This window comes from Bos taurus, chromosome 3 (genome assembly GCF_002263795.3).
Source record: "Bos taurus isolate L1 Dominette 01449 registration number 42190680 breed Hereford chromosome 3, ARS-UCD2.0, whole genome shotgun sequence".
NCBI lineage: Eukaryota > Metazoa > Chordata > Mammalia > Artiodactyla > Bovidae > Bos > Bos taurus.
Genome location: NC_037330.1, coordinates 32578593 through 32650681, shown reverse-complemented (window position 1 = coordinate 32650681; position 72089 = coordinate 32578593).

The following is a 72089-nucleotide window of genomic DNA, read 5'->3' as shown; positions in this document are numbered from 1 at the left end:
TGCCAAAGAATGGATGCTTTCAAATTACAGTTCTGGAGAAGACTCTTGAGAGTCCTTTGGACTTCGAGGAGATCAAACCAGTTAATCAGTTGATTCAGGAAACCCAGTTGATTCAGGAAATCAAACCTGAAAATTCATTGGAAGGATTGATGCTGAAGCTGAAATTCCAATAATTTGGCCACCTGATGCAAAGAGTCTACTCATTGGAAAAGACCCTGATGCTGGGAAAGATTGAAGGCAGGAGGAGAAGGGAATAACAGAGGATGAGACGGTTGGATGGCATCACCAATCCAATGGACATGAGTTTGAGCAAACTCCACAAGATGGTGATGGACAGGGAAGCCTGGCATGCTGCAGTCCATGGGGTCACAAAGAGGCGGACACAACTGAGCAACTGAACAACAACAATCTATGCCCATGAGGGAGAAATTAGAGGAAGACAATGAATAACAGTCTTCCACTTGTGTGTGACACTTTGGTATCTATCAGTGTCCTGTACTGCTCTTAACTACTCTGAGTAGTAGGTAGCACAGATTGTGCTTTTTCAGGTGTGCAAAAGGCTTACTGTGAGTCCATGACTCCACTTTGGCTCCATCAGAAGCATCACAAACCTTTACTTTGCTGTTTGTTATACGTTCTTTACCCCAAGGCCATAGGGACGGCCAGTGTGAAATTCGCTCAGTGGTATCCGACTCTTTGCGACCCCATGGACTATACAGTCTGCGGAATTTTCCAGGCCAGAATACTGGAGTGGGTAGCTTTTCCCTTCTTCAGGGGATCTTCCCAACCCAGGGATCAAACCTAAGTCTCCCGCACTGCAGGCGGATTCTTTACCTACTGAGGCATATTATTTAGGAATTGGGTCTGACCATACCAGTCCCTTTGCTATAATGTACTGGTTAAGAGCACAGACTTGAACCCAGGCTGTCTGGTTTTTAATCCTATCCCTGCACTTACCAGCTATGTGATCTTGACAAATAACTTAGCCTTTCTGTGTCTCCGTTTCTTCTCAAATCATAGATCAACAGATTATTGGCAAGCTGAAATCAAATATGTAAAGTGTAATTATCTATGATGATAATATCTATCTCAAAGGCGGTCATGGAGGTTAAATGAGGATTGTAAAATGCTTACAATAGAAATTTGAAAGTTTATTTTCCAATATCCTTGTTATGTTAAAATAAGAAGGCAAATAGAAGGCTCACTCAATCTTTCAAATGAGTATTTGTTGTATAAGTCAGGCAACCATGGTGGGCTTTGGTTTTACTACCTAAAGTCACTCTAAAGCTCTACCGTCATTTGCTTTCAAAAAATTTATAACAGCTAATATGTTCTACAGAATTTACAGTCACCTCCTTCATTCTGGCAACAATGTATTAAGTACTTACTATGTCTCAAGTGCCGAACTAAGCCCATTTCAAATAGGCTATTATTTAGCCCTCACAATGTGTCTTCAAAGATCCTAACTGGATGGAATCTAAGAGTAAGTTAGCCATCAGTGTTCCTTTCTCTGGGACCCCTTATAATGAGGACTGCTCCACCCACTCCCAATCTAGTTTCTGGGCAAGACTAACTGGTTCATTTTGCCAACTGGTGCCTCTGGAAGTAACGGATATGCTGATTTTTTAGTTGTCTGGAATGACTTAAAAGGCAATTTCAAGCCACGGGCAGAAAATAAAGCAGAGTTAGAAACATAGGCTTTGAAATCAAACAGACCTGAGTAGGAGTCCCAACTCTATTCTTTTCTAGTTATGTAACCTTGAGCAAATTCTTTACCATTCAGTCATCCGTCCTTTCATTCAGTCAATAAATATTTATGAGCATCTCTATAGTTCCAGGCTCTGTTCTAGGCTCTGAGGATATAGAAGGGAACTAAAGAAACAACAGACTCTTCCCATATGGACTTTACATCCTGTTGGCCTTGTGCTTCCATTTTTTTTCATTTAAAATGAGGAAAAATAATAAAGCCTTCTTTATAGATTTGTTGTGAGATTAGTTGAGGTAATGTAGGGAAAGTGCTTAGCATAGTTCCCTGGAACATATTTAAAAAATAATAATGTCAAGGAAAATGAAAACATCTTCCTGAATTTGATGTTTTTCAGACATCTTTTGACAAACTTAACAGTGTGGGAGAGTTAACTGTCAGAATTGCAGTGGTTTCTAGAATCTGATCTGAAGGTTGCTCTTCTTGGTCTCTTTTCCAAGGAAAGCTGCCTGACCAAAAGATGAAATTACAGCCAAGACCATTTACTATAGCAATTTAAAAATATTTATGATAATCTGTAGAATAAATTGAGGAGAAATTTCATTTACATCTTTAACAAGGAGCCAGCATTATTGACTATTTAATTGTCCACCCTTCATTGTTTATCTCAATCCTTCAGATAGATATTTGAGACAAGTTTGAAGGTCAGTATTTCTCCTTTAAGCTTATTCTAAACCTAAGTATTATTGCCTTAAATCTGACCATTCTCATAATAGTAATAGAAGGGTAATTGAGGGGTTCAGTGGATAAAGAAGATTAAGATGGAATGAACCTCACTTCAACTCAGAACAGGCGCATAGTTGGTTTTCAATGTATGTTAATTGAATTGAACTGAAGTGGCATTGATTTCTTCTCAAATCATAGATTAATAGACTGTTGACTTAGTTTCATAAAGAATTCTAAAAATACCTAAATGATGATGACAAAGTCATTTAAAAACACTTTAAGTGGAATTCAGCTAAAACCATTCAAAGTCTTAAGCTTGAATATTTTTATACCAAAAAATACACAAAAGTATGCTTAACATCGGTAATTATTAGAGAAGTGCAAATCAAAACTACAATGAGGTATCACCTGACGTCAGTCAGAAGAGCCATCCCCCAAAAGTCTATGAACAATAAATACTAGAGAGGCTGTGTGGAAAAGTGAACCTTTCTACACTGTTGGTGGGAATTTAAATTGGTACAGCCACCATGGAGAACAGTACAGAGGTTCCTGAAAAAACTAAAATTAGGGCTACCATATGATCCAGTAATCTCACTCCTGGGGATATATCCTTTATAAAACCACAATTCAAAAAGATACACGCTCCTCAGTGTTAACTGTAGCACTATTTACAATAGCCAGGACACGGAAGCAACCTAAATGTCCATTGACAAAGGAATAGATAAAGAAGATGTGGTATATATACAATGGAATGTTACTCAACCATAAAAGAAGAATAAAATAATGCCATTTGAAGCAATGTGGGTGGACCTAGAGATTATCATACTAAGTAAAGTAAGTCATACAAAGACAAAAATATAATATTGCTTATATGTGTACTCTAAGAAAATGAAACAAATGAACTTAATTACAAAACAGAAATATACTCACAGACTTTGAAGACTAACTTACAGTTACCAAGGGGGAAATGTGTAGGAGGAGGGATAAATTAGGAGTTTAGGGTTAAATATATATACACTACTACATATAATATAGATAATCAACAAGGGTCTACTGTATAGCACAGAGAACACTACTCAATATTCTGTAATAACCCATATGGAAAAAGATTCTGAAAAAGAATGGATATATGTATAACTGAATCACTTTGCTATGTACCTGAAACTAACACAGCAGTATAAATCAACTATACTCCAACATAAAATAAAAATTAAAAAAATCTTTTTATAAACAATATGTCATTTCAAAACAATAACTTTATCATAGCTTCCAGTGAAGAAAACTTACTACTAAAATCAGAAGGAAGTAGCATCTGCCTAATAGTGGATACAGTTTGAATTCTGAATGGTTTCAAATACCCTTTTATTACCTACCACTTCTTTTTAGCTTATTTATTTGAACAATGTGGCATGAATATTAGATAATCTGGTTGCACATTCTCTGCTATTATTATAACAAGAAGAGGAGACAATCTCTTCTACTTGAGGGCATGATTTTATAATTTTCAATTGAGTGTGAAAATGAAAACAGACTTTGGAAGTGGTGAAATTTTGGTTAATTATTTCAGGAATGAAAAATTAAAGTAAAAGTAAAGTTTTGATCTGGAAAACTTGGGAGCAAGAGTGTGGGATAAAGAACTGGGGATTAAAGTCATTCAAGAAGATTTATTGAGCACCTACTATGTGCTAGCCATGATATAGGTCTTGTGGATACAGAGGTGAAACCTGTTGTGATACTGATATCTAAGTTGGGGGAGACCTCATTCAAAGAGGTTCTAATGATGTTGAGCCTCGGAAGGAAAGGCTTCCTTCCACCCCTTACCTTCCTGGAACTTCTTGATCCTATGCAAATGTGCACAGTCCCTTTCTACCTATGAGCTCCCCATATTCAGAGAAATTAGGAAGGAAAAGCATAGTCAATCACAATACAATTGTTATTAGAACCTTGTCTGGGCTTGGATTGTCCATTTGTCTTACATTTACAAAAGCAAGAGAGGCTACTCAGGTAATTCTTCACTAAACAGAAAGATATGTCCCAAGGTGGATATCTGTGTCTATATGGACTGAAGACTGGCTGGCAGTTTTCCTGCTAAATTTGAAAATAAATAATAACAATAATAGATAAAACAAAATAAACACTTTCTGTGTCACCAGGCATTTCCATAACTCAAAATGATCAAAGTGTAAATTAAAGATAAAGTAAAGAGCATTCATTGCATGGTGCTTTGGCATGAGGTCAGTATTAGACACAGACACACACACACACACACACACACACACACTTTGTTCATCCACTGCATTGAGAAGCACACTGCTACTGTCTCTGAAAGAGAATATAAATCAGGCTCCTAACCATCCAGCACAGGCCATCAGCCCCACCTCCTGCACATCTGGCATGTAAAATGTGTGAATCTCTTTAATCAATATCTCAGAATAATGGCATTTCTGACCCTCATCAGAGAATTCAACCAGGGATTGACTGCAATGCAGCTCTTTCAAATGTTTGCTGGGACAGCTGATATCTGAGAGAAACTGCCTAATGGATACGTCATCTACATTATATATGTCATCTATGTGCTTTCTCCTAAGCTTTTTCTTTCAATTATCATTAGAATCCTTTGCCTGGACTACATTATTGCATTTCTCTATACAATCCTTGTTGAATTAAAACGTGCTCTCCATTTATTTATCTTTTAGAGATAATAATTTATACTAAAAATATCTGCTTAGCATGGTACCTGGTCCACGTGTGTGTGTTAGTCGCTCATTCGTGTCCGACTCTTTGTGACCCCATGGACTGTAGCCAGCCAGGTTCCTCTGTCCATGATATTCTCCAGGCAAGAATACTGGAGTGGATTGCCACTTCCTTCTCCAGGGGATCTTCCCTACCCAGGGATCAAACCCGGGTCTCCTGCATTGCAGGTAGATGTTTTACCATCTGAGCTACTAGGGAAGCCCACCTGGTCCATAGTGCTGCTGCTGCTGCTAAGTCACTTCAGTCGTCTCCGACTCTGTGTCACCCCATAGACGGCAGCCCACGAGGCTCTGCCGTCCCTGGGATTCTCCAGGCAAGAACACTGGAGTGGGTTGCCATTTCTTTCTCCAATGCATGAAAGTGAAAAGTGAAAGTGAAGTTGCTCAGTCGTGTCCGACTCTTAGCGACCCCATGGACTGTAGCCCACCAGGGTCCTCTGTCCATGGGATTTTCCAGGCAAAAGTACTGGAGTGGGGTGCCATTGCCTTCTCCTGGTCCGTAGTAGGTCCTTACTAAGCTATTTGGATATCAAAAGGGTAAATCTGTTTAAACAAGAATTATGGGTGTTTCCACCTCAATATAGCATAAGTGAAAATAACATCCATTAGAATTTCCCTTTTATTTCTTCTCTGTCTAGGGAACTACTCTTTGTCCTTGAAATCTTAGCTGGATACCACCTTCTTTATGGTGCCCTCCGCACTTCCCAGGCAGAGTCTTAAACTCTTTCCTTTCTGGCCCCCTCCTATTTTACAGCACCTATCACATGTTGTTGGGGTCACACAGAGTTGGACATGACTGAAGCGAATTAGCAGCAGCAGCAGCAGCATCACATGTTGTGCAGTTGTTTGCACTATCGTCTCCTGGCTGGACTGTGAGCCACTTTAGGATATGACTGTCTTCTTCATCTCTGTAACCACAGTAAATGGCACAGGGTCTGGTCTACAAAAGTTTAATAAATGTTTGAATGTCAAAAGATAAACAAAACAATTCAGTGTCCCTTATATATACCAACTGAACATTTTTTCTTAAATTCAGTAACAGGAAAATTTTATATTTACAATACATTTCTATTGAGTTTCTGTTTTATGAAAAATGTTTTCTGATATAATAGAGATCTTTACCTTACCACCAAGGACTTCTCCATCAGGTGAGGGAAACATATATATCTACAGGTTTTTTTAAGGCAATCAGATTCAATGTTCTAATAGCAGTACACATGAACAGCTTAGAGGAGTGTGGTGAGGGGAGATGGAACAGATTAATTCCAGCATTGAGATAAAAGAAGCTTGTTACTTAAGACTGACTTTGAATGGATAGAAATTTGATGGACAGATATGGGTAAGAAGCAGATTCCAGGTAGAAAGAAGAGCTTTATTACTTTACTTGTCTCTGATTCTTTGGTTTTTGAATACATGAACTGTATTTTTATACACCACTTAGTATGGCCCCGGCATACGACAACTTTTCAATAGATGCTTCTTGGAAAATAAAGTTTACAAATATGGAAGTAAATAAAATTGGAAAGCTTGGTTGAAACCAAATTGAGAAGGTCATAGTTCTATTTGTTGTGGGTAGCCATTGAATATTCTTGAGCTGGGAAAGGATGTAATCAGATCAGAGCAACTGTGAAGGATGAACTGGAAGGGAAAGAAACTGAACTAGGGGAACAGCTAGATGATGCTTGAAAGATAGAGGTGAGAATCAAAGAAGACATAAATTAATCAGTGGAAGGGGAAGGAAGCAGTGAGCGTCTTCTGGTTTTAAGTTTGCATTTCTGTTTACCTCTCTTTTAAAAATTACCCAAAGCAATAAGAAGGACTAGAATAAAACATGTGTTTCATCACTGATGAAACTAGGAAAAAAACACACTCCCAAAGCATAATATATAAAGACAAAAACTATATGGAATGTTGAGAAAAGATTTAGCAGAGCAGAGAAAGCATAAAAAGATTAAAGTTAAGGGTCTATGCATGGGCATATCAGTGAGAAGCAATAATATTCATTCTGAAGAGTTCAAAAGAGAACAAAAGCCTAGAGGTACTAAGTGCTCTAGAAGGTATAGATGTATGTAGTTGAAAATAGAGGAATTCATTGAAAATCTCTATGTAAAAGGATTGAGTAGACCTCAAAGATCCCACCCTGCATATCCAGGTGATTAACCCTCTCTCACTTTGATGGGAGAGAGAGAATTTATTCTCTAAATCAATTCAATCAGAAGGCCTCTGAATTTGGATACCAGGCATGGCAGAGGGCTTAGATGAGGTGGTCGACTGAAAAGAGAGGAATCACATGAAAGCCTGCATCTTGAATGGTGAGGTTCTCAGTCCTCTTTCCCTACCCTACAGAAGACAACCTTCCTTACACCCTCATGACAGAAGACTGAAACATCCTTCTCTGGAGAATCTCAAAGGCCTTGGCAGGGGAGGAGGGAAGAGGACACACACACACACACACACACGCACACGCACATGCACACACACACACACTTCCCCAAGGAAAACAACACAGTCCATAATGTGAACTTGCCCAATCACAGAGGATGTCTAATTAGTCTTTTAGTAATTCAATCTTAAAAATAAACAGAAAGTATAGGGTCCAGAGTTTTGAGAAAGTCCGACAACATAAAAAGCAGAGGGAGAAAAAAGAACTCCAAACCAAGGAGCAGAAGAAAGCTTACCTTAAGGAAAAAAATAACTAACATTCTCAGAGAAATACAGATGCTCTAAAAAAGGAACAATAAGGGAACAAACAAAAGCTTTTGCAAATTAGCAATATAACTAAAATAAAAATTCAAAAGAAGGAGCTTCCCTGATGGTCAGTGGTGAAGAATTTGCCTGTCAATGCAGGAGACACAGGTTCGATCCTTGGTCCAGGAAAATCCCACATACCATGGAGCAAGCCTGTGCACCACGACTGCTGAGCTCATGGCCCTAGAGCCTGTGCTCTGCAACAAGAGAAGCCACCACAACGAGGAGCCTGAGCACTAAAACTGGAGAGTAGCCCCAACTCGCGGGACCTAGAGAAAAGCCCATGTAGCAGCAAAGACCCAGCACAGGCAATAAATAAATACAAATTCAAAGGAAGAATTGGAAGATTAAGTTGAAGAAATCTCATTCAAAGTAGAACACAGGGGCAAAGATATAAACAATAAAAGAGAAAAAGATAAGGAAATTTGAGGATTCAATCTCTGATATGAAACTAATAGTGATAACAGGAAAAAAAATGGATGAAACAAAATTATCAAGGAAATAAATTGGGGGCATTTTGGAGAACCAAAGTACAAAGGTATTAAAAGTCTAAAAAGTGTTCCTTCCAAGATAAATTTTTTAAAAGCCTGCACCAAGACACATCATAAAATTTCAGTATACTAGCAGAAAAGAATTAATAGAAAACTATTCCAGAAAGAAAAGTTACATACAAAGATTTAGTAGCTGGCAAATATCTTGAATGATAAGACAGTGGAGAATTACATTCAGTATTATGGAGAAAAATTATTTCTACTCTAGAAATATACAATTAGACAAACTATCAAGATCTGTGATGACAGAACAAAGATATTTTAGATATTAAAAAATCTCAGCAAACATACCTCCAAAATATCATGTCTGAAGAAGTTACTAGGCAATATGTTCCACTCAGGGAGGAAAGGTGAAGCATGAAATCCAAGAAGGACAGGAGAAAAGTGAAGGAAATTTCCAGGCTAGCAGTGAAGGAAAGTCTCAGGACAAGAGCCATGTAGCTGACTAGAGAGTAACCAATCCATAGAACAGGAAGATTAAAGTCTAGGGAGATAATTCTCCAGGCCAAAAAGAAAAAGGAAATGAAAATATGGTATGATAGCAAACTGCATTTGAAAATTTGTTGGAGGAAATGAAGAGACTGAATACAGAGTTATTGGTACATAGAATACTAAGAAAATGGGAGTTAGGAAGAGGCACATATTGATCCTAAAAAAAAAACAAAAACAAAAACAAAACTAACATTGAACAAGGAAGCAACGATAATAATAGTACACTACTTGATACAGGAATAAACAGCATTTATGTGGTCCCAGCATTTATGTGGTCCCAGCATTTATGTGAACAGGGATTCCCTGGAAGGTCAGCTGGTAAGGAATTTGCCTGCAATGCAGGAGACCACGGCTCGATTCCTGGGTTGGAAAGATCCCTTGGAGGAGGACATGGTAACCCACTCCAGTATTCTTGCCTGGAGAATCCCCACAGACAGAGAAGCCTGGTGGGCTACAGTCTATAGGGTCACAAAAAGTCGGACACAACTGAGAAACTAGACACAGCACAGAATCATGTTGAATACTGCATATTGATTGAAATGAAACAGTGATGTATAAATTCATACAAAAAAGATAAAAGAGGAGACATCATGAGGGGGAGTTTGAGAAGTCATCTTTATCAGAGAGTGAAAGGCACTTAATTGTGCCTGACTCTTTGCAACCCCATGGGCTATACAGTCCGTGGAATTCTCCAGGCCAGAATACAGGAGTGGGTAGCCTTTCTCTTCTCCAGGGGATCTTCCCAACCCAGGGATTGAACCCAGGTCTCCTGCATTGCAGGCAGATTCTTTACCAGCTGAGCCACAAGGAAAGCCCATTATCAGAGAAGTTCAGTACATAATCACCAATACTGGAGAATCAAGAAAACACTGTACAAGCTTATTATTTAGAATCTTAAAGGTGATACTAGAGGAAATAGCTGAAAGAATTGAAAGTGGATACAATTTGGCTAGGCTATCTCTGGTGGTGAAGGTTAATGGATTACACAAGTCTGGAGGGTGCCATTCTCTTCACAAAGTGTTTAAATGCCCTCTGCTCCCCAAGCTGAGTTTTGCACAACCTACACAGCTCTGTGCAGAAGTTCTGCCTTTTGGAAGCAGGACCAGCACTGGGGCAGGCTGATGACAGAATGGGATTGCTTTATTCAGTTAGAAACAATATAGCACTATTTGCTTTTAAAATTGTGTGTTTGGATTTTTAAAATTCTAAAAAAAAGAGAGAGAAGATAGATTTGAGATATATTTCTGAAACAGCTTATTGGGATTTGTCAGTCTCTGAGGAATAGGCAGACAGTAAACAGAGGGGAGAAAAACCAGTTACATAGGGAGGAAAAAGCAGAGGAAGTTAGAATCATAGAAGTCAGAAGGAGAGAGTTACCAGAAATAGATAGTGGCTAACAGTGCCACATGCTGGTCAGTAGGAAATTATACCAGTTTTGGTATAAAAAGTCCCAGGACTGAGCCTCACTCAGCTCCATGACCCTCCCAGGGGCTGTTTTATCTCAAAAATAGTGATGATGACACCAACCTCATATCACTGCTTTGCTGGTGCTTTCATGAAATATAGAGTGGCAACCTATCTGGAGCAAGCAATCATTTTCAACATCCAGTTTTACATCTTGGCAACATTCTCCTCAAACTAATCTAAGTATTATCTGGGGAAAGTGCTGTGCCATTAAAAATGATTTTATTTTTGAAGTTATATTAATTATTTCCAGGCACTTGGGAAGATGGTTTTCTTTTCAATTATACTGGAGTGAGGCTCTATTTCTCTGAAGCAGAGAACTGTTGCTGAAATTTCTGAGGCTTTGGGAGACCCCCATGGAAATTCTCTGGCCCTAAAGAGTAGCCTATGCGATATTGTTCTTTACAGCATTGGACCTTGCTTCTATCACCAGTCCCATCAACAACTGGGTGTTGTTTTTGCTTTGGCTCCATCCTTTCATTCTTTCTGGAGTTATTTCTCCACTGATCTCCAGTAGCATATTGGGCACCTACCAACCTGGGGAGTTCATCTTTCAGTGTCCTATCTTTTTGCCTTTTCATACCGCTCATGGAGTTCTCAAGGCAAGAGTACTGAAGTGGTCTGCCATTCCCTCTCCAGTGGACCACATTCTGTCAGACCTCTACACCATGACCCATCCAACTTGGGTGTCCCCAGATGGCATGGTTTAGTTTCATTGAGTTAGACAAGGCTGTGGTCCATATGATCAGACTGGCTAGTTGTCTGTGATTGTGGTTTCAGTCTGTCTGCCCTCTGATGCCCTCTCTCAGTGCCTACCATCTTACTTGAGTTTCTCTTACCTTGGACTTGGGGTAAAGCCAAAGCAAAAACAACACCCAGTTATGGATGGGACTGGTGATAGAAGCAAGGTTCAATGCTGTAAAGAGCAATATTGCATAGGAACCTGGAATGTTAGGTCCATGAATCAAGGCAAATTGAAAGTGGCTAAATGGGAGATGGCAAGAGTGAACCCTGACATTCTAGGAATCAGCAAACTAAGATGGACTGGAATGGGTGAATTTAATTCAGATGACCATTATATCTAGTACTGTGGGCAGGAATCCCTTAGAAGAAATGGAGTAGCCATCATGGTCAACAAAAGAATCTGAAATGCAGTACTTGGATGAAATCTCAAAAATAACAGAATGATCTCTGTTCATTTCCAAGGCAAACCATTCAATATCATGGTAATCCAAGTCTATGCCCTGACCAGTAATGCTGCAGAAGCTGAAGTTGAACAGTTCTATGAAGACTTACAAGACCTTCTAGAACTAACAACCAAAAAATATGTCCTTTTCACTATAAGAGACTGGAATGAAAAAGTAGGAAGTCAAGAAACACCTGGAGTAACAGGCAAATTTGGCCTTGGAGTACAGAATGAAGCAGGGCAAACGCTAGTAGAGTTCTGCCAAGAGAACGCACTGGTCATAACAAACACCCTTTTCCAACAACACAAGAGAAGACTCTACACATGGACATCACCAGATGGTCAACACCAAAATCAGATTGATTATATTCTTTGCAGCCAAAGATGGAGAAGCTCTAATAGTCAACAAAAACAAGACCAGGAGCTGACTGTCGCTCAGATCATGAACTCCTTATTGCCAAATTCAGACTTAAATTGAAGAAAGTAGGGAAAACCACTAGACCATTCAGGTATGACATAAATCACATCCCTTATGATACAGTGGAAGTGAGAAATAGATTTAAGGGCCTAGATCTGATAGATAGCATGCCTGATGAACTATGGAATGAGGTTCGTGACATTGTACAGGAGACAGGGATCAAGACCATCCCCACAGAAAAGAAATGCAAAAAAGCAAAACGGCTGTCTGGGGAGGCCTTACAAATAGCTGTGAAAAGAAGGGAAGCGAAAGGCAAAGGGGAAAAGGAAAGATATACCCATTTGAATGCAGAGTTCCAAAGAATAGCAAGGAGAGATAAGAAAGCCTTCCTCAGCGATCAATGCAAAGAAATAGAGGAAAACAATAAAATGGGAAAGACTGGAGATCTCTTCAAGAAAATTAGAGATACCAAGGGAACATTTCATGCAAAGATGAGCTCAATTAAGGACAGAAATGGTAAGGACCTAACAGAAGCAGAAGATATTAAGAAGAGGTGGCAAGAATACACAGAAGAACTATACAGAAAAGATCTTCATGACCCAGATAATCATGATGGTGTGATCACTCACCTAGAGCCAGACATCATGGAATGTGAAGTCAAGTGGGCCTTGGGAAGCATCACTATGAACAAAGGAATTCCAGTTGAGCTATTTCAAATCCTAAAAAATTATTCTGTGAAAGTGCGGCACTCAATATGTCAGCAAATTTGAAACACTCAGCAGTGGCCACAGGACTGGAAAAAGTCAGTTTTCATTCCAATCCCAAAGAAAGGCAATGCCAAAGAATGCTCAAACTACCGCACAATTACACTCATCTCACACACTAGTAAAGTAATGCTTAACATTCTCCAAGCCAGGCTTCAGCAATACGTGAACTGTGAACTTCCAGATGCTCAAGCTGGTTTTAGAAAAGACAGAGGAACCAGAGATCAAATTGCCAACATTTGCTGTATCATGGAAAAAGCAAGAGAGTTCCAGAAAAACATCTCTTTCTGCTTTATTGACTATGTCAAAGCCTTTGACAGTGTGGATCACAATAAACTGTGGAAAATTCTGAAAGAGATGGGAATACCAGACCACCTGACCCGCCTCTTGAGAAACCTATATGTAGGTTAGGAAGCAACAGTTAGAACCGGACATGGAACAACAGACTTGTTCCAAATAGGAAAGGAGGTACGTCAAGGCTGTATATTGTCACCCTGCTTATTTAACTTATATGCAGAGTACATCATGAGAAACTCTGGGCTGGAAGAAGCACAAGCTGGAATCAAGATTGTCAGGATAAATATCAATAACCTCAGATATGCAGATGAAACCACCTTTATGGCAGAAAGTGAAGAAGAACTAAAGAGCTTATTGATGAAAGTGAAAGAGGAGAGTGAAAAAGTTGGCTTAAAGCTCAACATTCAGAAAACTAAGATCATGGCATCCAGTCCCATTACTTCATGGTGAATAGATGGACAGACAGTGGAAACAATGGCTGACTTTATTTTTTTGGGCTCCAAAATCACTGCAGATGGTGATTGCAGCAATGAAATTAAAAGATGCTTACTCCTTGGAAGGAAAGTTATGATCAACCTAGACAGCATATTAAAAAACAGAGACATTATTTTGCCAACAAAGGTCCGTCTAGTCAAGGTTATGGTTTTTCCAGTGGTCATGTATGGATGTGAGAGTTGGACTATAAAGAAAGCTGAGCCCTGAAGAATTGATGCTTTTGAACTGTGGTGTTGGAGAAGACTCTTGAGATTCCCTTGGACTGCAAGGAGAGCCAACTAGTCCATCCTAAAGGAGATCAGTCCTGGGTGTTCATTGGAAGGACTGATGTTGAAGCTGAATCTCCAATATTTTGGCCACCTGATGCGAAGAGCTGACTCATTTGAAAAGACCCTGATGCTGGGTAAGATTGAGGGCAGGAGGAGAAGGGGATGACAGAGGATGAGATGGTTGGATGGCATCACCGAGTCATTGGACATGGGTTTGGGTAGACTCCGGGAGTGGTTATGGACAGGGAAGCCTGGCGTGCTGCAGTTCATGGGGTTGCAAAGAGTCAGACACGACTGAACGACTGAACTGAACTGAACTGAAAGAGTAGCCATAGGGCACTGTCTGCCCTTTACTGGACAGGGAAAATAAGCTCCTTCCTTCTGCAGGATTCTAGCTGCAAGATAAGCTTCCCTTCCTCTTGGAGAAGACCCAGAACAGGGCCATTAAAGTGATGCTGTCTCAACTGAGTCCAGGTCTGCCTTTCAGAAAAGACAAACTGGATCTTGAGCCTTGAGGCATCTAGCCTAAAGCCTGAGCCCAGGAAAGAGCAAGGAATATCTGGGAGGAAGAAATATCTGGAGTGGGGTGCTGTTTCACATTCACCAAAATCCATCTCCTCTTCTGGCTTCAGGAAGGAGTCCTCCTTACACTGATCAGCGACTGTAACACAGGGAGGAAGCCCCTAGTTGCCTCTCCTCCTTTATCTCTCAGCACCAAGAGAATGCCTCCTGCTTCACTTCTTTTTGGCTGCATGGCATTTAATAACAACAATGATAACAAGAATAACAAGTTTTATAGAGCATACTCTGTGCCAGGCACTGTCTTCAGCACTTTACTTATATTAGCTTTTGTGCAAGTGAGGAAACCAAGGCACAAATAAATTAAACAACTTGCGTGATATTAGAGACATGCCAAATTTGAAAAAGCTTTGTGCTTTGGCTAATGACATTTCTTTATTCTGAAGTGAACAGCAGTAGAGTGCTAGAAAATAGATGGAATTTGAAATTAAATTCTTCTCTATCTGCCTAGGCACTTTCCAGGCAATGCAGAGATTGCTAGCTGTCTCCTGAATATCCATGTTTCCTCTATCTGACTTTTGTATGGACACCTAATTGACAATCTAAGAGACTGATAATGCAACTAAAACTTAAAAAATGATATATTGTAAAAATGTTCTGTGGGGTTTCTGAAGTTTTCTTATATTGAATGTAGCTAGCTATTCTTCCTCCTTCCGCCATTTTGCTCTTTGGAGTGTAGGTGTGATAGCTAGAGCTTCAGCATCCATCTTGCACCACGAAGTTGAGGACCACACATCAGGGAGACAGTGGAGCAGAGATCCTGAAAAATCCTGGGTCTCTATTGACCATGCAATGGCCATGTGAGCCCTGAATTATCTGCCTTTGGACTTCTCATTTTACACCTTTGTTTTCCAGGTTTTTGTTATTCACAGAAACTTGGGATCTGATTCAACTACTAACTGGATGATCACAATGCCATTCAACATAGCTGTAATAAATTTAGCAGAGAAAAAAATAAAGCAAGTGAAACACCAACAATTCTCTGCAGGGCAGTCATAGAACATTTAACATTGAACAGTGAACCCTTCTTGATGTATCCTTTTAAGATATACTGTAACCATTTTTAAGGGTACTGTTCAGTAGTATTAAGTATATTCACACTGTTGTGCAAACATCACCACCATCCATCTCTCCGGAGATCTTTTTATCTTGGAAAACTAAAGCTCTGTACCCAATAAACAATAACTTTCCACTTTCCCTCTTCTCAGACCCTGGAAACCACCATTCTACTTTTTGTCTCTATGATTTTGACTATTCTAGATCTCTCATATAAGTGGAATCATAGAATATTTGTCTTTTGTGACTGGTTTATTTTACTTGACATTATATCTTCAATATTCATCCATGTTGTAACATTTGTCAGAATTTGCTTCCCTTTTAAGTTTGAATAATATCCCATTGCACGTATATAACACATTTTATCTATCATCTGTTGATGGACACTTGGCTTACTTTCATGATTTAGCTATTGTGAATAATGCTGCTATGAATATGGTTGTACAAGCATCTCTTTGAGATCTTGCTTTTAAGTCTTTTGGGTGTTTACTCAGAGGTGGAATTTCTAGATCATAAACTAATTCTATTTTTATGTTTCTGAGGAACCACCATACTACTTTCTTATGTCATCGGTACCTCTACCATTTTACAGTTGCAAAAACAGAGCACCAGGGTTTCAATTTCTTTAACAATTTCTTTTCTTACCAACACTTGTTATTTCCTGGGGCTTTTGATAGCAGCTTTCATAATGAGTGTGATGTAGTGTCTCACTGTGGTTTTGATTTGCATTTACCTACTTTGCCAACAAAGGTTTGTCTAGTCAAGGCTATGGTTTTTCCTGTGGTCATGTATGGATGTGAGAGTTGGACTGTGAAGAAGGCTGAGTGCTGAAGAATTGATGCTTTTGAACTGTGGTGTTGGAGAAGACTCTTGAGTGTCCCTTGGACTGCAAGGAGATCCAACCAGTCCATTCTGAAGGAGATCAGCCCTGGGATTTCTTTGGAAGGAATGATGCTAAAGCTGAAACTCCAGTACTTTGGCCACCTCATGCGAAGAGTTGACTCATTGTTAAAGACTCTGATGCTGGGAGGGATTGGGGGCAGGAGGAGAAGGGGATAACAGAGGATGAGATGGCTGGATGGCATCACTGACTCGATGGACGTGAGTCTGAGTGAACTCTGGGAGATGGTGATGTGCGGGGAGCGAGCTCCGCCCCTGGCAAAGGTCATGAGGAAGGAGGCTTGGCATACGCAAAGGCGGGATCAAGCCTCAGGAGTCTCCCTGGAAATTTTCGAGCAATCTACCCCCAAAACCAGAGTCTGCCTACTTTCTGCTTTGTGCTTTCACCTACACCTCTGACTTTACGGGGGGCTGTCCCCCACTACCTCTCTGAAAAAAGAGTTAGCTTACAGCTCCAGTTAATAATTCCTGGGTGTGACAGTGTTTAACCTACAAACTCCTTTGGAAATCTGCTAGCCTGCCTGAATAGGTTTTTCCGGCCACATGTGATTGTTCAGAGCCTCCCAACTGTGAGAGGCAGGAGATGTTCTAAACTGTGTAAACACAGATTCTTTTGAATAGTTAAAAGATTGATTAGAAATTGTATTGGTGAAGGGATTTTCACTTGTTGGGCCAATGTTTGCTGCTAAGTTTCCATATCCCTTACCTGCTGTGTCCCTGGCAGTGTATTGATTAATATAATTGGTGTAAGTAGTAGCTTTAATGTTTGTAACCTGGGACCCTTGAGTTAATTCTTTTTCTTGTTATAGCCCACCACACCTTTGCGCTGTAGGAATGCAACTTTATCTAATGCTTTTGGAGGGTGGCTCCTGACCACCTTTAGAGAAAAATAAGTTTTCTGAAGAAAAGGTCTTAAAATGTTAACAGGCCTCCGGGCCAGAAGATGATGCAAATCACCTAAGCTTTTGCATATGATAAGTTTGCAGGAAGAAAGCCTGGTTTGCTGCAAGACTCTACCCCTTCCCCCATTATCCTCTATGCATAACTTAAGGTATAAAAACTACTTTGGAAAATAAAGTGCGGGCCTTGTTCACCGAAACTTGGTCTCACCATGTCGTTCTTTCTCTTACCTTCTGGCTGAATTATTCAGCCTCTTTTCTACACTGAATTTCCTCACTGAGCTATCCTTATTTCAACAGCTTTTCTCCACTAAATTTCCTCACTGAGCTATCCTCATTCTATTACTCTTTATATCCTTAATTAACATTTAATTAAGCAATTGTCGCCTTATCTTCGCCTACGCCGTCTCTCCTTCGAATACCCTGGATCAGCAGGGGCTGGTCCCCGGCAGTGATGGACAGGGAGGCCTGGTGTACCACGATTCATGGGGTTGCAAAGAGTCGGACACGACTGAGTGACTGAACTGAACTGAATAATTAGTGATATTGAACATGTTTTTGTCATTTTAATACAAAAGAATGTTATCTTTGTATTTTTTTAATGTAATGGGAATGTGTGCATATCACACTAGTGTTATTGTCATTTGCATACAATTTTTAAAGATTCCAGGACACATCCCTCTTTACCTCATTCTATTTGGATGGTGTCCATTAGACACCAGAATCACATTCCAATTCCTCCAACTCTTAGAGCAGTGAAAGGTGTGTTCTGCATATTTTTCACAAGCATCAGTATTTGAAATCAATATCAGGGTCATGTAGCTTTTCTAATAAGCAATTTCTGTCCATAGAGACTGTAACAGACACTCTTAGGTGCTTTCCTATGGCTTAAGGTTTTCTTATGGAATGAGAAGTCTATGAAAAATTCATTTGGAAAATTTCTGGACGGTCTCTTCTGATTTCTGCTTTACATGTTTCTTCCCAGTCAAGAAAGGCACCAGGAGGGTTAAGTCTTATATTTGTTGGAACAGAGTGAGAATAGAATCATTTTAAGGTAATGGCAATCCATTCAGAGGAGATGAGAGGAGAAACCTCTCCTTTGAGGCCCCCAAGATTTAAAAGATTCTTTGATAGTAACAGCTCAAACAGAGCAAGAAAAACCTGGTACACTTATTGCCTGTCCACCCCAGCACAATCTTAATTACAGATAGGCTTCAGGGAAGCTATTCAAAGATAAGCAAGAAGAAAATGTAGATGTTTTATTCAGGGTTCCCTGGTGGATCGAATGATAAAGAATCTGCCTGCAATGCGGGAGACCTGGATTCCATCCCTGGTTGGGAAGATTCCCTGGAGAAGGAAACGGCTACCCTTTCCAGTATTTTTTCTTGGAGAATCCCATGGACAGAGGAGCCTGGCAGGCTACAGTTCCTGAGGTCCCAAAGAATTCAACACAACTGAGCAACAATAGCAAAAAAAAAAAAAAAAAAAGAAAGAAAAAGAAAAAGAAAAAAAAAGACAATACACAATATAGATAGAAATGTAAGCTCCCTGAGATCCAGTCCATGTACTACCATTCAGAACTACTGTTTTTTGAAGAAAGTAAGTTTGTCAAGGATTTTTAAAACATTTAATCTATCCATGAAAGAATCGTCCATGGGAATCCACTCATGCCATAATTATGTGAAACAAGGGCTCATTGGCATCACTGCTAATCCTGATCTCTAGAAATATTATTTGAGCCTGCAGAATAAATATAGATTATCCTCAAAAGGAAAAGCTATGTTACTACATAGATGAATCTTGAAGACATTCTGCTAAGTGAAATAAGCCAGTCACAAAAAGACAAAGAATGTATGATTCCACTTACATGAGGTGTCTAGATTTGTTAAATTCACAGAGATGGAAAACAGAATAATTGTTACCAGAGTTGAGGGGAGAGGGGAATAGAGAGTTGTTACTCAAAGCTATACAGTTTCAGTTAGCAATGATGAAAAGTTTTGAAGATGGGTAATGGTGATCACTGCAAAATATGAATGTTGTACTTAATACCACTGAATTACACGATTTAAAATTATTAAAGTAGTAAAACATGTTTATTTTACCGTAATTAAAAAGTCTCCCCTCAAAAGTTAAAAAATGAAAGCAGTAAGTTCATGGATTAGAGAAACATATAGTTAACTAAAAAGAAGAGAGGGAGAGAAAGGATAAATAAACCTGGCCAAGCTGTCAAGTTTTGGCTCTGAGTGGGAGCTCTGTGGAGTGGGGTGGGGGGAGGGCTGGGTCAGACACTCCCCCTGAAACCTCCCAGGCACCCTCTATAATAATGTTGAGAGGAGGAAGTGTGTCTGATCAGGTCTCACCTGGAAGGAGAGACTCCTCAGCACAGGAATGGAGAGAGGAGCCTCAATGCCAAGATGGAAGCTCCTGACTTGCCTGCTTATTTTAACCACCACTTTTGGGTCCAGTCTATTTTAAGCTGTGTCTGAAGGAACTCTTTTCCAGGGGGAGAAATGGAAGCCTTGGCAGCTATCCCTGTGGCTTCCTGACAATTGTCCCCTCTTTCCTGACATTCATCCCAGCTTCTAGTTCTAGCACTGAGACTCCTTCTCACTGGGACACTCGGGTGATGAAAATACCTCTGAGGAGGAAGCTGCTTTTCCGGGTCTGAAGGAAGTGGAAAGACAGATGCGACCTGGATTGTACCTGGTTCTGTTCCCACGTGAACGGCTGCCAAGCGTTCCCACCCAGCTGCAGCCGACGCCAGTGTTTCTCTTCATTCCTCAAAACTCTAGGTTTTCCAGGAAGACGTCCTAAATTAATTCAACTTGTGATATTCCCTAAATATTCAGTAATTTATTTGTTCATTTCTTTATTCATTTGACTATTCTTTTATTCTGCAAATATCTATTCAACGAGTATTTACTGAGTGCCCCATATGCCATTATGCTAGAAATTGTGGCTGAAATCTTAGAGAGGCTGATTCTAACATAAACACTTCATTTTATAGGTGAGGATACAGGATCAGAATTGCTAATACGACAGCCACTAGCCATACACAGCTATTTAAATTTAAACTAATTAAGATTACTAACTCGGTTTCTGAGTTGCATTAGTCACATTTCAGTTTATCAATAACCTGATGACTAATGGCTACCATGTCAGACAGTCAGACTAGAACATTTCCAAAGGTTCTATTGAATTGGAAGTGTCTAGAGAGTTAAGCGAATTGCACTGTATCATATAGCTATTTAATAGTTCAAATAAAAAACTGTGAGCAGCTGTAATTTTCCAGTGTCCTAGGTTTCTGCCAAAATAAAAATGAGACTGAGAATCATTCTAGTTGTAAAGGCCAAAATATTTGGAAGAAAACAGAACAAAAACAGAGATGTATATATATTAAAATATCCAGTTAGTTGGGGGCTTCCTGTGGTAAAGAATCTGTCTGCTAATGCAGCAAACGTAGGAGACATGGGTTTCATTCCTGGGCTGGGAAGATCCCCTGGAGGAGGAAATGGCAACCCTCTCCAGTATTCTTGCCTGGAAAACTCCCATGAACAGAGGAGCCTGATGAGGTAGAGTCCATGGGGTTGACTGAGCGCGCGCACGCGCGCGCACACACACAGACACACACACACACACACATCCAGTTAGTTGACTCTAGCTAGAGTAAAATATCCAGATACCCAGACTGAGTGTTTCTAGTCCTAAAACAAGTTATTAAAAACCTTGAAAACATGGCTAAATGATTATTCTGCACCCCTGAAGTCTGTGCACTTAGGTGTAGGGATCATCCCTTTGGCTAAAACAGATACAGACCATGCAAATGTATCTCTGATGGAGCCAGGCAGATATGTAGGCTGCAGGGTGATTGAGGTTTCCTATGGAGGACAGAGGATGGGAAGCCAGGGGATGAGTTCTGTATCCATCATGAGACTATATTCCTTAATTTATCTGAGCATCAGAATCCTCATCTGTGAAGAGTATAGTACTACTGATCTGGCAAGGCCATTTTGAAGGTCACAAGGGGTGATTTATGTGGGAATGCTTTGAAAACTTGAAAACATTAATCAGATATTCTTATTAAAATGCCATTCCTGTCACCTTGGGGATGGACACACCTGCCTCCCTTCTGGCTGCTTCATAATTAAACCCTCCCACACCATTCCTTAGACTTTGTGTGTGCTGTTTGCATCTGTGCTGGGAGCTGGAGGCCTGGCTTTTGACAGTAAAAGTACAAATTGCCCTGTTTTGTATTGTTATTGTTGTTATTTTTGAGTTTCAAAAACACCATTGTTGGCAAACAAAATAACAAATCAGCTGAAATTACTTCCAAGGGCCAGATTACTTTTCAGCCTGTCTCTGTCTCTGACTGATCATCTGAGCCAGCTCAGGAAAGACTGGATTTTTTTTTTTTTCTTTATTACAGATGTTAGCTTGTTGCTGGGTCCCCGGTGTCTCAGATGGTAAGGAATCTGCCTGCAATGCAGGAGACCCAGCTTTGATCCCTGGGCTGGGAAGATCTCTTGGAGAAGGGAATGGCTACCCACTCCAGTATTCTTTCCTGGAGAATTCCATGGACAGAGGAGCCTAGCGGGCTGTGGTCCACGGGGTCACGAAGAGTCAGACATGACTGAGTGTCTAAGCACATATACAGCTTGTTCCTATAGTTGGGGGCCCAACTGAGAGGGAGTGAAACCACTTTTCCAGTTTTCTTGATGTTCTTTGAATAGGAATGAGATCATACCATTTGACATAAACAGAAACGTTTGAACTGGTAGCAAGTATTCCCAACTCCGTGCAATGGCTTATTATGATTGGCGTCAGAGGACGTTTCAAAGAACAGAAGGCTAGTGTGGTGTCCATACCTTTCATACAAAGGGCAGCTTTTGCGTATTCCCTTTGGAGTCTGTGTTGTATCAAGAATATTTACAGTAATGACATTCACCGCTACCATGTATTGAATACTTCACACACATTATCTCCTTTAATCTTGCAGAATAACCCAAAGAGGTAGGAATGATTATTTTTCTCATCTTTAAAGATTGATAAACTGAGTCTTTGAAATAATTGTCTTCTGTGAAAAGTGCATTAATTAGTCACTCATACGTTTGCTCATACAAACAGATAACTGAAGACATGTCACTGTCAAATCAAGCTGATCTTCACAAGATATTCAGTGTTGCCAATAGATATATTTCTAATTAGAGCAGAAAAAAACTGATGCTGTGGTTAGCTTATACTGGGTCAGCCAAAAAATTCATTCAGGTTTTTCTGTTACATCTTTATGGTAGGTTCTTCATCATACATGTTTATGCAGTAGACATACAATTTCAATCAAATGTTTTGAAATCACAAAAATCCCTAGTAAAATCATCTAGAGGTCTGGGTTCACTGGGTCAGAGACCACTGGGACAGTACAGGTTGGCTTATCTGACCAAAATTTATCATCAGAACTCTCTGTATCACTTCAAGAGGCTGCAGGACATTTAGAAATATTTTTTCCAAGCTGAAAATAAATTCACTATATTTTGAGGCCGAATTATATATTGCTGTTATTGTTTAGTCACCAAGTCATGTCCAACTCTTTTGCAACCCCATGGACTGTAGCCTGCCAGGCTCCTCTGTCCATGTGATTTCCCAGGCAAGAATGCCAGAGTGGGTTGCCGTTTCCTTCTCCAGGGGATCTTCTTGACCCAGGGTTCAAACTTGCATCTCCTGCTTGGCAAGCAGATACTTTACCACTGAACCACCTGGGAAACCCAAATTATGTATGAGATAATGCTTATTGTCTTTTTTCAAATGTTAGTTAGAGCTTATTGAAGGCAAGCATAAGCATCACCAAGAACAATTATAGGGCTCTGTCATGAGTCTTATTCTTGCTCTGTTCACCTGGGTAATTCTATGCTATCCCAGGCTTTGAAATCCATCAACAAGCTGATGATTGTCAGATACACCTCTCTCTCCAGGCCTGATCTCTCCCCTGAATGCTAGATACTTTGTCTTTACATTTGGATACCTAGCATGTGTCTCAAGATATCAAGTCCAAACAGAGCTCTTGATATCACTCTGCTCCTTTGCCATCTTCCTTGCTTCAACAAATGGAATCACCCTCCAACAGGAAAGTCATGTCAAAACCCATAGATTATGCCTGATTCCACCCTTTCCCTTGCTGTCACATCCAATCCTGTCACCTCTACCTCCCAAATACATTCCACAAGTCTCTCTCCTCCTTTTCTACTTTCCAGCCTCCTGCTTCCAACCAAACCAGCACCATCTCTCTTCCAACCTGTCCAAGAGCTTTTTGTTTCCTCTGCTTCCAATCTAGTGAACTTCAGGTCAATGAACAGTAGATAACTCCTTGGCCTTTGCCTTCAAATTAAAAATGAGAGGAAGTGAACAGAAATGACAGAAAGAAGACTCTAAGTTAATGTTACGAAAAAATGGTTACTTGTCAAACTAATGGTATCAGAGAGTAGTAGTATTGACTGGAAAAAAGGATGAAGAAATCTTCTGGGCTGGCTAGAATGTTCTGTATCTTGAGTCAAGTGGTGGTTACTTGGGTGCATACAACTATGCATGTAAATAATACTCCAGTCTTTAAAAGTTAAAAAAGAAAGCAAAAAGGGAAAGAATTTCTTGCCAGGACTCTCATGACAGTTTGGCAGCACATAAAGGAATGTTGTGGAACCTACTTTCCTGGCTTCCTTTTAGAATGGGATGGAGTCCTAGCTGCCTGAGGGTGTTCAGTGCCTAGAATTAAACAGATATAATCAGAAATCACATTTGTTCTGCTTAATTCTACCCTTGGCCCTGTGCTAGGTGCATTGTGATGAATATTCAATGTGTCACTTAGCATTTCATCACAGAGGAGTATTTAAGGACAGGATGAATAGTTGATATGCTGAGTGGAGAGAAGTTTGAGAATATCCAGCCTGGGCCATCCTCTCTGTGGAAGCAAGTTTCTGTGGGACTCTGTGGGGTCAAAAACATCTATCTGTTTGTCAGATCTTTCCTGGATATGCCCAAATGCCACCGTAGCCTTCAGCTTCAGAAGTCAGCCTGCCCAAAGCAAAACCAGACTCTGGTGATAAAAGAATGTCTCGGATGTGTACATTTATGGAGGAGCACAGCAACAGTCTGTGGAACCCCAAAGAAGCCAAATTGACTAATGGTTTTCCTTTTCTGTTTCTCTGGGTCAACTATGGGACAAACTGACCAACGGGCTAGCATGGAGCTGATATACCTGGCCTGGGTGTGTTACTGTCTGCAGACAGGTGTGGTGCTTGCCAGATTGGGTGGGGTGGGTGTGTAGGAGACGGGCGTTCAGCGTGCAGGATGACAGCACAGTAATCAAAGCCTGCTGCCCAGAGTTCAAGGTCCACAGCTGCAGCTTCGCAGGTGTGTAACTCTGGGTAAGCAGAATCTCTGTGTCTGAAGCGACCCTAGGCAGAGGCAACAGAACTGATCTCATGGGCCTGTTTTAATGATTTTAAGAAGTTAATACAATGTCATTAAATGGAGAAGGAAATAGCAACCCACTCCAGTATTCTTGCCTAGGAAATCCCATGGATAGATGGGCGGACTACGGTCCATAGGGTCACAAAGTGTCAGACATGACTGAGTAACTTACACACACACACACACACAAATATGTCATTAAATCCATCCTTGGCACATAACTTAGTTTTCAGATATGGAAACTAGGAGACAAGTGAGTTAAATAGTTTTCTGGTAGAAACAGGTTACAGTCTCAGGCCCATCTGGTTCCAGGCCTCTGTTCTTAACTACTGCTCTACACTCCCTTCATACAGGCACTGACTTCTGACAGAGGAGCACCAGACACGGGGGCCTGGGCAGTCTGATACTTTTCTGCAGGGAAGAAAAGGAGGCCTCCTGACCACTTATACATGCATAATGTGATCCAGATGTGAGGGCGCGGGGATTACATCCAAGGACTTGAATTCATATCCTGGTCCTCTTGCCCCCCAGCTGAGTAACCCTGAGCATGTCACTGGCTTCTTGGCTTTAGACTCCTCAACCGTGCTGGGGGAGTTGGGCTAAAGGGCCTCTGAGATGCCTCTGACCCTGAACTTCCATGACCCCGATTCCCCACACACGGCTCTGCCCATAGCAGGAAGTCTGGTCTGAGTAAGTAGCTGTGACGGAGGAACAGAGTCTGAGGGCTACTGCTGTGTGAATGTGTTTGAAGGCACCTCAAGTGACAAAAGTGTTTGAGCAAATCTTTCTCCTGTCCTTGCCAATATTGATTTTTCCAAGCGTGGGATCGATGCACTGCTGAGAGAAGGAGGGACAGAATACGTGGTGTTCTCTGAGACCACAGGAAGCCGTCTGCTTCCATCACCTGCCTCTGTGACTCTTTCTGGGGCTCTCGCAGGCATGACACTAACAACAGTGTCTGAGAAGCATGGCAGGTGGGAGGAAGTGTGAGGAAGCATATTTTCCCTGACTTGGAGACCGGGGTTGGGATGCCATCTGACTTCTAGTCACAGCTTCATGACTTCCTGTCTCTGGAACCCTGAATCAGTCCCTCTCAGGGCCTTAGTCTCCTAATCTCTCAAAGAAGATCATTGTATCTGAAGCTATTTGGGAATATTAAAGTGCACATGAAAACTCCCTGTCCATTGTCAACTTCGTGAGATGAATGTGGTTTTTCCCCATCTTGGAAAGTTTTCAGTTCTCAACAGAAACTATTCAAAAATATCCCCTCAACCTCTGGTGTGCTTAGTTGCTCAGTCATGTCCGACTCTTGCGACTCATAGACTGTAGCCTGCCAGGCTCCACTGTCCATGGGATTCTCCAGGCAAGAACTGGAGTAGGTTGCCATTTCCCTCTCCGAGGGATCTTACTGACCCAGGAATTGAATCCAGGTCTCCTGCATTGCAGTCAGACTCTTTACCAACTGAGCTACGAGGGAAGCCCAACCTTTGGGATGGAGACTAAAAACTTTGGTTTCTTGGAATTATAGTTCTGCTGCAATGGCAGCAGTATCCAAGAGCATAGCCAGGACTCTCTACTTGGCATCCAAAGCAGGGTCTGGGTGAGGAGCATGTAAATCTCTACTAAAAACTGAACCTAGAAGCAAAGACAGTATGAGGACCAGAGCTTGAGTTTGGATGTGTGGAGTGCGGTCCAGAAGGGAAGGCAATTAAGACAAGGGCAGTCCATGGCGGTGGGTGTGTAGGTGTTGTGGGCACACAGAATAGGGACATCAAACTCAGGGGAAGTGGTGGCAGGGAGACAGCAGGGGTGTCTTCCTGGAGAAGATGACGTCAAAGCTGGGTCCCAAAGGATCACTGGGAGTTAGCAGGAAAGCACACATTTTAAGAAAGAATTCAAAGCAGAGAGCGTTGCGTGTATCTAGGGCAGGAAGTGGCTGGAATGTACAATCTGCTGTGGGGGATGGGGAGTGAGAGGCAGCAGGAAGGTAATACGGAGAAGAAGCAAGCGAGCAGAACTTTTAACTTTCAGTTTAAAAATGCTGCAACCATCATGACAACCAGAGAGGGTAAGTGATTTGCCCAAGACTGTACTGGGGAAAAAATGACCCCAAAGTGAACTGGGGTATTGAGGTAGTTATGGCTATGGCTAAAACACTGCTCCCAAGACTGCCTGCCAGAGATTTTCCCATGAGACGTTGCTTAAGGTGATCATCACAACAAGAGGAGTTTCACAGTAGGTTAATAATACACTAAGTATGAGGTATTTCCAGATGTGCCACATTTCCTGTGCCAGGAGAAACTAATTAAACTCCCGGGACAGGAAGTGTACATGTGAGAACACAGAGCGAAATCAGGCTAATCTGACATTTCACACTCTCCGTGACCTTGGCTGATAACCTCTATTCAGCTGATCTTGATTCCTCATTCTTCATATAGCTGTCTTCCTTAGGCTTGAGTAGGAATCGTTTTGAAATGGGATAGACAATTCCAAGATTAAAAAAAAAAACAAACCTTGTCTCCCCTGCAATACTGACCTTCAAGAGGAACTATCATTGTCAAATGCCAGAAAGCAAAGCCCAGACCACTTAGCTGTTTCCCCAGAAGGCAGCAGTAAAACAAGGGTGAAAGGGCCCTATTCTCTGGCCCAAGACGCTTTGCCCTACGCCTGCCTGGCACTGTTTTATCCTGCTCATGCTAGAGGTGATGGGGAAGCCAGAAACTGATGTCACCTGAGTGGGACCACTCTGAGCCCTCTCTGCACGGCCACAGATAACCCCACTTATTAAACCCTGGAAGAGGCACGGAGTACAAGAGTTCTGTTGCCATCCACCCCAAAACCCACTCTGATCTCTGTTTTCATGACATACATGGTTGAAAAGGTAAAATCAACAAGAAGGATCTAGAAGATGGGAATGCTGATTTAGGAATTATGCCACTTTATGCCAGTGAATGAAGGGCTGTCCAAATGCCCTACAACTACAGTCTGCTCTGATGAGGGCCCTCAACTAAGGCCTAAGCTTCCAGGGTCTAAGGTGTGAAAACGTAGCAGTAACACAGAGGAGCAAACCAATCTCTCGGCTTGATGTGCCTTCCTTTCCCTTTCTGCATCAAGTGAACACGTTCTATATCCAGGGACTCCAGCAGGAAATGACAGTCCCCAGCCTGGGATGATGTTTGGTTAATATTTTGATTCCTCTGTCCCAACCCCTCCCTGACACCCCTTCCCTCCCTGCCTTTTCTCCTGTCAGAAAAATGGTGCCTGGCACGGAAATGTCTAGACACCTGTGTGGGCGTAGCCTGGGGCGAGGGATCTGAAGAGGAGGAATGTCTGCAATTATTATCATGATCTCCAAGATCCTGGGCCAAGCTCCAGGGAAACTGAATTTGGAAGAGAGGCAACCCAGCGTTCTGGAGAATTCGCCCTAGAGTGCTGGGCGGTGGGCTCCACGGCTGCTGACTCAAGATTTCCTGTGGTGATGCTCTGCCCTCTGGTGGCGGACCTGTAGAAATTATCACGTTCCCTTGGTTGCCTGATTAATTCCAAGATCATCTGTGAGTTGCCCCGAACCTGAGCTGGGTTCTTAGAAAAACCGCCAGAGAAGGGCCCTGTTCCCACTGGCTACCTGCCGGAGAGAGAGAGGAAGCATGCACGGGATGGCGAGAGAAGGTGTCTGGATTCTGTTTAAACAGCCACAGGCTTTCTCTAAAGGAACAGTCTCCCCTTACTCCTGTGGTAACACAGGGCAAGTGACTGTTTCTAGACAATGGTGTTAATACCGCCTTTTTTCCCTGCTTGCCCCATCCCTTTACTCCTCTAGATCTTCCTCTATCTCCTAGGACTAGGACTTGTCAAGACTATGCCAGAGAGAGATTTTAGTGGATTGCAGAACACCCTCATTAGCCACACTTGTTGGAATAATGCTCCAGGTTGGTTGGGTAGGTTCTATGCTGTGCTGACCCTCATTAAACTAAATAATAATCATCACAACAAATTATTCTATAGTGCTTACCCTTTGCCAAGCAATATACTAGCCTATTGTCATACATTTACTCAACACTCGCAAGAGCTTCAAGACAAAAGAGCTGCTTTACCCCCATTCTATGGGTGAGGAAGCAGACTCAGAGAGGTTAAATAACTTGTCAAGTAGAAGCAGCAGAGCTAGAATTTGAGCCTAGAACATCTCTTTACTGCTGTGTGTGTGTGAGTGCTAAGTCACTTCAGTCATGTCTGACTTTTTTGACCCCATGGACAATAAATAGCCTGCCAGGCTCCTCTGTCCATGGGATTCTCCAGGCAAGAATACTGGAATTGGGTTGCCATGCCCTCCTCCAGTGGAGAAGGCAATGGCACCCCACGCCAGTACTCTTGCCTGGAAAATCCCATGGATGGAGGAGCCTGGTAGGCTGCAGTCCATGGGGTCGTGAAGAGTCAGACATGCCTGAGCGACTTCACTTTCACTTTTCACTTTCATGCATTGGAGAAGGAAATGGCAACCCACTCCAGTGTTCTTGCCTGGAGAATCCCAGGGATGGGGGAGCCTGGTGGGCTGCCGTCTATGGGGTCGTACAGAGTCGGACACGACTGAAGCGACTTAGCAGCAGCAGCCCTCCTCCAGGGGATCTTCCCAACCCAGGGATCGAACCCACATCTCCTTTAGCTCCTGCATTACAAGTGGATTCTTTACCACTGAGCCACGGGGGAAACCCAGGTTACTAGAGGCAATTAGAGTTAGAGGCTAGAATCACCTGAGGGAAGAGTAGAATTCCTGGATCCCACCTATGGACTCAGCAGGGCAGCTTCTCTGAAACAGATTCTGCAAGGGAAGTATCATCAGAGATGGAGCCCCCAAAGGCCAGTCTCTAAATAGGGTCAAAATAACAATGGGTTCCATAAGATGAACCAAGGATTGACAAATTTTAATTTGGAAAGTCTTAAGCTCCTTAAGAAGAGGCATTCTTTAATAATGACCAGTGTTTAGCAGCATTTTGCACTTGGTAGTTGGATAGTAAATGTTTGCAGGATGTGGAATGGATAATAATAACAGACATTTAATGAACAATTAAAATATGCCAGGCGGTCTTCTAAGAGCTTTGCATAGATTATGTCATGTAACATTCACAACATCCCTATGAGGTATCATTGTTTTCACTACCATTCTCATTTCATAAAGAAACAGGGGAGCTAATTGTTGAATAATTTCCCATGGTCACACAGAGAATGGAGTGAGGATTTTAGCTCAGGCAATGTGGAGAAGGAAATGGCAACCCACTCCAGTATTCTTGCCTGGAAAATTCCATGGACAGAAGAGCCTGGTGAGCCCCAGTCCATGAGGTCACAAAGAGTCAGACACAATTGAAAGACTAACATTTCTTCACTTCACTTCAATGGGTCTCCAGTGTCTGGTCTGCTTAACTTCCATGCTTGCTGTCTTTCTGGGTCAGAAGGAAAAAGACTTAGATGCTAAGAATGAAAAAGTCCTCAGGCACCCACATTGGACCAGTAGTTCTTCCTTAGGGGACCATTGGAGGGATTTGGGGATTCACAGCACAATTTTGGGGGAGAAAGACATGATAATAGCAGATAATATTCTTGGGCTTGCCAACTGTTGAACTGAGTGCTTTTAAACCTCAGAGCTCTCCTATGAGGTAAGTACTACTATCATTGCCATTTTGCAGAGGAAACTGAGGCATAAAGAGGTTACATAGCTTGCCCAGGTGCCGGGGTCCAGCCCCGGCTGATCCAGGGTATTCGAAGGGGAGACGGCGTCAGGGACTATTTAAATATTCATCAAAGATATAAAGAGTAATAGAATGAGGATAGCTCAGTAGGAAAATTCAGTGGAGAAAAGAGGCTGAGTAGCTTGGCTTACGCGGGAGACCGATTAAACTTCAAGACAAGAAGCTTGCACCACTTACGTAGGCCGCAGGCATCCTTCCATTCTCCCGAAGGAGAGGAGACACTGAGGCCTCCCAGGTCGGATCTTAGAAGCCCAGGCATAATTAGTAAGCATGGTGGATTCCACGCTCCAGATGGAGCTCAGCCAGAGTTTGAGAGAGAGAGAGACATGGGGAGACCAGTATTTCGAGGAACTGATCCCAATTCTTTATTTTCCAGAGTCTGTTTTTATACACTGAGATGGTATACAAAAGTCACGTGGGAACAGCAGTCCTGACTTTTATTAAAGTCAGGTGCTTCATACAAATGTATACAGAGGTCTTAGGGGTGTTACATCATCTTCTGGCCAGGGTGGCCTGCTGACAATTTATGACCCTCTCCTTGTGACAGTGGTCAGTCAACCAGGACACTTATTTCTCCAGGGGTGATTATTCTTAAAACAGACACCACCCAAATAAAGTTACATTCCTATAGGGTGAGGATATAGTGGGTTTTAATTAAGGAAAGACTTTACTTAGCCTAAGGTCTAACGTGATTAATATCAAAGGTTAATGCTTATTTCTTCTATATATTCATTAATGTGTGTAAGGGCAGGGGATGTGGAGACTTAGCAACAAACATTGGCTCAACAAATGAAAAACCCTTCACCAATACAATTTCTAATCAGCCCATTATACTTATACTAATAGTTTTCTAACTTCTCTAAAGAACCTGTTTTTAGAAGGTTTAAAGCATCTCATGCCTCTCACGGTTGGGAGGCTGTGAGCAATCACATGTGGCCGGACAAGCCTGTCAGGCAGGCTAGAGAACCTTCAGAGGAGTTTGTAGGTTGAAACACTCCTATCATGCCCAGGAATCATTATTAACTGGAGCTCTAAGTTAACTCCTTCTCTGAGAGAGGTGGTGGGAGACAGCCCCCTGTAAAGTCAGAGGTGTAGGGGAGAGCACAAAGTAGTAAAGTAGGCAGGCTCTGGTTATGGGGGTAAGATGCTCGAGAATTTCCAGGGGGACTCCTGAGGCTCGATCCCACCTTTTCGTATGTCGAGCCTCCTTCCTCATGACCTTTGCCATGGGCGGAGTGCCTCACGCCGGCCCCCAACACCCAGGGTCACCCAGCCAGGAAGTAGTAAAACTGGAATTTGAATCCAGGTGGTCTGGCTTTCAGCTCATGGATCCTGACTGCCGTGCTATACTGCCTGGAGCTGTTTTTGGAGTTAAAAAAGAGACTGAACATTCTGCAAATATCTAGACCTATTACTTTAGACAATTTTGGAAGGAAGTTGGGCCACTGCTTTTTTCACCATACAAAAACCTAAGTTTTCCTGTAAGCAACTAGGAAATACCTCATTACTTTATGAGAAAATCTCAAGTTGGAAAGGTGTATTTCTAGCCCAAAGTGAGTGTGGAGAACAAGGAAAGAATAGAGCAGTCTGAGTGAGGCTGTAGAAGAACTAGCCCAAAGCAGTGTTCACCGTCATCTCTACCTACTTCTCTTTGCTTCTTCTTGATCTGGTTCACCTCCTTTGGCCCCCACGTAGTGCATACCGAGAAGTTCAGTTGCTTTTCTCCTTTGACCATCACAGACCAACTTCGATCTTAAAATGAAAGTCTGGTGATCAAGACACAGAGCTAAGATTCCAGTGGCTAATAGCATTTACATCTTCCTCCTCCAGCTAGGGAAGTGCCTTCAAAACAAGTTTCTGAACATAAGTTATCCGATTGGACACATGGTGAGCATAATTCTCCAACAAAAACTACATTGAGTATAATGTAGTTTTCATTATTTGAAATGACCAAAGTCATTTTCATTATTACCTTGGTATCTCCTTTCCTTGATACCTTTTGGATAGTCTTCTAGGTGATATAGAGGAGAGGAAACTCCTCTATAGACTGTATGGGAGACTCAGTGCCTAGATTGGAGAGTTTTTTTTGTTGTTTGTTGTTTCTCCCCAGAAAGCCTCATTAAGTAATGAACCTTTTCCTAATATTTGGTGTATGTGTACCACCATCAACCTCAGTATCTCTTGGGGCATTTGTAACATTATCAATCTCAAATTTTGAATGAGGTTTCATCCCACTTTTGTAGGTGATAGCATCATCTCATTTAAAGTTCACAGCAATCCTATGAAGTAGGTGGTGCTTGAATTATCCCTAGTTTGCAGATGAGGAAACTGGGGCTAAGACATTAACTTGTTCAAAGTCACATAGTTAAGAAACAATATTTGGATACAGGCTTGAATCAAACTACTGCACAGTTGCACTCATCTCATATGATAGTAAAGTAATGCTCAAAATTCTCCAAGCCAGGCTTAAGCAATATGTGAACCATAAACTTCCAGATGTTCAAGCTGGTTTTAGAAAAGGCAGAGGAACCAGAGATCAAATTGCCAACATCTGCTGGATCATGGAAAAAGCAAGAGAGTTCCAGAAAAACATCTACTTCTGCTTTATTGACTATACCAAAGCCTTTACTGTGTGGATCACAATAAACTGTGGAAAATTCTAAAAGAGATAGGAATACCAGACCACCTGACCTGCCTCTTGAGAAACCTATATGCAGGTCAGGAAGCAACAGTTAGAACTGGACATGGAACAACAGACTGATTCCAAATAGGAAAAGGAGTACGTCAAGGCTGTATATTGTCACCCTGCTTATTTAACTTCTATGCAGAGTACATAATGAGAAACGCTGGACTGGAGGAAGCACAAGCTGGAATCAAGATTTCCAGGAGAAATATCAATAACCTCAGATATGCAGATGACACCACCCTTATGGCAGAAAGTGAAGAAGAACTAAAGAGCTTCTTGATGAAAGTGAGAGAGGAGAGTGAAAAAGTTGGCTTAAAGTACAACATTCAGAAAACTAAGATCTTGGCATCTGGTCCCATCATCTCATGGCAAATAGATGGGAAAACAGTGAAAACAGTAGCAGACTTAATTTTTGAGGCTTCCAAACCACTGCAGATGGTGACTGCAGCCATGAAATTTAAAGACACTTCCTCCTTGGATGAAAAGTTATGACCAACCTAGACAGCATATTAAAAAGCAGAGACATTACTTTGTCAACAAAGGTCCATCTAGTTAAAGCTATGGTTTTTCCAGTAGTCATGTATGGATGTGAGAGTTGGACTACAAAGAAAGCTGAGAGCTGAAGAATGGATGCTTTTGAACTGTGGTGTTGGAGAAGACTATTGAGAGTCCTTTGGACTGCAAGGAGATCCAACTAGTCCATTCTAAAGGAACTCAGTCCTGAATATTCATTGGAAGGACTGATGTTGAAGCTGAAACTCCAAAACTTTGGCCACCTGATGTGAAGAACTGATTCATTTGAAAAGACCCTGATGCTGGGAAAGATTGAAGGCAGAAGGAGAAGAGGATGACAGAGGATGAGATGGTTGGATGGCATCACTGATTCAATGGACATGAGTTTGCGTAAACTCCAGGAGCTGGCGATGGACAAGGAGGCCTGGTGTGATGCAGTCCATGGTGTTGCAGAGTCATACATGACTGAGAGACTGAACAGTTCAGTTCAGAACTGAACTTGAATCATTTGAAATCCTGAGGTCAGACTCTGAGCTACTCTGCTAAATTTCCCAAGTAAAGGACTTTGGATTTTATCATAAAAGAGCAATGAAACAAACTTGAAGAACTTTAATGTAGGAGAACATGATGTTTTGCATTTTAGAAAGATCTTTCTTGAACTTGCAGACAATGTAACAATATGAATTGGCTGTATAATTCCTTCCCCCTAAATCAGATATTACAGATAAAATATAACATAATTTCTGTAACTTTAACTTATAACTTATTTATATATACATAGAAATCCAATAATAAATTATGAAATCTATGTAATGGGTCTTAGCCAGTATTTATTTATTTATTTAATTTTAAAAAATGTTTTATATTATTTTTATTTTTTCTTGATATATTGATAATAACATATGATAAAGGTTGATTTAAATTATGTCATTTTTGGATGAATGTTCTTTTTTAAATTTAAATTTATTTATTTTAATTAGAGGCTAATTACTTTACAATATTGTATTGGTTTTGCCATACATCAATATGAATCCACCACGGGTGTACACGTGTTCCAAATCCTGAACCCCTCTCCCACCTCCCTCCCCATACCATCCCTCTGGGTCATCCCAGTGCACCATCCCCAAGCTTCCTGTATCCTGCATCGAACCTTGGCTGGTGATTCATTTCTTATATGATATTATACATGTTTCAATGCTATTCTCCCAAATCATCCCTTGCCCCCATAGAGTCCAAAAGACTGTTCTATACATCTATGTCTCTTTTGCTGTCTTTGGCCAGTATTTAAACAACAAAAGATTAAATTAGAATAAAAAACAGCAGATATAACACATGTAGTAAGATATTGTTTTAGAAAACATGTACATATGTGGGGAACTAAGTCTTGAAGTAAAATGTGTCTTTTTAAAAATTATATTTTTATCATAGAAGTCTTGTATAAAACAAGAAAACAAAGTTCTCAGGTGCTGGAAATGAAGAGGGACAACAAAATTGCAAAAGGAAGCAGGAAGTGAAAGGTGAGTGTCTTTAGAGGTGTTAGAACTGGATAAATGTCAGGGTAACGGAGAATCCCCATAGACAGATGAGCCTGGCTGGCTATAGTCCATAGGGTCATAGAGAGTCGAACACAGCTGAAGCAACTTAACACGCACTGTTGCAATGAGACTTTAATGGTGACAGAGGAATGGCTGATGAGACCATGGCCTTGGCTTGTCAGACAATTACAAATAAATTATCCACTTAAAATTGGGAGTCACTCTTTTGTGAAAGAAAAGATAGAATTTTTCTGTTTCAACCCAGAGACACCACAAGTAAGCCTGATATTCTCATGGAAATTTGGCTAGAAAGTTAATGGAGGAGAGTTAACCTTCCAAGCTAGATCAATATAAATGATCTCCATAGGTGCACACCCAAGGAGTATGGAAATTGAGTCAAGATATTATAAAATTCTCTCTGGAACCAATGGACACTACAGGAACACAGGGAAATTTGAAACTTCCTCCCAAGATTGTTCCTAAGTTCCAGGACCTGAGAGACTTCCACAGAAAACAACTTTCTTGGAAGATGAGCTCATAATATTAAAAAAAAAAAAAAATTACAAGGCAAATCTTAAAAACAAAACAGGACTTCCCTGGGGGTTCAGTGGTTAAGATTTTGCCTTCCATTGCAGGGATGTGGGTTTAATCTCTGGTTGGGGAACTAAGATCCAAAAGATAAATAATAATAATAACTCCCGGCTTTCTGCCCCTCAGTTCAGTTCAGTTGCTCAGTCATATCCAATTCTTTGTAACACTATGGACTGCAGCATGCCAGGCCTCCCTATCCAACAACAACTCCCGGAGTTTATTCAAACTGACGTCCATTGAGTCAGTGATGCCATCCAACCATCTCATCCTCTGTTGTCCCCTTCTCTTCCCACCCTCAATCTCTCCTAGCACCAGAATCTTTTCAAATGAGTCAGTTCTTCACATCAGGTGGCCAAAGTATTGCAGTTTCAGCTTCAACATCAGTCCTTCCAATGAATATTCAGGACTGAAAGCCATGCTGTATAGGCTGTCTTGGATGGCATCTGTACATGTTTTCTAAAACAATATCTTACTACATGTGTTATATCTGCTATTTTCTATTCTAATCTAATCTTTTGTTGTTTAAGTACTGGCCAAGACCGTCTGCCACCCAAGACAGATGGGTCATGGTGGAGAGTTCTGACAAAACCTGGTCCACTGGAGAGGGAATGCCAAACCACTTCAGTATTCTTGCCTTGAGAACCCCATAAACAGTATGAAAAGGCAAAAAGACAGGACACTGAAAGATGAAGTCCCCAGGTCAGTAGGTGCCCAATATGCTACTGGAGATCAGTTGAGAAGTAACTCCAGAAAGAATGAAGGGATGGAGCCAAAGCAAAAACAACACCCAGGTGTGGATGTGACCGGTGACAGAAGCAAGGTCCAATGCTGTAAAGAGCAATATTGCATAGAAACCTGGAATGTCAGGTCCATGAATCAAGGCAAATTGGAAGTGGTCAAACAGGAGATGGCAAGAGTAAATGTCAACATTCTAGGAATCAGTGAACTAAAATGGACTGGAATGGTGAATTTAACTCAGATGACCATTACATCTACTACTGTGGGCAGGAATCCCTGAGAAGAAATGGAGTAGCCATCATGGTCAACAAAAGAGTCCAAAATGCAGTACTTGGATGCAATCTCAAAAATGACAGAATGATCTCTGTTCGTTTCCAAGGCAAACCATTCAATATCACGGTCATCCAAGTCTATGCTCCAATAAGTAATGCTGAAGAAGCTGAAGTTGAACGGTTCTATGAAGACCTACAGGACCTTTTAGAACTAACACCCCCCAAAAATGTCCTTTTCATTATAGGGGACTAGACTGCAAAAGTAGGAAGTTAAGAAACATCTGGAATAATAGGTAAATTTGGCCTTGGAGTACAGAATGAAGCAAGGCAAAGGCTAATAGAGTTTTGCCAAGAGAACACACTGGTCATAGCAAACACCCTCTTCCAACAACACAAGAGAAGACTCTACACATGGACATCACCAGATGGTCAACACCAAAATCAGATTGATTATATTCTTTGCAGCCAAAGATGGAGAAGGTCTATACAGTCAGCAAAGAAAAAAAAAGACTGGGAACTGACTGTAGCTCAGATCACGAACTCCTTATCGCCAAATTCAGACTTAAATTGAAGAAAGTGGAGAAAACCAGTAGACCATTCAGGTATGATCTAAATCAAAATCCCTTATGATTATACAGTGGAAGTGAGAAATAGATTTAAGGGACTAGATCTGATAGACAGGATGCCTGATGAACTATGGATGGAGGTTTGTGACATTGTACAGGAGGCAGTGATCAAGACCATCCCCAAGAAGAAGAAATGCAAAAAAAGCAAAATGGCTCTCTGAGGAGGCCTTACAAATAGCTGTGAAAAGAAGAGAAGTGAAAAGCAAAGGAGAAAAGGTAAGATATACCCATTTGAATGCAGAGTTCCAAAGAATAGCAAGGAGAGATAAGAAAGCCTTCCTCAGTGATCAGTGAAAAGAAATAGAGGAAAATAATACATGGGAAAGACTAGAGCTCTCTTTAAGAAAATTAGCCATACCAAGGGAATATTTCATGCAAAGATGGCTCAATAAAGGACAGAAATCATATGGACCTAACAGAAGCAGAAGGTATTAAGAAGAGGTGGCAACAACACACAGAAAAACTGTACAAAAAAGATCTTCTAGAGCCAGACATCCTGGAATGTGAAGTCAAGTGGGCCTTAGAAAGCATAACTATGAACGAAGCCAGTGGAGGTGATGGAATTCCAGTTGAGCTATTTCAAATCCTAAAGGCTGATGCTGTGAAAGTGCTGCACTCAATATGCCAGAAGAAAATTCAGAAGTGGCCACGGGACTGGAAAAAGTCAGTTTTCATTCCAATCCCTAAGAAAGGCAATGCTAAAGAATGGTCAAACTACTGCACAGTTCCACTCATCTCACTTCTAGCAAAGTAATGCTCAAAATTCTGCAAGCCAGACTTCAGCAAGACATGAACCATGAACTTCCAGATGTCCAAGCTGGTTTTAGAAAAGGCAGAGGAACCAGAGATCAAATTGCCAACACCCACTGGATCATTGAAAAAGCACGAGAGTTACAGAAAAAATCTATTTCTGCTTTATTGACTATGCCAAAGCCTTTGACTGTGTGGATCACAATAAACTGTAGAAAATTCTTTAAGAGATGGGAATACCAGACCACCTGACCTGCCTCTTGAGAAACCTGTATGCAGGTCAGGAAGCAACAGTTAGAACTGTACATGGAACAATAGACTGGTTCCAAATAGGAAAAGGAGTACGTCAAGGCTGTGTATTGTCAGCCTACTTATTTAACTTATGTGCAGAGTAAATCATGAGAAATGCCAAGCTGGATGAAGCACATGCTGGAAATCAAGATTGCCACGAGAAATATCAATAACCTCAGATATACAGATGATGCCACCCTTATGGCAGAAACTGAAGAGGAACTAAAAACCTCTTGATGAAAGTGAAAGAGGAGAGTGAAAAAGTTGGCTTAAAGCTCAACATTCAGAAAACGAAGATCATGGCATCTGGTCCCATCACTTCATGGGAAATAGATGGGGAAACAGTGGCTGACTTCATTTTTTGGGGCTCCAAAATCACTGTAGATGGTGATTGCAGCCATGAATTTAAAAGACACTTTACTCCTTGGCAGGAAAGTTATGACCAACCTAGACAGCACATTAAAAAGCAGAGACATTTCCTGTCCACAAAGGTCCATCTAGTCAAGGCTATGCTTTATCCAGTAGTCATGTATGGATGTAAGAGTTGGACTATAAAGAAAGCTGAGTTGCAAAGAATTGATGATTTTGAACTGTGATGTTGGAGAAGACTCTTGAGAGTCCCTTGGACTGCAAGGAGATCCAACCAGTCCATCCTAAAGAAGATCAGTCCTGGGTGTTTGCCGGGGTCCAGCCCCAGCAGGATCCAGGGATACCCTCAGGATGATGGCCTAGGCGATAAGGAAAGTAAAAAAAAGGGGGAGAGAAAGAGGCTTGATCTTCCTTTGTTTACACAGAAAGCCAATAAATCTCCTGTGTTCCAAGGAGTTATCCTGAAAGAAGAACAGAGAGAGAAAAGGAGAGAAAAGGAGAGAAAAGGAGAGAAAAGGAAAAAAGAATGACACGGGAAGACCAAGTTTTGGTGAGCGAGGCCCATAACTTTATTTTCAAAAGGAACTTTTATACCTTGACTTGTACATAGAGGGAAATGAAAGATGCAAAGTCATGCAGAGTCAGCCCAAACATTACATCTGTTTTGTCTTTATCGAAACTAGGATTTTTTCTGCATACCTTTCCCACAAACAATGTTGTGTACAATATCTTCTGGCTTTGGAGGCCTGTGGACATTTTATGACCCTTTTTTGACAAAGGCTGCTCAACCAGAAAACTTGTTTTCCCTTGAAGTGTTTTTTATTTCTCCCAGCCTCAGAAAGTACTAAATAAAGTTACATCCTCATGGAACAAAGGTGCAGTGGCTCACAACAAAGAAAGAACCGATTAGCTCAAAGGTCTGATGTGGTTAATTCCAAGGCTGCTGCTTGTTTTTCTTACATTCCAACTATGTTAACCAATGCACTCCCAGGTGAACATGGATAAGGGATATGGGGACTCGGCAGCAAGCACTGGCCCAATAATGAAGCCCTTTACCAGTACTGTCTATTCTAATAATTTTTCATCCCTTAAAGGACTCTATGCTCATTAGGACTTTTAGAATACTTTGGCTTCCCATGCCTTTCAAGGTTGGGGAGTTGTGAACAATCATGTGTGTTAATTGCAAGAGTATGGATAAACCTGTCAGGCAAGCTAGAATGCCAACAGAGGGGCTAAAATAGAAATATTCCTTTCACGCCCTGGACACTTATTAACTAAAGCCCTAAGTTGACTTTTTCTAGAGAAAGGTGGTTGGGCATAGCCCCCTGTTAATGTCAGAAGAGTTGGTGAAAGGCCCAAAGTAGTAAGACAGACAGATTTTGGTTTTGGGGTAGATGCTCGAGCAGATCCAGGGGTTCCCTTGAGGCCTGATCCACCTTTGTCTGTCCGGTCTCTTCCGCATGACCTTTGTCATGGGTGGGATCTCCCGTGGTGGCTCCTGGCAGGTGTTCATTGGAACACTGATGTTGCAGCTGAAACTCCAATACTTTGGTCACCTGATGCAAAGAGCTGACTCGTTTGAAAAGACCCTGGTGCTGGGAAAGATTGAGGGCAGGAGGAGAAGGGGATGACAGAGGATGAGATGGTTGGACGGCATCACTGACTTAATGGACATGAGTTTGGGTGGACTCTGAGAGTTGGTGATGGACAGGGAGGCCTGGTGTGCTGCAGTCCATGGGGTCGCAAGAGTTGGACATGACCGAGCGACTAAACTGAAACTGATTTCCTTTAGGATTGACTGGTTGGATATCTTTGCTATCCAAGGGACTCTCGAGAATCTTCTCCAACACCACAGTTCGAAAGCATCCATTCTTCGGCGCTAAGCTTTCTTTATAGTCCAAATCTCACATCCATACATGACTACTGGAAAACCATAGCCTTGACTAGATGGACCTTTGTTGGTAAAGTAATGTCTCTGCTTTTTAATATACAGTCTAGTTAAGTCATAACTTATCTTCCAAGGAGTAAGCGTCTTTTCATTTCATGTCGGCAGTTTCTGTCCCTAAACCTAAACAATTAATAACATCAGTCATATTACAGTTTATTCTCTCCCCTTCACTTTTAGCGAGTGTGTCTCAAAATCACAATCCCATACTCAGATTTGCTCTCTAATTATCTACTGGGTCTCTTTCTTCAAGACGACTTAACTGTGTAATTTTGAAAGTACGAAAGCACAGGGTGGTCCCAATGTGATATTCCTCATGTGCTGAGATGCTGTAGATGGCCCTACACCCAGATTTCTTAGAAAGGGCATGTGGAGAATATAGTGCAGACCATGGAAGGCCTCAGGAAGGCCCGTTACTTCCTTGCTGGCTGTGCCCATGTGTACATGTGAGGCACTTTTGCTCTTTTCCAGACATAAGGTGGCTCAGAAATTATGGAAGCTTCTTACAGTATCACTTTGGACTTTAAGAAACAATCATTCAATTGTCTTGGAGATTTGTGAGATTTCATCCATAAATGTATTTTTTCTTTTAGTAGAACTTTTGAAAATGTTATATACTGCCACCAGATGGAGATAGAGTGTCAAAGTTTCATTTTTTATATGTAGCAATTTTTGAGTGTTATTTATTGAACATAGGGTTAACTGATTAATCCTTTACCTATGTTAACTTACTAACATTTGTTTATCTATTTAACTCATTATATTATCAATTGTATAAAGGAGATATTATCAACACATTACAGATGAGAAAACTGAGGTTCAAAGATCTAATATATCTGGCTCAATTTCTCAGATGGGTGATCAGAAACCTTCAGAGAATTTTCTCTTAAAATATCTTCAAGAGAGTTTCTTTCAAAGCCAGAAAGAAAAACACCAATACAGTATACTAACGCATATATATGGAATTTAGAAAGATGGTAACGATGACCCTGTATGCGAGACAGTGGAGGAGACACAGATGTATAGAACAGTCTTTGGGACTCTGTGGGAGAGGTAAGGGGGGTATGATTTGGGAGAATGGCATTGAAACATGTATAATATCATATAAGAAACGAATCACCAGTCCAGGTTCGATGCAGGATACAGGAAGCTTGGGGCTGGTGCACTGGAATGACCCAGAGGGATGGTATGGGGAGGGAGGTGGGAGGGGGATTCAGGATTGGGAACATGTGTACGCCCTGGCGGATTCATGTTGATCTATGGCAAAACCAATACAATATTGTAAAATAATTAGCCTCTAATTAAAATAACTAAATTTAAATTAAAAAAAAGAGTTTCTTTCAAAGTTAGACATATATTTACCATAAGGCCCAACAGTCTTACTCCTGGGCATTTATACATTAGAAATAAAAACCTATGTTCACACAATGACCTGTACATAAATATTTTAAAAATATATTTATTTATTTGACTGTGTTGGATCTTAGTTGCAGCAGGTGAACTCTTAGTTGCAGCATATGGAATCAAGTTCCCTGACCAGGGATTGAAACTGGGTCCCCTGCACTGGGAGCGCAGAGTCTTAGCCATTGGACTATCAGGGAAATCCTTGTACATAAATATTCATAGCAGCTTTATTCACAGTAGCAAAAATGGAAAGCAATCCAAACTTTTATAAACTTGTAAATTTATAAATAAATTGCAATATATTCACAAAATGGAATACTGCTCAGAAATAAAATGAAACTAATTACAGATAACTTGCAAAAGCATGGATGAATTCAAAATCATAATACTAAATGAAGGAAGCCAGACAAAGGTTACAAATGGCATGATTCTATTTATATGATATTCTTTAAAAAGCAAAACTATACAAACAAATAAGATCAGTGGTTGCCAAGGTGGAATGTATGTATGTGGTGGGATTAAATTCACTACAAAAAGGTTCAAAGGAATTTTTTAGAGGATAGAACAATTTCCCCCTCTTTTTACTGTGGTCGTGGTTATATATGACTGAAAATATTTGTCAAAACCTTACTTACAAAGGGTGATTTTTCCTATAGTATATAAGTTATACCTCAGTAAATGCCTTTAAAATATCTCAGAAAAAAGTGAAAAGTGAAAGTCACTCAGTCGTGTCCGACTCTTTGTGACCCCATGGATTATAAAGTCCCTGGAATTCTCCAGCCCAGAATATTGGAGTGGGTAGCCTTTCTCTTCTCCAGGGGGTCTTCCCAACCCAGGGATCAAACCCTGTTCTCCCTCATTGCAGGCAGATTCTTTACCAACTGAGTTATCAGGGAAGAAACAACTAAACTTGATTAATTCATACTGATATATTATATATATGGTACTCTTTTAAAAAACCTATGAAATTATCCCTGACCTGTCTTAATAACTTTATCTTAAATTTAATTTGCATATTTACCTGTTAAACACTTGCAAACAACCCTAGAACTGGGATTATCAAATCTTTGGAAGTATATGAATAGGATTCTAGAAGTCAGTGCAAAATTAACTTCTGAAGTTAAGTGCAAAATTTTGTGTTTATGTGCAAATGGGGCACTTGTGTGTGGAAAAGCTACAGAATCTGCCTGCCAATGCAGGAGACATAAGAGACTTGGGTTTGATCCCTAGGTCAGGAAGGGCCCCTGGAGAAGGAAATGGCAACCCATTGCTGTATTCTTACTTGGAAAATCCCATGGACAGAGGAATCCTGTGAGCTACAGTCTATAGGGTCACAAAGAGTCAACTGAAGAGACTTAGTACTCACATACACACACATATATATATATATAACTTTCTTTTCAGAAAAGTCTCAGGCTTTTTTCTATAAAGAAACTAAAAACTCTTGTGAATTAATCATCTTAATACTGTGTGTGAATGATTATTGTTACTTCACTACAAAAAATGTTTCTACTTTTTCTGTGAAACAGAAACTAGTTTATCTGACAAAATATAGAAGATAGATGTAATGTTTGGTGGCTGAGGAGAGTAGTAAATATTTTGAATAGATACTGAAAATATGAGGAAAGGTTGGCTTCTAGTATGTAAGAGAATTTCCAAGAAATGCGGTGGAGAATCGACACCATACTTTTGAAGTGACACCAATCTGCATGTTTGTTTTATGTTCCCCATCAGTCCAAATAGGAGTAGAAGGGCCAGATGGTTGTATTAATCTGTGTTTGGCAGATGTACCAGGAAGGCTATGAGACAGAAGAGTTTAAAATGTGGAAACAGAGGGTTATACAGTTCCCTCTATTACTAGAGAGAGGTGAAAGTAAAAATTGGTGGGGGCTATTAAACTTTGAGGACAAGAGAGAGACGGAAGCAAAGTTATTGAATGTCATTATCAGACCACAGGTATGATGGTAGTAAGAGAGGGAAAGAATCAGAATTTCATGAGGCTTTAGTCGCTATTGTTCATTATTTTAGGGATGAAGAATGATGTGGTCATTAATTTAGTGACTGAAAGAAAAAGAGGAGTTCAAGACACTGGGATGCTAGGGTGTTTGACATTGAAATTTTAATAAAATTTTAAAAGTTAAAATTATGTTGATGAGACAAATGCCAAAGCTTGGTACATGAGACAGCCCTAACCTTGGCTGAGATATAAACTGTAGTCTCTTGGAGGAATTCTAGGAAGCTCACTCCCTTGTTGAGAGATGTAGAGAAACCTTTCCTCTCCATGTCTGCTTTTGTATATATTTGTTCAAAAGTGAAAGGGAAAGTCGCTCAGTTGTCTCCGACTCTTTGCGACCCCATGAACTATACAGCCCATGGAATTCTCCAGGCCAGAATACTGGGGTGGGTAGCCTTTCTCTTCTCCAGGGGATCTTCCCAAGCCAGGGATCAAACCCAGGTCTCCTGTTGGAGATATTGCCATCTTGTAATCATAGGAGAAAGATCCAAAGAATCACTGAGAAAGCATCTGAGTTCTGACATGGTTGAACTGCTGAAGAAACCCTCCACCTACCTACCTCTACGCCTTAGAGTATAACTCAAGAAATCATTCAGAACCTGCCTGCCCCATCCTTATGAATAAGAGAGGGAAATTTGGTAGAGGAGCACAAATAGAGGGGAAAATCTTTTCTAGATATCTGTATCTCTCAGCCTGGGAGACCTTGGTCTAAAAAGAGAGCAGAGTTGACAGCTTAAAAAAATTTTTTTTTCCCTATTGTTTTGGCCATACCACGTGGCGTCGGATCTTAGTTCATCAACTAGGGATTGAACTCATGCACCCTGCAGTGGACACAAGTTGTCTTAACCACTGGACTGTCAGGCAAGTCCCTGACAGCTTCTAACAAACAACTGGTAATCTTAGAATACACTGGGAAAATGGGGGATAAATGGATAATTAATTATAATGAGTTCCATGAATCATTGTTTTTAAGTTTAATACTTTTTGTTTATTTAGATTGATGTTAAAGCCTGAAGGACTTCACTAAAACTTAACAGTGTTGAACAACAACAGAGAATGCAGATTTTTCTAGACTTCTCTGATTTTAATGAGAAAGTGGCCTGATGATTATGTATATATAATTACTATTTAGGAATTAGCTCCTCCCTACACACTACCCAAATTACTAAATATAATACTCTATTAGCAGTTCTTGAAATTACAAGAGTATGGGTCCTTTGGGCAAGTATGAATGATAAAGTATCTGCAGTTAAGGACATTGCTTCTTTGGAAAGACAGTGTGTTACTCACATTTCCAGATGGAGATCCTCAGTGAGTATGAAACTTACACATGTGGCAACAAGTTCTGTGACTGATTCCTCATACCAGATTGTGATGAAGTCACTACATCATGAGTCCAAATGTTGGTCTCCAGTTCTCCAATCCATGCACCTCTCACTACAGCCAATAACTTGGTTAATGACTAGAATGGAATGTGGCTAAACAGGTTTTTGTTCAGATCCCTGATGCTGATAGTCATTTTGGGAGAAACTGACTTCAAATTGACCCAATGTCAGATTAGTGCTGTTAAAATACAGCTGTTCCATGAAGTCTTCCCTGACCCACCCTATCTGTTCTCCCATCTATCAGAAAAATCTGATTCATCTGTTTCTTTTATGTATGTAGGCAATAATTTTATGTTTATGTTTTTATATAAATAATAATATCTCATATTTTGAACACTTAGTTCATGCCAGGGGTATTGGTGAGTGTTTTACCTACATTTAATCTACACAATAGCTCTATGAGGTAGATACTATTGTTATTCCACTTTACAGATGAAGAAACTGAGGTTTAGCAGGTCAACTTACTAACTCAGGTCTTACAATTTGTATGTGGTAGAGCCAGAATGTGAACCTTCTACTGTAATTCCAGGGTCTGTATTCCTTACACTAGGCTATGGCAACCCCTTATTACTAGTTCAAAGAATCTTTGTGATCAGAGTTAATATCCTCTCTTTAAGGTAACTCCCAAACTGACAGTACTCTGCTGTTGGCAACATACAGACTCTGCAAAGGAATGAAGACAGATAAGATACAGGAATACCTATCGTGAGTCTCAGTGAACTCCGGGACTTGGTGATGGACAGGGAAGCCTGGCGTGCTGCGATTCATGGGGTTGCAAAGAGTCGGACACGACTGAGCGACTGATCTGATCTGATTGTTATCAAAGCCTCCCAGCAGTTAAAGAGGCAAGGCAGATATGCTTCAGAAAACTCAAAACAGTCTTCTTTGTATCCATAGGGTATCACATAGTGCCTATCATATAGATAAATAAATGCTAAATATTTAGTAAATCCTGTTCAATAATGACTGCCCTTTGTTTTTAAGAACAATGTATTTAGCTGTGAGTTAGAGAAACCCTATAAAGTGCTTTTAAAAAATTCTAGGTTTATTTTTTCTAAAATACTGAGAAGTCCAGAAGTAAACAATCCAGAGATGATACCACAGATCAAAGAAGGCACAAGGACCCAGGGTCATTTATATTTTTTGATCTATTAAACTTAAAATGAGGTTGTTCTTCTCATTGCAACATGACTTAGAGAGATGTTATACATTTTTAGAAAACACTTCCAGGGAGAATTTAGATTTCTCCACTGTTAATTATGATTCACCAATGTATTTTAGAAGAAGAAACTATTTTGAATGACCTGGTTCCTAAAATATTTTTAATCCTTTAAAACTCTAGTTAATGTAAAACTCCATTCTTATTTACTTTGACCTCTTTTAATATGATTGCAACCTTATATCACCTTTAGGGTAGTTCTTTTGTGTTATTGGAAGAGGGTGTTTGCTATGACCAGTGCATTTTCTTCATGAAACTCTATTAGCCTTTGCCCTGCTTCATTCTGTATTCCAAGGCCAAATTTGCCTGTTACTCCACATGTTTCTTGACTTCCTACTCTTGCATTCCAGTCCCCTATAATGAAAAGGACATCTTTTTTGGGTGTTAGTTCTAAAAGGTCTTGTAGGTCTTCATAGAACCGTTCAACTTCAGCTTCTTTAGCGTTACTGGTTGAGGCATAGACTTGGATTCCTGTGATATTGAATGGTTTGCCTTGGAAACGAACAGAGATCATTCTGTCGTTTTTGAGATTGTTTCCAAGTACTGCATTTCGGACTCTTTTGTTGACCATGATGACTACTCCATTTCTTCTAAGGGATTCCTGCCCGCAGTAGTAGATATAATGGTCATCTGAGTTAAATTCACCCATTCCAGTCCATTTTAGTTTGCTGATTCCTAAAATGTTGATGTTCACTCTTGCCATCTCCTGTTTGACCACTTCCAATTTGCCTTGATTCATGGACCTAACATTCCAGGTTCCTATGCAATATTGCTCTTTACAGCATTGGACCTTGCTTCTATCACCAGTCACATCCACAACTGGATATTGTTTTTGCTTTGGCTCCATCCCTTCATTCTTTCTGGAGTTATTTCTCCACTGATCTCCAGTAGCATATTGGGCACCTACTGACCTGGGGAGTTCCTCTTTCAGTATCCTATCATCGAAAAAGCTGGATCATTGAAAAAGCAAGAGTTCCAGAAAAACATCTATTTCTGCTTTATTGACTAAGCCAAAGCCTTTGACTTGTGGATCACAATAAACTGTGGAAAATTCTGAAAGAGATGGGAATACCATAGCACCTGACCTGCCTCTTGAGAAACCTATATGCAGGTCAGGAAACAACCGTTAGAATTGGACATGGAACAACAGACTGGTTCCAAATAGGAAAAGGAGTATGTCAAGGCTGTATATTGTCACCCTGCTTATTTAACTTATATGCAGAGTACATCATGAGAAACGCTGGACTGGAAGAAGCACAAGCTGGAATCAAGATTGCCAGGAGAAATATCAATAACCTTAGATATGCAGATGACACCACCCTTATGGCAGAAAGTGAAGAGGAACTCAAAAGCCTCTTGATGAAAGTGAAAGTGGAGAGTGAAAAAGTTGGCTTAAACCTCAACATTCAGAAAACGAAGATCATGGCATCTGGTCCCATCCCTTCATGGGAAATAGATGGGGAAACAGTGGAAACAGTGTCAGACTTTATTTTTCTGGGCTCCAAAATCACTGCAGATGGTGACTGCAGCCATGAAATTAAAAGACGCTTATTCCTTGGAAGGAAAGTTATGACCAACCTAGATAGCATATTCAAAAGCAGAGACATTACTTTGCCAACAAAGGTCCATCTAGTCAAGGCTATGGTTTTTCCAGTGGTCATGTATGGATGTGAGAGTTGGACTGTGAAGAAGGCTGAGCTTCGAAGAATTGATGCTTTTGAACTGTGGTGTTGGAGAAGACTCTTGAGAGTCCCTTGGACTGCAAGGAGATCCAACCAGTCCATTCTGAAGGAGATCAGCCCTGGGATTTCTTTGGAAGGAATGATGCTAAAGCTGAAACTCCAGTACTTTGGCCACTTCATGTGAAGAGTTGACTCACTGGAAAAGACTCTGATGCTGGGAGGGATTGGGGGCAGGAGGAGAAGGGGACTACAGAGGATGAGATGGCTGGATGGCATCACTGACTCAATGGACGTGAGTCTGAATGAACTCTGGGAGTTGGTGATGGACAAGGAGGCCGGGTGAGCTGCAATTCATGGGGTCGCAAAGAGTCGGACACGACTGAGCGACTGAACTGAACTGAACTGAGGGTAGTTCTAGATCAAACTCATAAGAAGTTCAGCTTTCTCTGCTCTATCAGTATTATTTTCACAGTAACCTCAGAGAGAGGAAACTAACATAAAACAAGAAAAGAAAAAGAAAGGAGGGAAGGATGGGAAGAAAACAAGAAAATAACTCTTAATCAAAATTGCTATTGAAGTCTGAATAACATTCCAAAATCATACATATCCTAGATTAAAATAGCTAGTGACATCTAGAATAGTCCCTGATTAAAAACAGCAAATAAATATAAGTGTGTTTTTGGGCTAAGACAAGTGGAATAAATTCCTGCAACAATTACCTTATTCTCCAAGATTCTGGTGACTGTTTTCCAACATCTTTCTTTGGTTTAATGTCCTTACCTCTGATTTTTATAGTCTACACAATTGGCCCTGATTTCCAAGATAAGCTTGAAAATATGAAATTGATCCCATAGCTCTAAGAGGGAAAAGCTGACAAGAGTGCGCAAGAATGCTCTAAAAATAAAGTTTTACTTAGATATAGCCAATTACATAAATTTCGCGTTCTTAAAATGAATGTTGTTTGCTACCCATCCAAAACAGCCAACATTCAGTGAACTGTCCAGGGTACTGAACTTCCTCTGCCTTTAATTCTCTTAGACAAATTTCACCCGAGGATCTTCAAAAGGAGACTAAAGCCAACATAACAAACCATGTCCTTAACATCGTGTTTATAATAAACACAATAAAAAATTTCAAAGGTTTATTATTAATATATAGGAGAGAGCAATGACAACAGAGAAAATGCAAAGTAAAAGTATTGAAGGAGGGTCAATATAATACTGTCCAGATAAACAATACGTTGTTGGTATGGTTCAATTCAAGGTAGAGTGTGGAATATCTAGAGAATTTGCAGATTTTAGATTAGGTTCTATTAATATTTCTCCTTCAGAAAATATAAAAAAAAGAAAAATAAAAAGACAATCTTGCTTATGAATATGGATGTAAACATCTTTTACAAATGTTGGTAAACCAAGTATAGCAATATAGAGGAGGATATTACATAACAACAAAGTTGAGTTTATTTCAATAATGGTACTGGAAGGCTGATTTATCAGTTAAAAAGAGGAAAATTTTATGAATATCTCAAGATGCAGAGAAAACATTTGACAAAAGTCAACTGCATTTGTAGTAATTTTAAGTAAATTCAAGGAAGAAAATGACAATGAAAACACCATGACTCAGAACCTATAGGATGCAGTAAAAGTAATGCTAAGAGATAAATTTATAGCAATACTAGCCTACCTCAAGAAAAAGAAAAACATCAAATAAACAATCTTTTCTTATACCTAAAGCAACCAGAAAAAGAAGAGCAAAAAATCCCAAAATTAGTAGAAGGAAAGAAGTAATAAAGATCAGATCAGAAATAAATGGAAAAAATGAAGGAAGCAATAGCAAAGATCATTAAAACTAAAAGCTGTTTTTTTTGAGAAGATAAAATTGGCAAACAAATATCCAGACTCATCAATAAAAAAGGGAGAAGATGCAAATCAATAAAATTATAAGTGGAAAAGGATAAATTACAACAGACAATGCAGAAATGTAAAGAATCATAAGAGACTATTATGAGCAACTATATGCCAATGAAATGGACAATCTGGAAGAAGTGGACAAATTCTTAGAAAAGTACAACCTTCAAAGACTGAACCAGGAAGAAATAGAAAATATGAACAGACCAATCATAAGCACTGAAATCAAAAGTATAATCAAAATCTTTCAACAAACAAAAGCCCAGGCTCAGATGGCTTCACAGGTGAATTCTATCAAACATTTAGAGAAGAGCTAACACCTATCCTGCTCAAATTCTTCCCAAAAATTGCAGAGGAAAGAAAACTCCCAAATTCATTCTACAGGGCTACCACTGAATCCACATCTCCTGCATTGGCAGTCGAATTCTTTATCACTAAGTCACCAGGGAAGCCACCCTGATACCAAAACCAGCCAAAGATATCACAAAAAAGAAAATTACAGGCCAATGTCACTGATGAACATAGATGCAAAAATCCTGAACAAAATTCTAACAAACAGAATCCAACAACACATTAAAAGAATCATACACCATAATCAAGTGGCATTTATCCAAAGGATGCAAAGAATCTTCAATATACACAAATCAATCAATGTGATACACCATATTAACAAATTGAAAGATAGAAACCATATGATCATCTCAGTAGATGCAGAGAACAATTTTTTCACAAAATTTGACATGCATTTATGATTTTAAAAAACTCCCCAAGAAATCAGCATAGAAGGAACCTACCTCAACATAACAAAGGCCATATATGACAAACCCATAGCAAACATTATTCTCAATGGTGAAAAACTGAAAGCATTTCCTCTAAGATTAGGAACAAGACAAGGATGCCACTATTATCCAGTATAGTTCTAGAAGTCCTAGCCATGGCAATCAGAGAAGAAAAAGAATTAAAGAATGCAGATTTAAAAAGAAGAAATAAAATTCTCACTGTTTGCAGATGACATGATACTGTACATAGAAAATCCTAAATGTGCCACCAGAAAATTACTAGAGCTAAACAGTGAATTTAATAAAGTAGCAGAATATAAAACTAATATACAGATATCTCATGCATTCCTAGACACTAAAAATGAAAAATCAGAAAGAGTTCCATTCATCATTGCAACAAAAAGAATAAAATTTCTAAGCCTAAGGACTTCCCTTGTGGCTCAGCTGGTAAAGAATCTTCCTGCAGTGCAGGAGACCTGGGCTTGATCTCTGGGTTGGGAAGATCCCCTGGAGAAGGGAAAGGCTACCCACTCCAGTGTTCTGGCCTGGAGAATTCCGTGAGCTGTATAGTCCATGGGGTTGCAAAGAGTCAGACACAACTGAGTTACTTTCATTTCACTTCCTAAGCATAAACTTACCTAAAGAGACAAAAGATCTGTATGCAAAAAACTATAAGACACAGATGAAAGAAATCAAAGATAACACGAACAAATGGAGAGATATATCATGTTCTTGGATTGGAAGAATCAATAGTGTGAAAATGACTATACTACCCAAAGCAATCTACAGATTCAATGACATCTCTATCAAATTACCAATGGCATTTTCCACAGAACTAGAAAAAAAATGTACAATTTGTATGGAAACAAAAAATACCATGAATAGCCAAAGCAATCTTGAGAAAGAAAAACGGAGCTGGAGGAAACAAGCTTCCTGACTTTGGACTATACTATGAAGCTACAGTCATCAAGATGGTATGGCACAAAACAGAAATATAGACCTATGGAACAAGATGGAAAGCCTAGAGATAAACCCACGCACCTATGTGCACCTTATCTTTGACAAAGGAAGCAAGAATATACAATGGAGAAAAGACAGCCTCGTATATAACTGGTGCTGGGAAAACTGGACAGCTACATGTAAATGAATTTAGAACACTTCCTAACACCATATACAAAAATAAACTCAAAAAGGATTAAAGACTTAAATGTAAGGCCAGAAACTATAAAGCTCTTACAGGAAAACATAAGTAGCACTCTTTTTGACATAAATCACAGCAAGATCCTCTTTGATCCACCTCCTAGAGTAATGGAAATAAAAACAAAAGTAAACACATGGGACCTGAGTAAACTTAAACCTTTTGCAGAGCAAAAGAAACTATAAATAAGATGAAAAGACAACCCTCAGAATGGGAGAAAATAATCACAAATGAAGCAACTGACAAACGATTAATCTCCAAAAAATATAAGCAGCTCATAGAGCTCAATAAAGAAAAACAAACAACCCAATCAAAAAATGAGCAGAAGACCTAAACAGACCTTTCTCCAAAGAAGACATGTAGATAGCCATTAAACACATGAAAAAATGCTCAACATCACTCATTATTAGAGAAATGCAAATTGAAACTATAATAAGATATCACCTCACACCGAACAGAATGGCCATCATCAAAAAAAAAAAAAAAAAAAGCTAAAAACAATAAATGCTGGAGAGGATGTGGAGAAAAAGGAACCCTCCTGAGATGGCTGGATGGCATTACTGACTCGATGGATGTGAGTTTGAGTGAACTCTGGGAGTTGGTGATGGACAGGGAGGCCTGGCGTACTGCAATTCATGGGGTCGCAAAGATACGGACACGACTGAGTGACTGAACTGAACTGAACTTGCACTGTTGGTGGGAATGTAAATTAATCCAGCCACTATGGAGAACAGTATGGAGATTCCTTAAAATGCTAGGAATAGAACTAACATATGACCCAGCAATCCCATTTCTGAGCATATACCCTGAGAAAAACAAAATTCAAAAGACACATGTACCCCAACATTCATTGCAGCAGTATTTACAATAGCCAGGACATGGAGGCAACCTAGATGTCCATCAACAGATGAATGGATAAAGATGATGTGGTACATATATACAATGGAATATTACTCACACATAAAAAAGAACAAATTTGAGTCAGTGGAAGTGAGGTGAGTGAACCTAGAGTCTGTTATGCAGAGTGAAGTAAGTCAGAAAGAGAAAAATAAATATTGTACCTTCATGCATATATATGCAATCTAGAAAAATAGTACTGATGAACCTATTTGCAGGGAAGGAATGTAGATGCAGAGATAGAAAACAGACTTCTGGACACAGTGCGGAAAGAGAGGGTAGGACAAATCGAAAAATGTGGCATTAACATGTATACACTATCATGTGTAAAATAGATAGATAGTGAGGATCTGTTGTATAACACAGGGAGCACAGCCTGGTGCTCTGTGACAACCTAGAAGGCTGAGATAGGAGGGGGTAGGGAGGCTCAAGAGGGAGGAGATATATATATATATATAAAATCAACCATAATTATATATACAGATAAATATACCTATATAAATATATATTTAAAATATATAATTTTATAAAAATATATATTTAAACTCTATATAAATATATCTATATATCTATCTATATAAATATATCTATCTATGTAATTATGGCTGATTTGCATTATTGTATGGCAGAAACCAACAAAGCATTGTAAAGTAATTGTCCCCCAGTTAAAAAAAAAAGTAATTTCCTTACTCTGAAAAAGATAGTCTCAAAAATCTACTGCAATCATCTGAGATTTGGAGCAGAACAAGTGCCTGATAACATCAGTATTTTCTATGTTGTACCAAAAGTTGTAGCTATTACAAAAAGGCAAAGAGAGAGAGAGGAAGAATAGAAAGAGAGTAAATTTATATCAAAGTGTATATAAAAAATAAAGGAACAATTTGTAATAGTTGATATAATTATGTATATAGAAAATCCAAAAGAATAAACAGATAAATCATTAGAATTTAAAAATGAGCTTGCCAAAATTTCTGTACAAGTAAATATACAAAAATTAACTGCATATTTATATATCAGCAGCAAACAAAACAATAGTATATTATTACTTTGAAATACTATAAACATATTAAACACCTATGAATAAATCTTTTAAAATATTTATTATTTTAATATGCAGAAATCATACTCATGATCAATTCAATAAAAATTCCAACTCTGTGTATATATCTGCACACACATATGTGGACCTTAACAATCCGATCCTAAAATTTCTACAAATATGTAAATGGCAAAGAATAACTGAGGCACTATTAAAGAAGAGATACAAGGTGGAAGAATTTGATTTATTGGATGTCAAGATTTATCATAAATCTACTGTCAATAAGGCTGTCATATTGGCTCCTAAATAGAGAAATAGACTAAAGGAACCAGAGAAAGAACTTAGAAACACACACACATACACACACAGACATATTTTGAAACTTGAATTAAGACAAAGATTGTGGAGGCAGGAAAAATGACAACATATAGGAACCTAGTTTCCCCTTTCCTTGACAGAGATCAACAATTAGACAGCTATCCACAAATAAAACAACTCTAGAGGATCTCTAGAGCCTACTTAAGAGGTCTTAGTAATAGAAGAAAAAGTCCCAGAATAATTACACAAGAAGAGAAAGAAGACAGCTTCATTTTCGTCTTGATCATCCCATTCCACAAGTCAGCATTGTTCAGCACCAAGAACTAATCTAGCTAGAAAGACTTGCTCTCACAATGAAAGGAAGAATGGGATGAATGACCAGATGCTCCAGTCTCTCAGGACGCTATGCAAAGATCTTACTTTGGTTTCATCCTACCCAGACTGGCAAAGCTAAGACATACAAGGCTGGCTAGAAACAAGGAAGAAAAGCAGAGGCCATTATTAGCAGATGCACGGTGGGAGTGAGTACAGTTCAGAAAGACCTGCTCTACAGACAAACTAAGAACTTTTCACCACTGATAAAGCAATGGCCAACACAGCCACTATAGACCCCCTGCATATTCCACCAGCTTCTCCCCCATAGGTATACATACTTGCTGATGCCAGCTGCCTGAGTCCCTCCTCACTTTCTCCCCTCCTTGCCTTTGCTGGACCCTAGGAACCACACCATCAACCATCCAAGGCCCCTGTGGCTCCTTTATTGCAAGACTTCAGCCAGGATTTCCCCAGCTGACCCTCACCTTTGTGCTCATAGGAATGCTCTGGGCTAGCCTGTCCAGCTGTTCACCTGCACCCACTGGCTTGTCACTGGCCTCCACTACAGCATGCATGCCCAGGGAGAAAGTGTGTAGTCACAGGTTAACACACAAATAGCCAAGATGCCCATAGCTGCTTGTGGGCCCAGATCAGTCCTTGTCTTCTGTCATTGGCTGGTATCCTTGTGCCTACATATAGCTAGTTCTTCCAGCTGTGCATCTGCATGCCCCAGCTTGCACCCTATCATTGTTTTCACTGCAGTGTGTGCACCCAGGGAGAGAGTGTGCAGCCACAGGAAGAGAATGCTCATAGCCAGGACCTCTGAAGTTGCCTTTGTTGGTCGTTGCCCTTACCACCTGCTCTGGCCCTCATCATGTGTGTGTGTCTGAAAATGGCCTACTACTAGGAATCTGCATCAGACTGCCGCAGCCAAAATATATGCATACCACTGGCCACCACTACTGCTTGCTCTGGTACCTAGCTACTGGACTTGGAGGTGCTACTGAGGACCCCACAGGTGCTGTAGCCCTTGTGGACCATTTGCAGTGCTTACCAAGAACCACAGAGTGGGTGCTGTGGACTCCAGTGACTTGAGCTAAAAAGACATCACATCCCCCAGGACCCAAGGCCACGACACAGCCCCACATGTGGCACCCTGTAGCATTAACGTTGTGAACCTGCATGTCCCCAACTATAGGTAAAAGGCTTTCCTTAAAGTCAGTCCATAAAGTCTGGAAGAAATGACTCCTTTTTCAAATGCATGAAAATGTACACAAGATTATAGAGATCATGAAGAATCAGAGAAATATGACTCCACCAAAGGAATACAGTAAACCTCCAGTAATTGGTCCCAAAGAAATGGAAATCTAGGAATTGCCCACAAAGAATTCAAAATAATCACTCTAAAGATGCAGAGAACTACAAGAGACCATAGATAAACAATTTAATAATATTGAGAAAACAATAAAGAACAAATGAGAAGTTCAACAAAGAAGTAGAAAACATTAAGAAGAAACTCTGGTGATCATTTTGTAATGCACAGAAATATCAAATCACTGTTATTCACCAGAAACTAATATAGTGGCTTAGGTTAATGACAGTTCAAAAACAAACAAATGAACTTGTAGAAAAAAAAATATCAGATTTGTGGTTACAGAGGAGGAGAGTCAGGGAAGGAAGAATTGGATGAAGATAATCAAAAAGAACAAACTTCAAGTTGTAAGATAAGTAAGTACTAGGGGTGTAATGCACAACCGGATTAATAAAATCAACACAACTGAAGTTATATATAAAAGTTGTTAAGAGAGTAAATACCAGTAGGGCCTACATGGGGGCTCATTGTTAAAATGGCTCATTATGTTGACCTCATAAACAAAGAATGAAGTCACGGTGACCCTCGAGACTGATCACATTACCCAGGCGACTTTCTGTTTTCCCTGCTGGTGCCTACTTTCTCAAGGCTACGCCACCACCGTATTCCAGACCTCAGCCTATGTGACCACAAGACTCTAGCTGCGGACTGAAAATTGACCACCCCCTCAGAGAACTTTCCACTGGCAGGGTATAAGAAGGATCCTGTCAGAGAGGGAGGACACTGGTTCTTCTCAAAGGTCAGTCACCCTCTCGTTTTCCCTTTAATAAATTTTCTTTTCTTGCCTGACAACCTGGCTCACTCTCTTTTTCTCTACACTTGTCTTATATTCTGGTGCCAAAACCCAGGAGGGAAGATCCACCGCGACTGGGTGGGCTCCTCTTACGAGCCCACACCCGGTGGCCCCCTCCCTTGGACCTTGCAGAGAAACTGAGACGATCTCCCCAGGATGGGACTCTCCACTTGCCTTGCTGGACTGACATCCACACACCGGCCCACATTTCATCCATTGGTTACAAGGGTGAGTGAAATCGATCCTCTCCTTGTTTTCAAGTCCTAGCGCTAGGTAGGAGGATCCCATGGCCCTCAGGCCCTTGGCCTTGTGCCTCAGTCTGACTTTAAAATAGGGGATGCCAGTTTCAAAGCAGACTGTTATTACTCTCTGAGAAGATCCTGAGAATGGGGACGCCTTTTCTCTTGGGCCTTTCTCCTCGCTTTCCCTTGCCCTTGTCTACTCTTCCTATTTGGTCGCAATGGGAAATCTCAATCCCAGCCCTCAAAACCCACTCCTTTAGGATGCCATCTCTGAAACCTAAAAGCCTTGGGTTTCCAAGGGGAGATTAGACCAAAAAGACTTATTTACTATTCTAACACTGTCTGGCCACAATACAGACTTGATAATAGGTCCCAATGGTCAGAAAATGGAACTCTCGAGTATAATACTCTACGGGACCTTGATAACTTCTGTGGCCGCAACAGCAAGTGCTCAGAAATCCCTTATATTCAGGCTTTCTTCACTCTCAACCCTCTGTCTATGACTCCTGTCCTACTTCTCAAACACTCTTAGCCTACTCTGGGCCACATCTTCCTAATACAATGTCTCCCCACCCCCACCCCTGATCCCTGTTCAGACTTTGCTTCTTCCTTCTTTGACCCTTCTGATCACAGCCCACCTCTTATAGCTCCCACTCCTGTTGCAGCCACATCAGATCCAGTTCCACAACCTCCACTTTACACCCCCTCCTCCCTCCCTCCTTCTCAAGTGCAGACCACTGCCACTGCTCCCAACCCTCCTCCCTTGCCTGTTCCAGAGGCAAGCTCTGAGACCTCAGCCTCACCCTCTACCCTGAGGGTCCCAAGGCTCTACCCCAACCTCCCTAGGTCTCCTCCGTATACTCAGTCCCAAATAACTTTAAAGCAGGACCCTGCTCCTTTCCCTGCTTCACTCCTCCCTTTATGGGAAGTAGCTGGAACAGAAGGCATTGTTTGGATTCTCTGATCTATCTCAAATTGAAAAGCGTCTTCACTCCTTCTCCTCAGACCCTGATAATTATCTAAAAGAATTTAAATATCTTATCCATTCTTATGACATGACCTGGCATGATATTTACATCATACTTTCCTCCACCCTCCTCCCAGAAGAGAAGAATCAAGTATGGCAAGCCTCTCAGCACATGCTGATGAGATACACAGGACTGACAACACTAAGCTTGTAGGGGCCACGGCTGTCCCCAGAGATGATCCCAACTGGGATTATCAGGCAGGAAGACTTGGACGAGCAGCCTATAATCACATGGTTTCTTGCCTCAGTGTGGGCCTTCAAAAGGCAGGACATAAAGCTGTCAACCTTGATAAGCTTCAGGAAATAGCTCCAAGACTAGTCGAAAAACTGGCACAATTTCTAGCCAGGTTAACCGAGGTCCTACAAAAATACACAAAATTAGACCCCACTTCAACAGAGGGTACCATTGTCCTCAACACCCATTTTATCTCCCTATCTTCCCCAAACATCCAAAAGAAACTAAAAAAGGCAGGAAAAGACCCTCAAGCCCATCCATGAGACCTTTTAAATTTGGCTTTTAAAAATTTCAATAACTAGGAAGAGCAGGCAGAGCTAGAGAAGGCCCAAGGAGATCAGGCCCAACACCACCTTTTAGCCAATGCCCTACATGGCTCCAAACCTCCATCAAGCAACAAACAGGAAGCTGCCACCTGGGCCCTGCTTCGTATGTGGCAAAGAAGGCCGCTGGGCCTGCTCATACTTAAAGCCAAGGCCAGACCCGTGTCCCCTCTGTGGCATAAAAAGACAGGTCAACTGCCCAAACACCCTCTAGGAATCTAGACATCCTTTCCTGGTCCCAAGCAGGAGTCCTCAGATCCAGCTCTTCCCAGCCTCCTTGGACTTTGCTGATGAAGATTGAAGGTGCCCAGGGCCCCAGGCCCCGACTCTCATCACCTGTATGGAGCCCAGGGTAACTCTCACAGTGGCAGGTAAGCTGATCTCTTTTCTCATCAACATGGGGGCCACTTACTCTGCTATGCCTGCCTACTTTGGAAAAACCAAGGTCTCTCAGGCCTCTGTTATGGGGGTTGATGGTTTACTATCTACACCACGAATAACTGAGCCTCTACCTTGCACACTTCAAGGTACCCCATTTTCCCATTCTTTTCTTGTACTCCCCAAATGCCCCACTCCTATTCTTGGGAAAGACTTTCTCTCAAAATTCAAAGCTTCTGTTACTATTCCAAGTCCACCTTCCAACCTAGCCTGGTTACTGCTCCTCAACCCTACCTCCTCTTCTCCCCTCCACCATTTCCTTCCTCATCCAGAAACTCCATAGTTTAGTATACAGACAACCCATCTGTCACCTCTCACCATGCTCCAATTCATATCTATCTCAAAGACCCTACAAATTCCCCAATCAACCACAGTACCCTATCTCCCCAAAACGTCAACAGGCATTAAAACTTATCATCACTAAACTCCTACATCAGGGTCTCTTGTGCCCAAGCCACTCTCCCTGTAACACCCCTATCTTACCTGTGAAAAAGCCAAATGGCTCCTATCACCTGGTCCAGGACTGAGATTTATCAATGCGGCTATTATCCCCATAGACCTGGTAGTCCCTAATCCCTATACTCTCCTCTCTCTCATTCCCTCCTCCACTACCCACTGCACCATTCTAGACCTCAAGGACACCTTCTTTACCATCCCTTTACACATACACTCTCAAGACCCTTTTGCCTTTACCTGGATTGATCCAGACAATTATTCCTCCCAACAGCTGACATGGACAGTCCTCCCACAAGGCTTTTGTGATAGCCCTCATTTCTTTGGTCAAGCTCTAGCATCAGACCTAACCTCTCTTGACCTTATTTCAAGTACTGTCCTCCAATACATGGATGATTTCCTCCTTTGTTGTCCTTCGTTTACACTCTCTCAACAACACACTATACAATTCCTCAATTTTCTATCCTATTGAGTATCTCCTACCAAGGTTCAGCTCTCTCTCCCTAGAGTCACATGTCTTGGAGTCCCTTTTAACACCAATGAAAAGATATATTACTACCAAAAGAAAGTCCTTTATATCCAATTTATACTCAGTCCTACCACTCCCTACATCAAAAACAGAGATCCTGTCCTTCTTAGAGTTAACTGGATAGCTAAGCCTCTGGATTCCCAATTTTGCCTTACAGCAGTAAAAACAACCCATATATTAAGCCACCCAAGGAGATCTTTCAGAATCCCTAGTTCAGCCTTTAACACCCTTAAGCAAACCATTCTTTCAGCCTCAGCTCTAACATTTCCTGACCTTTCTCTCCCCTTTATACTCTATATTACTGAGAAACACAAAATTGCCACAGGAGTTTTGAAAAAAAATTAGGGCCCCTCCTTTACCCCTGTCTCTTATCTATCAAAACAACTAGATACCACAATTCAAGGATGGCCAGCCTGCCTATGTGCTTTGCCAGCAGCTGCACTGCTTGCTCAGGAAAGTAAGAAACTTACCTTTGGAGCACCCACTTTCATTCATTCACCACATGACTTAAGGATTTACTCTCTCACAAATCCATGACCCTCTGTCCCCTTCACACATCCAACTAATTCATGTCATCCAAGTTTCCCTTTGAACACTGTCCTACTCTCAACCCCACAACCCTTATCCCTAATTCTTCTGAGCCTCCCATCCATACCTGTAAAGAGGCATTAGAAGACCTGATGCCCCATGTCTCCCACATTTCCTCAATCCCTTTGAATAACCCTGACTTTACTTGGTGTATTTATGGCAGCTCCTTTACAACAACAGAAGGAAAAAAGGTAGCTGGATATGCAATTTTTGCTGACAGTGGAATTATTGAATCACAGCCTCTCCCTCTGGGAACCTCATCCCCAAAGGCAAATCTTGTTGCACTAACTAGAGCACTTACTCTTGCAGCTAAAAAGAGAGCAAACATATAAACTGATTCTAAATATATTTTCCACATCATACACTCACATGCTGCCATCTGGAAGGAACAAGGGCTCCTATCTACCAAAGGCTCTTCCATAACTAATGCCCCACTTATACTCCAACTGTTAAATGCAGCTAACATGCCAACTGAAGTAGGCATCATACATTGCCAAGGTCACCAAGAAGCCTCAGACCCCTGGTGTTGCCCCATGAAATGGGGCAACAATGCTGCAAACGGGAAAGCAAAACAAGCCTCACTCTAATCACTGGTCACAGCTCAACAACTCATAGCATTCCCCAGCATAAAGCCCCTTTTCCTCCCTGAAGAAAAAACACAATTACTACAAGAAGGAGCACAACCACAAGGAGACTGGTTACAAAAACAGGGCTGCTATGTCCTTCCCCAATCTCAGGCTACACAGATTCTTATGGACATTCATCAATGCCCTACAAAAAGGCACTAAACCTCTTTATTACCTCTTTAGGCCTCTTATCACCTATCCTAACCTTCTTTCTCATCTGCAAAAAATCACGCACTCTTGTGTTATCTTCTTCTAAGTCTCACTGCAGGGAGCCCTACAGCCTATTCACTCATTTCCAACACAAGGCTTGAGGGCATATCCCAGGAGAGGACTGGCAAATAGACTTCACTCACATGCCTCCAACATGAAAAATAAAACTCAAGCTCACTCTAGTAGACACTTTCTCAGGGTAGATTGAGGTTTCTCCTAATAGATCAGAAACCTCCTCAGAGGTAATACAGTTTCTCATATAAGAAATCATCCTTCGCTTTGGCTTCCCATTCATTCTCCAATCTGATAATGGGCCAACTTTTATCTCCCAAATCACTCAACAAGTAGCCCAATCCCTTGGCATAACCTGGAAACTACATATTCCTTACAGACTCCAATCATTGGGAAAAGTAGAAAAGGCAAATTCTATTCTCAAAACACACCTAACCAAACTATCTCTAGAACTACAAAGGTCATGGACCAAACTTCTTGCCATGGCTTTGACTCACATTAGGACTACTTTCGGAGAAGGCAATGGCAACCCACTCCAGTGTTCTTCCCTGGAGAATCTCAGGGACAGGGGAGCCTGGTGGGCTGCCATCTATGGGGTCACACAGAGTCGGACATGACTGAAGTGACTTAACAGCAGCAGGACTACTTCACGAGAGCCCTGTCTTTCCTCAGTCCTTTTAAGCTCATGCACGGACCTCCTTTTCTCTTAGGTCAATTACCTACTGAGAGCCCCTTGCTGGGAGATTATCTTCCTGCCCTTAACCTAGAGATCAAGTCCTACTTAAGACCTTACACCATAGGGATCTTCTGCCTTGATGGACTGGTCCATTTGAGCTCATTTTAACCACACCACCAGCTGCTAAACTGACTGGTCACTCATCTTGGTTTCATATCTCTGGATTAAAATGGGTCCCAGGAGACTCTCCATCCCCACCAGGAAACATTCCCTGTGTGGACACTCCTTGCTACTTCAGCACTGTTCTGGGACCCATCAGGCTTCAGTTGGTTCAAAATCTCAAGGAAACAGAATAGCCAAAAACAAATATCAATAAGTAAAACAAAATCAGATGTACTGGTCACTAATTGGACTAGGATTTCTTCTACTTACCCTATTTGCAATAGGACTTTACTCTGTGTCTCCCCCTGAGTGGACTATCATTCAAAAGCTTTCCCTCTGTTTTACCTACTTCTTCATAGTTCTTGTCCCTTTGGGCCTCCTCTTACTGTGATTAGCTTAGATGAACTCATTATCCACTTTCCTTCACATAGTGTCACAAGCTCTTGCCTTTCCAGGAGGCTCTCTCATCACTAATTTCCCTTCATGCCTAAACTTTATAACTTATCTTTGGCTCCAGGGAGATTTAATAGATTTCACACCAATTCAAATTTATTTCTACACTTGGGTTCTTATCCTTATTGGTTCTCTACCTAGACATGAGACACACCACCTGGTGTCACACCATGATTTTACTCTTGCTTCTTTTCCTTTTACAGCCCAAACTTCACATTCATACACTGCCTATATCTCACCCTGCCTCAAACCTTGCCTACCTATTCAGAACTCTAAATCTAACCCATCATTTACTCAATACCTCAAACTTGACCCTGGCCAGTAACTGTTGGATCTGCTTGTCCATATCCTTGCCTGGAGGATTGGCAATCACCATTTCCACAGATCAATGGACTCAGGCAAACACTTCTTTTTATCACACATATAGAGGAGAATATCTTTTTATCATACATATGTTATTTATATTCAATTGATCAAATTCATAATCCCAACAAGATATTGACTCCCCTCCTTACATATCTCACTTCTACTCTTAAAGGACCACCTATAAGAGGACCCATCACCTCTGATGTTCGTCTACAACAAGAGGCTCCTTTCTGTTTTTCTAGACAAAACTCTATAAACAATTCTTACCCCCAACTAGGAACTATGCCACTGCACCTCTGTAATTATACTTCATACCTTCCCTTCAGGTGATCTGTCTACAACATCTCAGGAACTGCAGGACATTCTCTTACTTTCTTGGGAAGGCTCCCTTCAACGTGTGGTGTGAATACTCCTCTTGTAGGGGCTACACTGGTGAGTTCACTGTCAGTCTCAGAAACTACTAACAAGTTGCCAGAAAGACTCCTATTTACTATTGATGTCAGCTGTTGTCTTCTTACTCCTGGAATATTTTTGTTATGTAGAACTATCACCTACTTATGTCTTCCCACTAATTGGACAGGAAGATGCACCATGGTATATCTAGCCCCAGATATTTCCATCACTCCTAACAATCAAACCCTCTCTATCCCACTAATTCATAACTGACCCAAATGGGCAATTCAATTCATTCCTCTATTAATCAGTTTAGGAATAGTGGCTGGGATTGGAACAGGGACCATGGAACTCACAACCTCTTTAAATTACTACTGAAGCCTTTCTAAAGATCCCACCGAGAGCCTAGAAGAAATAGCTACTAGCCTTATCACTGTCCAGAACCAGCTAGATTCCCTGGCAGCCATGGTCCTCCAAAACAGAAGGTAATTAGACCTTCTAATGGTAGAAAAAGTGGGCCTATGTCTATTTTTGGAGGAAGCTTGCTGCTTCTACAACCAACAAATCAGGCATTGTAAAAGAAGCAGCAAGAAATCTGACAAACAGGTCCTTGAGGATACATCAACACCTCAGTAACTCATGGGAACACTGGCTAAACAATTGAAATTGGATACCCTGGGTCCTACATTTTCTAGGCCCTCTCCTTCTACTTGCCTTTATTCTAACTTTCAGCCCATGTTTAATGCTTATTTTTCCAAAATTTCTTCAGGACCATTTATGAGCCTTCACCAACCAAACTATCTATGAGCTACTTCTAACTCACTCAAATTATCAAAAGCTTTGACCTCACACAAATCCCCTTGACCTACATTTTGGCCTTTTCTTTTCTCACTCCTGCAATGCCACTGTTCTACAGGAAACAGTTACGGAAGACTGAACTTTGGCCCTTATCCTAAATCAAAAATCTGTGAGATGGGGCCTATTTGGGGGTTCATTGTTAAAATGGCTCATTATGTTGACCTCACAAACAAAGAATGAAGTCACAGTGACCTTTGAGACTGATCACATTGCCCAAGCGACATTCTGTTTTCCTGCTGGCACCTATTTTCTCAAGGCTATGTGACCACTAGATTCCAGACTTCAGTCTATGTGACTGCAAGACTCCAGCTGCAGGCTAAAAATTAACCACCCCCTCAGAGAATTTTCCATTGGCGGGGTATAAGAAGGACCCTGTCAAAAAGGGAGGACACTGGTTCTTCTCAAGGGCCAGTCACTTTCTTGTTTGCCCTTTAATAAATTTCCTTTTCTTGCCTGTCTGCTCAGTTCACTTTCTTTTTCTCTGCACTCACCTTACAAATACCAACAGTTATAAGACAAGGAAAGTTTTTTTTCTTTCATTTTATTTTATGTCTATACGAGATGATGGATGTTGATTAAATCTATTACGATAATCATTTCATGATGTATGTAAGTCAAATCATACATTGCACACCGTAAACTTCTGCACTGCTGTATGTCAATTATACCTCAGTAAAACTATAAGAATAAAAGGAACCAAACAGAAATTTTGAAACTGAAGACTACAATGACTGAAATGAAAAAATTAATACAGAGCTTCAACAACAGATTTGAATAAACTGGTGAAAGAATCAATAATCTTAAAGACAAATCAATTGAAACCATACAATCAGAGAAACAAAAAATAAAAAGAATGAAAAGGAATGAAGAAACCAGTGGGACACTATCAAAAGAAATAATGTATGTATCAATGGAGTCCCAGAAGGAAAAGAGAGATAATGGGGTAGAATTTTTATATAAGCAAATGATGGTATGCTGCTGCTGCTGTTGCTAAGTCACTTCAGTCATGTCCGACTCTGTGCGATCCTATAGACCGCAGCCCACCAGACTCCTCCGTCCCTGGGGATTCTCCAGGCAAGAACACTGGAGTGGGTTGCCATTTCCTTTTTCAATGCATGAAAGTGAAATGTGAAACTGAAGTTGCTCAGTCGTGTCCGACTCTTCGAGACCTCATGGACTGCAGCCTGCCAGGCCCCTCCATCCATGGGAGTTTCCAGGCAAGAGAACTAGAGTGGGGTGCCATTGCCTTCTCCTAAAGATGGTATAGAACATCCCAAACCTGGGGAGAGACATGGATATCCAATTTTGAAGCTAACTATTGTTGTTCAGTGATGAAGTTGATAAGTCACCTCAAAATGTCAATCCCAAGCAATATTATCCAAGACACATAATAATAAAACTGATTTAAATTAAGGCCTAAGAGACAATTTTAAAAGCAGCAAGAGGAAAATATTTGGTCCTATATGGGAACTGGCATAAGGCCATCAGTAGATTTCCTTGCAGGCCAGGAAAAATGGAATTGATATATTCAAAGTGCCAAAAAAAAAAAAAAAAAAAGGAAAAGACACTGCCAACTAAGAACACTCAGCAAGGTTGTCCTTCAGAAAGAAGAGAAAATAAAGATTTTCCCTAATAAACCAAAAGGGTTTCCTCACCATTAATCTTCTTTGCAAAAAATGCTGAGTGGAGTCCTTCAAGCTGAAACAAAATGATACTTATTAGTAACATGAGAACATATGAAAATGTACAACACACCAGTAAAGGCTAGCATATAGCCATTTTCAGAATACCATGTGTGCATGTGTGCTAAGATGCTTCAGTCATGTCTGACTCCCTGTGACCCTACAGACCATAGCCAGCCAGGCTCCTCTGTCCATGGATTCTCCAGGCAAGGATACTAGAGTGGTTTGCCATGTTGTCCTCTTGGGTATCTTCCCAACTCAGGCCAGAGATTGAACCTGTGTTTCTTACACTTCCTGAAGTGGCAGGAGTGTTCTTTACCACTAGTGACACCCAGGAAGCCCTCAGAATACCATAATATTGAATTAATATGGTGTTACATATTAATTACTAATTATAACATAAAGGTTTAAGGAGGAAAGCATTAAAAGCAGCAATAGTTTCAACTGTTAATAGGTATGCAATACAAAAAGATGTAAATGGTGACATCAAAAACAGAGGGGGAGTAAAAGGATAGAGTTTACACAAACATAAATATAAACTATCAGTATACTTCTGAAAAATATTCTACTTTATCATTAATTTTTAAATGCAGATTAAATAGCAAACCTCTGGCAAACTATAGTTTAAAATTACATATCTTCTGTAGGGCCCTATAGCTCAGGGGTTAGAGCACTGGTCTTGTAAAATTACATATCTTCTACTTAAATCCGATTAAAAAAAAGAATAGGGTGGCCCTAAGATGGCGGAGGAATAGAACGGGGAGACCACTTTCTCCCCCACAAATTCAATGAAAGAACATTTGAACGCTGAGCAAATTCCACCAAACAACTTCTGAATGCTGGCAGAGAACATCAGGCACCCAGAAAGGCATCCCATTGTCTTCGAAAGGAGGTAGGGGAAAAAATATAAAAGATAAAAAGAGAGACAAAAGAGGGAGGGATGGAGATCTGTCCTGGGGAGTCTTAAAAAAGAGAAAAGTTTCCAAACACCAGGAAACACTCTCACTGGCGAATCTGTGGCGAGCCTTGGAACCTCAGAGGGCAACATAATCAGGAGGAAAAATAAATAAAAAATTAAACCCCACAGATTACGTGCCTAAGGCAACTCCCAGTGGAGAAGCAGCACAGATGCTTGCATCTGCCACTAGCAAGCAGGGGCTGGGCTGGGCAGGGAGGCACAGGCTGCATTGCTTAGGGTAAGGACCCGGCCTGAATGTCCCGAGGGCAATCTGAGGGAACCAATTTGAGATAGCAAACCAGACTGTGAGATAGCTATCCCACGAAAGCCCTAACCTAAGAGACATTATTTGCCAACAAAGGTCCGTCTAGCCAGTTCAGTTCAGTTCAGTTGCTCAGTCGTGTCCGACTCTTTGTGACCCCATGAATCGCAGCATGCCAGGCCTCCCTGTCCATCACCAACTCCCGGAGTTCACTCAGACTCACGTCCATTGAGTCAGTGATGCCATCCAGCCATCTCATCCTCTGCCGTCCCCTTCTCCTCCTGCCCCCAATCCCTCCCAGCATCAGATCTTTTCCAGTGAGTCAACTCTTAGCATAAGGTGGCCATAGTACTGGAGTTTCAGCTTCAGCATCATTCCTTCCAAAGAAATCCCAGGGCTGATCTCCTTCAGAATGGACTGGTTGGATCTCCTTGCAGTCCAAGGGATTCTCAAGAGTCTTCTCCAACACCACAGTTCAAAAGCATCAATTCTTAGGCGCTCAGCTTCCTTCACAGTCCAACTCTCACATCCATACATGACCACAGGAAAAACCATAGCCCTGACTAGACCAAAATCACTGCAGATGGTGACTGCAGCCATGAAATTAAAAGACACTTACTCCTTGGAAGAAAAGTTATGACCAACCTAGATAGCATATTGAAAAGCAGAGACATTACTTTGCCAACAAAGGTCCGTCTAGACAACGCTATGGTTTTTCCAGTGGTCATGTATGGATGTGAGAGTTGGACTGTGAAGAAAGCTGAGCGCCAAAGAATTGATGCTTTTGAACTGTGGTGTTGGAGAAGACTCTTGAGAGTCCCTTGGACTGCAAGGAGATCCAACCAGTCCATTCTGAAGGAGATCAGCCCTGGGATTTCTTTGGAGGGAATGATGCTGAAGCTGAAACTCCAGTACTTTGGCCACCTCATGTGAAGAGTTGACTCATTGGAAAAGACTCTGACACTGGGAGGGATTGAGGGCAGGAGGAGAAGGGGATGACAGAGGATGAGATGGCTGGATGGCATCACTGACTCGATGGACGTGAGTCTGAGTGAACTCTGGGAGTTGGTGATGGACAGGGAGGCCTGGCGTACTGCAATTCATGGGATTGCAAGGAGTCGGACACGACTGAGTGACTGAACTGAACTGAACTGAAGACACCACCAGGTCGGCTCACAGAACAAAGAACTGAGCAGAGCTAGCCGGCTGTGGACTGGCCCATCCCCCACTGGAGACAGGCAAGCGAGGGCAGCCAGAGCCAGAAGGGGGCAATCGCGGCCCTAGAGAGGCATCATCTACAAAACTGCAAGCAGGCTTTGTTGCTAACCAAGACTCCTTGGGATTCTGGATGATCGACATCCATCAGGAGGGTCGCAGCCAGAGATCAGCTCACCAGAAGAGACACACGGCACACCTGAGAAGGCGCACCTGTTGTACATCCAGAAAACCGAGCGGCAGGGACAGGGGAGGCGATAAGTCACAGCTGGCCAAGCACCTGGTCACCTGAGCTGCTCGGACTGGGGAAGGGCACAAAACGCAGGCCCAATCAAGTCTGCACCTTTGTGGAGTACCTGAGAACCTGAACCTGAGCAGCTTTGACCTGGGAAGTGCACTCAACCCAGGACCGGCCTTAGACAGTTCCTGGTGGAGCAACCTAGAGCCTGAGCAGTGTAGACTGGGAAAGCACACACACCGTGAGCCGGGGCAAACCCAGTGTGGCCGAGACACTGGGAGCACTCCCCACAGATGCCAGTGATATTTGTTTGCAGTGCTCCTCCCTCCCCACAGCACACCTGAACAAGTGAGCCTAAAAAAAGTGACCACCACCACCCTCTTGTGTCAGGGTGGAAATTAGACACTGAAGAGACCAGCAAACAGAAAGAGGGAACAGCTTTGGAAGTGACAGTTGCAATAGATTAAAACCATGCAGTTAGTGCCAACTACATAGGAATGGGTCTACAGATCTTGAGAAGTGTAAGCCGGATCAAGTTACTATCTGAAAGTGAACTGACCACACGCTGTCCACAACAACACCACAGAAAGTCCTGTATTTATTTTTACTATTATCATTAAATTTTTTTAAATTAAAAAAATTAAGTTCTCTAATACTCCTTTAATTTTCATTTTAATAACTTATTACTACTTTGCAAAAAAAGACCCTATTTTTAAAGCAAACTTCACATATATATATATTTTATAACTTTTGTGACTTTGTTTTTTTCTTTAATATTGTATTTTTGAGAATCTAACCTCTACTCTAGATTTTTAATCTTTGCTTTTTGCTATTTGTTATCAATTTTTTACCTTTAAGAACCCAATTTCAGTACCCATTTTCACTTGAGAGTGAAATTACTGGCTAGATTGCTCTCTCCCTCTTTGGACTCTCCTTTTTCTCCACCAGGTCTCCTCTATCTCCTCCCTCCCCCTTCTCTTCTCTATACAACCCTTTGAATCTCTTTGTGTGTTCCGGGCTGTGGTGAATACTTAGGGAACTGATTACTGGCTGGATCTGTCTCTTTCCTTTTGATTCCCCCTTTTATCCTCCTGGCCACCTCTCTCTCCTTCCTACCTCTGCTTTTCTCTGTGTAACTCCATGAACACATATGACTGGGGAGAGCACACAGGGAAGTGATAACTGGCTAGTTTGCTCTTTCCTCTTTTGATTCCCCCTCTTCTTCTCCTGGTCACCTCTATCTCCCTCCTCCCTCTTCTTTTCTCCATGTAACCTTGTGAACCTCTCCAGGTGTTCCTCACTGTGGAGAAACTTTACATCATTAACGTAGATGTTTTATCATCAGTGCTGTATAGATGGAGACGTCTTGAGGCTACTGTAGGAATATGACTGAAAACCAGAGGCAGGAGGCTTAAGTCAAATCCTGAGAACACCAGAGAACTCCCGACTCCAGGGAACGTTAATCGACAGGAGCTCATCAAACGCCTTCATACCTACACTGAAACCAAGCACCACCCAAGGGCCCACAAGTTCCAGAGCAAGACATACCATGCAAATTCTCCAGCAACACAGGAACATCGCCCTGAGCTTCAATATACAGTCTGCCCAAAGTCACACCAAATCCACTGACATCTCAAAACTCATTACCAGACACTTCATTGCACAGCAGAGAGAAGAAATCCAGCTCCACCCACCAGAACACCGTTACAAGCTTCCCTAACCAGGAAACCGTGAAAAGCCACATGTCCAACCCCACCCACAGTGAGGAACCTCCACAATAAAGAGGAACCACAAACTGCCAGAATACGGAAAGGCCACCCCAAACACAGCAATATAAACAAGATGAAGAGACAGAGAAATACCCAGAAGGTAAAGGAACAGGATAAATGCCCACCAACCCAAACAAAATAGGAAGAGATAGGGAATCTACCTGATAAAGAATTCTGAATAATGATAGTGAAAATGATCCAAAATATTGAAAACAAATTGGAGTTACAGATAAATAGCCTGGAGACAAAGATCGAGAAGATGCAAGAAATGTTTAACAAGGACCTAGAAGAGATAAAAAAGAATCAATATATTATGAATAATGCAATAAGTGAGATCAAAAACGCTCTGGAGGGAACCAACAGTAGAATAACAGAGGCAGAAGATAGGATTAGTGAGATAGAAGATAGAATGGTAGAAATAAATGAAACAGAGAGGAAAAAAGAAAGAATTAAAAGAAATGGGGACAACCTCAGAGACTGCTGGGACAATGTGAAACGCCCCAACATTCGAATCATAGAAGTCCCAGAAGAAGAAGACAAAAAGAAAGACCATGAGAAAATACTTGAGGAGATAATAGTTGAAAACTTCCTTAAAATGGGGAAGGAAATAATCACCCAAGGCCAAGAAACCCAGAGAGTTCCAAACAGGATAAACCCAAGTGAAACACACCAAGACACATATTAATCAAATTAACAAAGATCAAAAACAAAGAACAAATATTAAAAGCAGCAAGGAAAAAATAATAGATAACACACAAGGGGATTCCCATAAGGATAACAGCTGATCTTTCAATAGAAACTCTTCAGGCCAGGAGGGAATGGCAGGACATACTTAAAGTGATGAAAGAAAATAACCTAGAGCCTAGGATACTGTACCCAGCAAGGATCTCATTCAAATATGAAGGAGAAATCAAAAGCTTTACAGACAAGCAAAAGCTGAGAGAATTCAGCACCACCAAACCAGCTCTCCAACAAATGCTAAAGGATCTTCTCTAGACAGGAAACACAGAAAGGGTGTATATACTCAAACCCAAAACAATAAAGTAAATGGCAATGGGATCATACTTATCAATAATTACCTTAAGTGTAAATGGGTTGAATGTCCCAACCAAAAGACAAAGACTGGCTGAATGGATACAAAAACAAGACCCCTATATATGTTGTCTACAAGTGACCCACCTCAAAAAAAAAAAAAAAAAAAAAAGTCTTACATAGAGACTGAAAGTGAAACGGGA